The sequence below is a fragment of the Gossypium hirsutum genome, chromosome D12 (assembly GCF_007990345.1).
Source record: "Gossypium hirsutum isolate 1008001.06 chromosome D12, Gossypium_hirsutum_v2.1, whole genome shotgun sequence".
NCBI classification, from domain to species: Eukaryota; Viridiplantae; Streptophyta; class Magnoliopsida; order Malvales; family Malvaceae; genus Gossypium; species Gossypium hirsutum.
The window spans coordinates 36,777,225-36,849,313 of record NC_053448.1 but is presented as its reverse complement, the minus strand read 5'-3'; the positions used below and the strand labels follow the sequence as shown (position 1 = coordinate 36,849,313).

The following is a 72,089-nucleotide window of genomic DNA, read 5'->3' as shown; positions in this document are numbered from 1 at the left end:
ATTTTGTAGAAATTTTTTTGCATCTGATAAGGGTGTTAGAGAATCAGAATTAACTAGTTTAGAGTTTACCTCATCAAGGATCACTGAATCCGACTTCTATGATACAGGAGTTTCAACACTTGGTTGAACTTCCTCTTTGTCTTGAGCTACAACAGGCTCATCTTGAACCTCAACCACCTTGGGCTCCAATGTCTTTCCACTTGGCAAAGAGACTACTTTGCAATGTTCTTTGCCAAAAATTCTTGGATTTTTTGTGTCACTCAGCCAAATACCTTGGTGTTTATTTCGAAGTTCATTGGTTAGTTGACCTATTTGATTCTTTATATTTCTTAAAGTGGTATCATTCTTTGCTATGTATTCCTTCAGCAGATTCTCAAGATCACTTGAAGATTCGGTTGGTGGGGGTTGTTGTACTTGTTGAGAATATTTCGACGGAGAATTTTGTTGAAATGGCATAACAGAGTCACTATAGTTCGCCCATTGATTACTCCACGGAGAAATTGGATGATTCTGCCATGAAGAGTTGTAAAAATTTGATTGCGGACCAGTCCAATTCTGATTTCCCATGTAATAATTTGACTCTTGATTCGATGGGCAATTTTCAAAGAAATGGTCATTTCCACAGTATTCACAACAAATATTCTCGAACTGGTTCAGCTGTTGACCTAACAGATTACCATTGAAACCATCAACAGTTATATTCTTAAGCATAGAAGACATAGAGGATACCTGGGCTACCAAAGAAGCAAGTTTGTCCGCTTCATGTACTCCTGCTGCTCGTCTTTTTGAGGCTACTCGGTTGGTTGGCCATTCATAGTTATTGTAGGTAATTCTTTCAATAATCTCGTAAGCATCGTTATAAGACTTAGAAAGAAGGACTCAATTTGTAGAACATCCACCACCATTCTAGTATGAATTGTAACACCCCTTACCTGAGACCGTTGCCGGAGTCGAGCTCGAGGCATTACTTTATTTAACTTATTAGTTCGGGGTATAAAAGTTTGCTTTTAAAATTTATCTCACTATATATGATAAAGCCGTCCACTCGCATAGTAGTCACTAAATCATTTATAAATTGAGCTACGAAACTCAAAATTTAAATCTATAAATTTTACATGAAACTAGACTCATATATATTCTTACCATAAAATTTTCAGAATTTTTTGTTTAGCAAATTAGTATAGATTATAAGTTAAATTCTCCCCTGTTTCACCACTCGGCTATCCTGACCTCTTTCCACTAAAAATAAGTTTTCTTATTGTAGGAATTTTATATGGTGTTTTAACTTGTTTCTACAAAAAATAAATTCAATAAGGAATTTAGACATATAAATTACAACTCATAACTATTTTTGTACAATGTTTAGTGATTTTCTAAACTCAGAATAAGGGACTCCAAAAACGGTTCTGACCCTGTCTCACCAAAATTCACATATCTCAAAATATAAAATTCCATTTGCTAAACTGTTATTTTTCCATGAAAATAGACTCAATAAGATTTCATTATATATATCATACACCCTCTAACTCATTTTATACTATCCTAAGTGATTTTTCAAATTCACGTCACTGCTACTGTTTGAAATCTGGTTCTTTGCAAATTATTACTCTTTCATGATTTCTATGCATAATTATCACATAGACATGTATAACAACAAACATCTTCATACTTAACCATTTTGACAACCATTCATCTTTAGATATTTACACATCATTCTTTATCAAAATCATAATACAACATTCAAAATAAGTAAGTCCCTATACATGCTATAACCCAAACATGGTTCATCATAAAATACCGAGTTGTTGTCGTTGATAGTGTGGACGATCTCCGACGTCTTTAAGTTCCCGAGAGTAGCTTTACAATACTATAAGAGAAAGAAAAATAAAAGAATTAAACATAAAGCTTAGTAAGTTTACTAGCAAAAAAATAACAACATTTAACACAAATAATTAAACTCAAATGTCAAGATCTCTAGTTAACTCTTTATTTAATCTCATTCTCGTTCTCTTGCTGGTTTACTTAGTTAACTCATGAGCGTAACTTATTCTTCTCTTGCTAAAATATTGAGTATCAATTGATAAGATAGTAAGTTCTTAACTCTTATAACTCATCTGAGCTTGCCATTTATGTTTTTAAATGAACTTTCATTAACATGATTCATTTACTAGCCCGTTGAGCCACATTGGAATAATAAGGATACTTGGGTCTTTTCTGATAATAACATGCCAAAACCATGTCTTAGACATGGTCTTACATGGGATGTTCTCATATCGGTGCCCATGCCATGTCCCAGGCATGGTCTTACGGGGGACCTCTCATCTCGATGCCAACGCCATGTCCCAGACATGGTCTTACATGGGACCTCTCATCTCGGTGCCAACGCCATGTCCTAGACATGGTCTTACATGGGACCTCTCATCTCGGTGCCAACACCATATCCTAGACATGGTCTTACATGGGACCTCTCATCTCGGTGCCAACACCATGTCCCAGACATGGTCTTACATGGGACCTCTTTACCCAAATGTCATGACATTTGTATCTGATACATTCCTCATGTTTCAACGGGGCTTTTTAACACCGATTCTCTGTCATCTCATACTTGAGTCAACATTAAATAAATTCATAAAATAAATGTATAATTTCTAGAAAGTAGCAGCATTAATAATAATTATTAAAATATTGTATTTATTTACCGTAAACTTACCTCGGTACAAAATATAGCCAAATTCACCAACTTAGCCTTCAACTTTATTCTTTCCTTTGTCTAACCTCGAGTTTCGTTCTTCTTAATCTAAAATAAAAAATTTAACTCATTTAATACTCACATTTATCAAAACAGCCGTCGACTCTAACTTTGGCAAAATTATGATTTTACCCCTAAACTTTTACATAATTACGCTTTTGCCTCAAAGCTCGAAAATTAAACTTCATCTCTTATTCTAATGTTTTACAACATGCTAAAAAATTTTCTCTTCTATGACAACATCAAATTCTCACTCTAACATCTACTTATGGACATTAGGTATTTTACCGATTATGGAGTTTTACTCGTTTTCGCTTAAAATCGGCAAGCAAAAGTTGTTTAACATAATTTCTAGCTTCACATTCTATCATGAAACATCAAAATAAACACTTTTAACCGATGGGTATTTTTCCAAATATAAACCCTAGGTTAAATTATTGCTAGAATAGGCTAAATTAAGCTACCGGGATCTTAAAAACATAAATAACATTAAAAATGAGGCTTGGGATCACTTACTATGGAGCTTGGAAGCTTGAAAATCCTAACTATGGCTTCTCCCCTTGCTAAATTCGGCCTAATGAAGAAGATGATCAAAAATTGACTTTTAATTATTTTTTTAATTCATTTTAATAACAAAATGACTAAAATGCCCTTAATGAAAAACTTTGGAAACATGCCTAACCATGTCCATTTTTGTCCACCAACTTAACCAATGGTATAATTACCATATAAAGACCTCCAGTTTAAAATTTCATAACAATTGGACACCTCTAACATATAGAACTCAACTTTTTCACTTTTTACAATTTAGTCCTTTTGACTAAATTGAGTGCCCAAACGTCAAAATTTTTGAACGAAATTTTCAGGAAATCTTTTGGTGAAATTGTAGGCCATAGAAATATAATAAAAATAATTTTTTTCTCATCAAATTTATGGTCTCGAAACCACTGTTCCGATAACCTTAAATTTGGGCCATTACATGAATATTGAGACCAATAATGAAAGTCTCCATTTGAATGCAACAAGGAATGCCGTGATGAGGGCACTTTCGTAATAACTCCTTGAACCGCTCCCATGCCTCATATAAAGATTCTTCATCAAGTTGTTGAAATGAAGTGATTTCATTTCAGATATTGGCAGTTAAAGACGGAGGGAAATATTTCATTAAGAAACGTTCAACCAACTCTTGCCATGTAGTTATGGAACTGGACAGTAGGGAGTTCAACCACGCTTGTGCTCTATCTCTTAAGGAGTATAGAAATAGTCTGAGTCTCAAGGCGTCCTTAGTCATCCCGACTAGTTTAAATGAGTCACTCACTTCCATGAATACCCGAAGATGAAGATGTGGATCTTCAGTAGGAATCCTACTAAATTGATCATATTTTGCAACATTTGGAATATGACCGATTTCAGCTCGAATTGTTGTGCCTCGATTTCGAGTCTCTTAATACTCGAATTGAGCTAGTTGAATAGAGGAATTGTATATTGTCGAATGACACAGTTTCTGTCATCGGCAACAATGATCGGATTTAGAGTATTATAAGTAAATATTCCTCCTGGATTTTGGTTTGGATTTGCAAAATTCATATCTTCGGTTCTTGTTTGGTTCGCTTGTCTTCTCCATTGTCAGAAAGTCCTTTCAATTTCAGGGTCTACGAGGAGTAAGTCAATAATTTGATCAATGCTTATAAACACCTGAAAAAAAAGAATTAAAATGTAATAGAAAAATAGACCAAAATGCAAAAATAACAATTTCACAAATAATGTCTTTTAAAACAGTCCCTGGCAAAGGCGCCAACAACTTGGAACGACGTAAATGTGCAAGTTTACACAATCACAACAAGTAATAAAGTGACAAGTAAATGTCGAGTTATCGTACCCATAGAGACTGTGAAAAGAATTATCTATGAATGCAATTTAAAACACTTTGGTGAAGGAAAATATTTTGATTTGAGGACGTGATTAAAAACTACGATTTTAACTAAGTAAAATAATAAAATAAAATAAAGTTCCAATGCACGATTTCAAAAGACTATTTCAACCAAGGCTTCCATGAACACTTGAATGCTGCTCCAAATAGTGGTTGGGTGATTCTTTTTCAAGAGGTGAAATCAACAAGGGAGTGGGGAAGAAAATGAAGAGCACTGAAGAGAGAAAAGTGATAGAGAAGTGAAGAATGAATGGTTTTGAGATGTGTTTCAAATGAGCAGCCAAGTTGGTTTTTTGTAGGTTGAGTAATGCTACTAAAAATAACAAAAAAATTAGCAGCCATAGAGTCCCCCCATGGTCGGCCACACATGTGGCTGGTTTGAAGGTATAAAATTTGCTATTTTAAGGTAGGGGCAAATCTAGAAAGGCAAAAATAGTGGAGGGGTTTGAATGCAAATTGAAGGAGTCTTGAAGGGTTATTTTGAAAGCCAAATAATTAGCCAAAAAGGCTAACTGGGTTAGCATGTGGGTCGGTTTTGGGCTGCTCAGTGCACGGTTGGATCGATTTTCTCAGTTTATCTCAACTAGGCCTCTTTTCATAATTAATTAATAATAATTTATTTAACCGAAAGTAAATTGGATTAAAATTTAAAATTAATTATATTATGAATTAATATTCAGAAATTGGACCATCTTGGATGGAAAATTAATTTTCCTTGATGCTTCAAAACTGCTTCTCGATTTTGCGCTTTTAGTAGTGTCTGCCGAGCTAATTTTCGTCCTTTGTACGATTCTGTCAAAAATGATCAAAATTAATCAAAATTTAATATAAAATTAATTAAAATTCAACATGTTAAAATTTAAGTGCAATTTAATTATTTTATAATTATTATATATTTTTCGACAAGAATTTTACCGAAACTGCATGAATTTGAGTTAAAGAGGGCATGAAAAAATGTGTATATTTTCATGTTTCCAACGTGCAAACACCTAGATAGGAAATATTGCAGCAATATAGATAAGAGATTGAACAGCTGTGTACGTAAGTATATGGGTAAAATTTTAAGATAGAAGAATGTTACAATGAAACACTCCGAAATGTATATCGAGGATCGTATCCAAGGGAGGTTGAATTAAACTGGAATTAATTTTCTACACTAACAAGTCTAAATAGTATCGATTTAAAATTATATTACGAAAAACCAAATTATCATCAATTAATCTAATTAACCTAAAAATTAATTAAACTAAAACCCAACCAATTTAATAATCGAAAATAATCCAATAGAACAGGTAGGAGCTTAACTCACTTCATTGATCCTAATTAACTCCAAGACTCGGGTTTTATCGAGTTAGATATTAATGAACTAGTTATTACCTCTCGACCTCAAACTAATTAGCTAATCGATCAATACATGCTTACCTCTTGGCCTCGCTTTCTTAACAGGGATAAATTATGAGGTACTTGGTAAACTTATCTCTCGAACTCGTTTATCCTAAATTACTTTCTAGGGGCGTCACTTCCTAGGGTTTAATTGCACATAATTTAAACCAACTAACTAGGATTTCAACCCTCATTCATTCTTTAATTATGCACACATCCATTCGTTAAACTCTCTAAGGAAATTAACTACTCATGGATCGAAATACAAAAATTCCTAAACTCATATGTAACATGCAAAACAACAAATTAAATAAAAATAAGGACTATAGCAATAAATCCGTTTTTGATATTGATTGAAGCTCGAAAGTGAAATGTCCTTTAACAGTTGAGAAGATCACCTGGATTGCAATTGGAATGAACACCAAAATAAGGAAAAACTAAAATATTAAAGCTTTGAATCAAAATCGAATCCAAGTTAAAATAGTAACAAAAATACAAAATGACTAAACTGAAATGGAAATAAAACTAAACTAAAAATCCTAAAAATACTAAAATGGGTCACTTGGCCAAGCCGCCTAAAGTGAGATTTAACATACGAATTTATAGAGTTTATGCTCAGACCTAAGTAGGGTTGCTAAACATCCCAAAAATCTAATTAAGATACATTGTAAGGACTAAAATACCCTTAATTAAATTTTCCTATTCGTCACTCGGTGTCACGACACCACAGGACCGGTGTCGCAAGATTACAGTCGTCTCTCACCTTTTAAGCCGGAAAACAATGTCCTACACACTAGATAGAGTCGTTGGATCATCCCTCGGACCATAGTGTCCCATTAGGTCATAGCATAACTCAAAATTTTGTAAAAATTCTTGTTTTGCATAAATTAAACAAAAAACAATAAAAACTAAAAATGAAATAAAACACATAAAATGCTATAAAACAAGCTCGTTAAGTGTCGGAAAGACCTTAATTTGCCATAACAAATTGTGGTATATCAAACTCCCCCACACTTAAGTTGTTGCTTGTCCTCAAGAAACAAGATAAAAGAAACAAAATAAAACACGCACACACAAGAAAATAAAATCAAACAGTGCTTGAGCATGTCATATACAAGGACTATATCAGAGTTCTATACATAGAACAATGTGAATGAATAGGTAACTTTAATACGATATACAATTGATGCTCGACCTTTAATATCACACACATTAGTTCATAAAATTACAAAACAAATAAATTCAAGAGTGTTAAATACATCGATCAATTGAAACAGGTACACAAAATATACATTTATACTCGAAGAACACAAGTAATTAGAAATGTCAAAATTTAGTCAAATTTCATCCATAAATTGTATCACTTAGATCACATAGGTCTTTTCAAATTGTAACGTTTTGCGGCTTAGGTTGGTTCAAAATCAAGGAAAGGGCACACAAAATGGTTAAAGCACAAAAATTGTTTGGCACATTATATTGACCCCAATACTTTCTTGATTAGACCATTTAGCTCACCACCTTATATCCACTTCTCTCACCTACCTTTTATCTCCGATTCCTAATGTATAGTAAAGTATTAGTGAATACACTATTTTAGCGAGAATAATGTTCAAGAATGAGTAATTTTTTTTCTTTTTTCTTTTCTTTTTCACTCACTTTGCTTTTCAATTTCATCGAGAACTTCTCGCTAAGTTATTTTAGCCTTTTTTTAATTTTTTAATTTTTATTAATTCTCAAAATTTTCTATTTACACAGAAATTTGTAAGACTCTTATACTTACCATACTATACTATCATTTAGGTTAACTCTTATTTTTCTTTTATTTGGAAACCACCGTATCATATCTACCTAACCTTCAGTATCAATGGCCCGATGTCTAAGTTTGTGAAAGGACCAAGAAAATCGGATCAATAGATTATAAATGAAGGTTTAGGGCTTCCATTTCGATTCATCAAGAAATATGGAATTAGGCTTAAAAATTAGGGTACTAGGGATTTTAAATTAAGGTCAACTTTTTGGCTTGAAAATGTCTATCAAACAATGCCTTAGGTCACCCTAAGTGTCTCAATTAATGGATTACAATTAACTAAATATTAACATACTAACACATGTTATTCAAACAAACATATATGTTTTTCATATACCTATTAGTCACTTGGTGCACCTAACACACTATCACCTATTCAAATTGTAATAAAATGAACTAAATAATGTTATATTGAACAACCTAAAATCAATTGCTATTGAATTAAGTTTACAATTCAAACACACAATTCTATTTACATGCTCCTAACCAATCACTTGTATTGCTACAAGCTTGCGTAAAAACAAACACAAAAAAAAGGAAACACAACAAAAATAAAGAAAATCACTTAATAAAAACATAAAAGTTTAAAAATTTTTTGTTACCCCCACACTTTATTTGGGACAATTATTTAGCACATTTTCCCTAATGTGTGTGTAATAGCCCGTTTTTAGTGAAATCAAAATATTGGTTTCTATACCACAAATCTGAAGTTAGAAAATTTATTTTATTATTATTTTTTGGTCTACAACATGATAGAAATACTGTATAAAAATTTTGTTTAGAAATTTTACAGTTTACATGCTTAATTTGATAAAAAGGACTAAATTGTGTATAGTGCAAAAGTTGAGTTCTAAGAGCTAAAGGTATTAAATAGGTATAAAATTTTAAAGTGGAGGTCTTTATATGGTAATTAGACCATAATAGTGATAGTGGATTATAATGGATTGGCATTTTGTGTAATTTGTAAGGTTAATAAAGGTTAATTAAGTAATTACGTAATTAACGTTTATAATAAATAAAACCACATTAAACATCGTTTATAATAAATAAAACTGAATTTCACAAATAAGAAAGATATTTTTTTGTGCTTTGAGAGATACAAGGTCGTATCCGAGGGCCGGAGAGGAGAGGCTAAAGAAGCCTTCTTTCAGATGATGAATGAATGGTTCACTGAGTTTGTACGGACGAAACCGGCTGCTCAACAACCTCCACCAACCGGTTCCTATTATTCCTCAAGGTATGGAATTAGTTTGAGTTAGTAGGCCACCTGTTGATAAGATACGTAAGTACAGGGCTGAAGAATTCTGAGTTGCTACTGAGGATGATCCCGAGAGAGCTGAATTCTGGTTAGAAAGTACAATTAGTGTTTTTGATGAGCTCTCCTTTTCACCGTCTGAGTGTGTTAAATGTGCGGTGTCGTTGTTAAAAGATTTGACTTGCGAGTGGTGGAACATGTTGATTTTTGTTGTGCCGAGAGAGTGGATCACTTGGGAATTCTTCCAAACCAAGTTCTGAAAGAAATATATCAGTCAAAGATTTTTGGATCAGAAACGTAAAGAATTTCTTAAGCTTAAATAGGGTCGTATGACTGTAACAGAATACGAGTGGGAATTTGTCAAATTGAGCAAATATGATCGAGAGTGTATTTGAATCGAGACCACTATGTGTAAAAGATTCAAAGAAGGTTAAATGAGGATATTAAGCTTTTAGTTGGAATTCTTGAGCTGAAAGAGTTCGTTATACTGGTTGATCTGGCACAAAAGGCTAAAGAACTGAGTAAAGAGAAAGACGTGCTAATTTGGAAGCTAGAGACTCAAAAAATAGATCGACTGGGAAGTCTTATCAGTCAGTATCAAAGAAATCAAAAGAACATCACAACCGTTCTTCTACTTCTGTGGGATATTCTAGTAGAGATAAGGGCACCCGACGCTCCAGTCCTAAACCTTAGGTTACATCTGTAGCGAGTTTGGGTAGTGTTAGAGATGCCAGACCCGAGTGTAAGCACTATAATAGACCACATTATGGTGAGTTTCGAGTGAAGATCAGAGCATGCTTTAGGTGTAGTTTCTTAGACCACTATCTTAGAGATTGCATAGAGAAATCTGAGAAAGAGAAAGCTCAGACCACAAGGACGAGCAGTACTATTGCAAGAGGTAGACCACCTCGTAATCTTGGAAATGTAGGTGGTAGCTGTGGTGTAACTAAAGACTCTGTTGTGAGATTCGAGGCACGAGCACCAACTAAGGCTTATGTTACTCATGCTCACGAGGATGCTTCTGCGCTGGATGTCATTACTAGTACATTCTCTATTTATTATATTGATGTTACTACTTTGATTGATCCAGGATAAATCCATTCATATATTTGCATAAATTTTGTATCTAGTAAAAATTTACCTGTTCAGACCACTGAATTCGTGGTTAGAGTATCGAACCCCCTAGGTCAATATGTGCTAGTTGATAAAGTTTGCAAGAACTGTCTTTTGATGGCTTGGGGTTGCAATTTTTTGGCTGATTTGATGCTATTACCGTTTGATGAATTTGACATGATTTTGGGCATGGATTGACTAACTCTGCATGATGTTGTGGTAAAATATAGATGAAAGCTTATCGTATTAAAATGTCAGAAGGGTGAGATGCTTCGTATTGAATCAGATAATCTGAGTGGGTTGCCTATTGTGATATCAGCTATGTCAACATAGAAACATGTGAGAAAAGGTTGCAATGCTTATCTTGCTTATGTATTGGATACTAAAGTGTCTGAATCAAAGCTTGAATCAGTGCCAGTGGTTTGTGAGTATCCCGATGTGTTTCCGAGGAGTTACCTAGATTACCGCCAGTCAGAGAGGTTAAATTTGCTATTGAACTTGCACCGAGAACATCACCGATATCAATATCACCTTACAAAATGACTCCTATTGAGTTAAAAGAGTTGAAAACACAACTACAAGAATTGATAGATAGGAAATTTGCTCGACCTAGTTTTTCACCTTGGGGTGCACCGGTTCTGTTCGTTAAGAAAAAGGACGGATCGATGTGATTGTGTATAGATTACCGCCAGCTCAATAAAGTTACAATCAAGAACAAATATCCACTACCTCGAATTGATGATTTGTGTGATCAGTTGAAAGGTGCCACAGTATTCTCGAAGATTGATCTTTGTCCTGGCTATTATCAGCTACGAGTGAAAGATTCTGATGTGCCGAAAACTGCATATAGAACTAGATTCGGACACTATGAATTTCTTGTGACGTCATTTTGTTTAACTAATGCACCTGCAGTATTTATCAATTTAATGAACAGAATCTTCAGACCGTATTTAGATAGATTTTTGGTGGTATTTATTAACGGCATTCTGATCTATTCTTGAGACAGTCTGAGCATGTTGAACATTTCAGAATTGGGTTGAAAACTCTACGAGATAAATAATTGTTTGTTAAATTTTGTAAATGTGAGTTCTAGCTCTGAGAAGCTGGTTTTCTAGGACATATCATATTGACTAAAGGCATCGGAGTTGACCCGAGTAAATTTTCCATAGTTGTTGACTGAAAACCACCGATAAATGTATCTGAAGTTAGAAGAATTCTGGGATTAGCTGGGTATTACCGAAGATTCATCAAAGGGTTCTCAATAATAATTACACCGATGACGTGGCTATTATAGAAATATGTGGAGTTTTAATGGTCTGATAAATGTCAGCAAAGTTTCAATCAGTTGAAAGCACTGTTGACCAAAGTAACAGTTCTAGTTTAGCCTAAATTGGGTAAAGAATTTTTGATTTACAGCGATGCATCTTTAAATGGTTTAGGCTGTGTTTTGATGCAGAAAGGTAAAGTAATAGCTTATGCTTCCAGACAGTTAAAACCGCACAAAAATACCTATTCGACACATGACCTAGAGTTGGCAACTATCGTGTTTGCATTGAAAATTTGGCGACAACATTTGTTTGACGAAAAATGTCACATATTTACCTATCACGAGAGTTTAAAGTATCTAATGTCGTAGAAATATTTAAATCTGAGACAACGCATATGGCTCAAATTGTTGAAAGATTATGAGTTGATCATTGATTATCACCTAGGAAAAGCAAATGTAGTTGCTGATGCTTTGAGTAGAAAGTCCTTGTTTGCTCTATGAGCGATGAATACCTGACTTTCATTATTTGATAATGGCTTAGTCTTAGCTGAGGTAAGAGCTAAAACAATGTTTTTACAACAGATCTGCGAAGCTCAAAAATGCGATAGTGAATTGCCAGCTAAACGGTTACAGAGTGAGTCGACTTCTGATTCAAATTTTCAGATAGGATCCGATGATTGTTTATTGTTCAGAGGTAAAGTGTGTATACCAAGGAATCCAAAGCTTATATAGAAAATTTTGCATGGAGCTCATAGTGGTAGCTTGTCTATTCATCCGAGAAGTAATAAGATGTATAGTGAATTGAGACAAATGTATTGGTGGCAGGGAATGAAACACGAGATTTCTGATTTTGTATCGAGATTTTTGATATGTCAGCAAGTTAAAGCTAAACATCAGGTGCCTTCAGGATTGTTACAGCCAGTGATGATACTAGAGTGGAAATGGGATAGAGTTACTATGGATTTTGTATCGAGTTTACCCCTATCTTCAAGAAAGAAAGATGTCATTTGGGTTATCATTGACCGTTTGATAAAGTCTGCACATTTTATTCCAGTACGTACAGATTTCTCCCTTGACAGATTGGCTGAGTTATATGTTTCTGAGATTGTCAGATTACACGGAGTGCCAGTCTCCATTATTTGATATTGAGATCCTCAGCTTACTTCGCGATTCTGGAGAAACTTATAAGAAGCTCTTGGTACGCAGTTGCATTTTAACACTGCATTTCACCCTCAGACCGATGGTCAGTCCAAGCGTGTGATTTAGATTCTTGAAGATATGCTTCGGTGTTGTGTTTTAGAGTTTGAAGGCAACTGGGAGAAATACTTACTGTTGGTTGAATTTGCGATAACAACAGTTTTCAGTCAAACATAAAAATGGCATCGTTTGAGGCTCTGTATGGTCATAAATGCCAAACTCTGTTATACTAGACTGAGCTCAGTGAGAAAAATATACACAGGGTTGATTTGATTCGTGAGACTGAAGAAAAAGTGAAAGTAATCCGAGATAGCTTGAAAACGACTTTAAATCGCCAGAAATCGTATGCGGGATCTTAAACATAAAGATATAGAATTCCAAGTCAGTGTCAGAGTATTCTTGAAAGTTTTACCCTGGAAGAATATTCTTCGGTTTGGTCATAAAGGAAAGTTGAGTCCACGATTTATCAGGTTGTACGAGATTACTAAAAGAATCGGACCTGTTGTATACTGATTAGCTTTGTTGTCAGAACTAGAAAAGATTTATATTGTCTTTGACGTATTTATGTTACGATGATACCTATCTGACCCTTCACATGTTATCTCCCCAATAGATGTTGAAATTCAGCCTGATATGTCGTACAGTGAAGAACTGATCAGAATTCTAGCACGAGTGGTGAAAGAATTGAGAAACAAGAACATAGCTTTAGTAAAAGTTCTCTGGCAACGACATGGAAGAGAAAAAGCTACCTGGGAACCTGAGGAAGCAATGGGAAAGCAATACCCGAACCTCTTTTCTGGTAAGATTTTCGGGGACGAAAATTTCTTTAGGGGGAGAGTTGTAACAGCCTGTTTTCAGTGAAATCAGAACAGTGGTTTTGGGACCACAAATCCAAAGTCAAAAAAATTATTTTATTATTATTTTATGGTCTACAAGATGATAGAAATATCGTATAAGAATTTTATGAAGAAATTTAACCGTTTACATGCTTAATTTGATAAAAGAGTCTAAATTGCGTAAAGTGCAAAAGTTGAGTTCTAATAGCTGGAATGACGGAAATGTGCAAGTGTATACAATCGCAACAAGGAATGAAATGACAAGTAAATGTCGAGTTATCATACCCACAGGGACTGTGAAAAGAATTATTTATGAATTCAATTTTAAAAACACTTTGGTGAAGAAAAATATTTTGATTTGAGGAGGTGATTAAAAAGAGACAAAACGTCGAATGTTTTTCCTATTTTAGTATTTGGAAAGTATATACTTAACACACGGACTCAATTGGAAGCAGAATCCTCACAGGGTTCGAAAGTGAAGGTTTCAATCATATTTCTAACACTGAAAAAGGCATAACATTGATTTACACTCGATAACTAAAATAAAAATTGGCAAATTCTTCATTTAATGATTCACCTACGCGTGATACTGATCTTAGCATACCAAGGGGGAGGTGATTAAAAACTAGGACTTTAACTATGTAAAATAAATAAAAATAAAATAAAAGTTCCAATGCATGATTTTAAAAGTTGATTTTAGTCAAGATGACATAATTGTGCTAGATTAATTACATTTCTTAACTTAGAATTATTAAACTTATGTTCATGTTGTTACGAATAAATTCACGGCAACTCGATAATTTTCTAACTTATGAACATACTTACCTACCAAAATCCAATTATCTTTTGACTATATCTCTATGTCAATTAAACTAATTAAACAAATTTTAATAAGCATCTCTATGTCAATTCAACCGATTAAACAAATTTTAATAAGCAAATGTGATAATAAATCAAGTAGAAGAAATGCAATCAAACTAACACGAATTAAATTTAAGCCATATTAATTAATTTAAACATCTCAAGATCACAAATATTCATGTTCATAACAACAATAATAAAACTAAAAGGATAAGGAACAAGAATCAAATCTGGTGTTTCTCCAAAGCGTGACTAGTTTGCTCCACTCCTCCTTTTCCGCTTATTCTTGTTGAACTGAGGCCTCCACAAACACTTGAATGCTGCTCCAAATGGTGGTTGAATGAATCTTTTTCAAGAGTTGAAATCGGCAAGGGAATGGCGAAGAATTTAAGAACAATGAAGAGAGAAAAGTGAGAGAGAAGTAAAGAATGAGTGGTTTTGAGATGTATTTGAAGTAAGCAGCCAAGGGGGCATTTATATGTTGAGAAGGCTGCAAAAAATATTGAAAATCAACAGCCAAAGACTCCCCCCATGGCTGGCCACACATGTGGCATGTTTGAAGATTTCAAACATGTTATTTTTAGGTAAGGGCAAATCTTGAAAGGCATGAATAGTGGAGTGGTTCGAATGCAAATTGAAGGAGTCTTGAAGGGCCATTTTGCAAGCCAAGTAATCAGTCAAACAAGCTGATTGGGTCAGCATGTGGGACGGTTTTGGGCTGCTCAGTGCTCGATTGGATTGGTTTTCTCAGTTTCGCTCAACTGGGCCCATTTTCATAATTAATTAACAGTAATTTATTTAACCAAAATTAAATTGGATTAAAAATAAAATTAATTATATTATGAATTAATACACATAATTCTGACCATCTTAGGCTGAAAAATAGATTTGCCTTGATTCTTCAAAATTGATTCTTAGTTTTGTGCTTCTAGTAGTGTTGGCCGAGCTGTTTTTCGCCCATTGTGCAAATATGTTGAAAATGATCAAAATTAATCAAAATTAATTATAAAATTAAGTAAAATTCAACATTTTAATAATTTAAGTACAATTTAATTATTTTATAATAATTATATATTTTTCGACAAGAATTTTATTGAAACTACATGAATTTGAGTTAAAAAAGACATGAAAAAGTGTGTATATTTTCGTGTTTCCACACCCCCAAACTTAATTCATTGCTCGTCCTGAGTAATGCGAAAATTGAAAATAATTTTTTCAGAAACAATTTTGGAAATATCCTTCAAAACGACGTTCTTCCCAAAATTATGATTTTAGTATACTTATGCTGAATAACAAAAATTTTGAGATTTATGCTACTTAAGTATACATATCATTCAAATTAATCTCAATTATGCTTATGATAGCAAAAATAGACTAAATGCTTCCTAATAAAGTCATGTTAAATCCCTACCAATTTGATTTTATTCCCTTATTCAAGATTAAACTGCAATCATGAAGTTTAACTTATGTCTTCATATGTTGAACATAGCAATTCCTCTTTACTAATGTAGGTAGCATAGAAAACCTGAATCAATAGGTCTTTTAAATAGGTTGTAACGTGGCTAGGCTAAGGGTAGGTAAAAGATAGATAAATTTAGGCTAAAAAACCTTAGACTTAGCTTGAATCGGACCTTCGGAATATTTACCTTCAATATACCAACTTATTTTGCTTTCGCATGCTCTTTTATACATCTATTTTCTTTCAAGTACGTATGCTCTTCTCTTTTTTATTTTTTCTTTTCTTTTCAGGAGCATTTTGTTGTACGTACTACAATTTTTTGAGCATTTGATACTTCTTTTCAACTCCCCGAAAGAATGTTCTAAATAGTACTGAGTTTAGTTTTTGGGACAATTTAAAGATAATTAAGAGAAAGTGATGGCTGAATATTATAAGGGTTCATATAAAATTAGGTCATATAGTCTCAAAGTTGGGTGTCAAAGATAAAACTTCATCAAGGTTAGCTTGAAAGGCTCAAGCGGTCCAAACAAAAGCTGTCTAAATCAGTTTCAACATTCCATGCTTCCTAGGATTTCGCCTCAAGAAACTACTAAGTCAATTCTAGAGACTTAAACTTTCATGCATGCCTAACTTTCCTAAGGAACTAAAAAAATTTTATGGTATGATTTGCATGTTTTATTAAAAATACATTTATATCATATTTAAGTTAACATAACAATTATTGAAATAATCGAACTTTATTCATACTGAAGTTTAGCATACTTAACAAAATTTCAAATTTTTGAACAAAATATAACCTAATCATAACTGAAAGAAAATTTTATTCTGAGTGGAAATAATTTCAATTTTTTGTTCCCCACACATAAGATGAACAATGACCTCATTGCTAAAAGTGAATAGATACTATACTAGGTAGGATTCTAGAAAGAGGTGTGAGTCAATTTGACTACATAAGTACCAAGCTCTCTCTATATCCAATCCTAGACATGTATATATCTATTGCCACACTTTGTACTTTGCAACTTGTTCATTTTTATTTATGATTTCCACCTCTTGTTTTATTATGCAAAAATAAAAATTCCTAATAAAACCTAATCCTAAAACATTAAATAACCTAAGAACGAAAATAAAATAAAGTTAAGATCCCCTTTTTTATTTATTTGCAGATCACTCCGAATTCGACAAATCTTTTGCTCCATTATCATTGTTTTTGCATGAATCACTTTGCTCCCTCTTCGATAGTGGACTCGATGACTAAAATATAAAATCTGGAAACTCAGGCACAAAAAATAAATGGTTCATTGAATATTTCCGTAAGAGCGCTTCTCATTGAGTCATCTTGTATTTTTTAATATCTCTAGTAAGCTTGTTGCTGCCACTGCATATGTTGCATTATGTCCATCAACTTTGACAGCTCATCTCAAAGATCTAGGCAAGGTGATTGGGTCCTAAACGTTGAAGTTGTGACATTAAGTTCGGTTATTGGTTCCATTGGTTCTGCCTTATCAGGGATTTTAGTTAATTGCATCGGTTCAATCTCTATGGGATCTCCTTCTTCTTCTTTTTTGGCATACTTGCTTTCTTCAACTCGTTGCTGTAGAACAGAGTTTTTGGCTATTTGATAGAGGTCCCAGTCTATGATTGTGTCATAGCTATAACTTATCTTCTTTACGTTTGTAAGAATTTTAGCTTTCAAGCACAAAATTGTTATCGTAAAGGGAAAGTAAGCTGGGTTAGAACGTCTAGCGGCATAATTTTGCATTTATCTCAGGATGATTTTTCCCACATCAATGGTCTTTTCAGTTAAAATAGAGTATAATAAGACCATTCATTCTAATAAAATTGTAGTCCCATGTGAAATGGACATAAGGTTGAATCGAATGAAATAGAACCATACCTTCGCTAATGGTGTCAAATATTCTCTGCGACAAGTGTGAATTCCTTGCTTTGACACATTCCACTTAGAACTTGGAACTGTAAGTCCCTCGATAATTTCTTGCAGATTTTCAGACTTAATGAATATTCGTCGTCTTTGAAATTAGGTAATTCAAAGAATTCATTAATAGCTTTTGAGGTTATTGGCACCTTGATTACTCGAACGAAAACTTTCGTTAATTCATTTGTGGTCAAATTTGAATAAAGTTCGCAAACTAACTCATCTGCACTAGGTATTTTCTCACAAAATAACTCCCAATTGAGAGCTTTAGCAATTTATCGAATGCGCTCCATGACGTTAATATAGTTGCTTTCTTTCAGCGTAAAGCCTTTTTTCTGGGTGCATCTGTTGATTATTGAAAACACTTTCGCATCTCGTTTTGACTTCTTCACAGTGGAATTTGTTTTATGATTCGTCAATTTAAGCAGAGGCACGAGTTCTTTCGCGAGGCATGATTAACCTGATCATAAGATAGAACAAATATTTTCTAAAAAATTTAATTATTATAAAATATTAATAATTCAATAATTTGAAAAATTAAATATGAAATAAAATTGAAATTTAGGAGAAAAATTTGTCTTACCACCTTTTTATAAAAGTTAAGAACTCAAAGAAAATAAATATAAAGCAAAAGAGGTCGGTTTAGAGATGGTTGTAGGGTGTCTTGATGGTGTGGTGCGATAGGTAAGAGAGAGTAGCAAGGTGGCAGCGACACGTTAGGGAGCAGCAGTGCACTAGGCGTGGCTTGGCGTGATGGAGGCAGTAGCAATGTGCGGATCCTTGCGCGAGAAATAGGGCAAGTGTGTGCCACCCGGATGCGGGAGAGTGGGTAGCTGACAGGTGCGTCGAGCAGGCCCGGTGAGCTACTAGGCACACAAGCTAGTGCGGAGGCTGCTAAAGCTGGATGTGTAAGTAGTTGCAGTGGCAAGGAGCAGGCTACTGGGCTGTTGGCGTGCACGGTGTGTGTTGGGGCTGTTGGTGCCGAAGGTGGGTGTTGGTGTGGCTAGGATGACGTGATGTGAAAAACTGGAAAAAATAGGTGAAATTTATAGTGAAGGGAGTAGGAGCTTAATTAGAATTCTTAGAGAAAATTAATAATTAAAATATTCTACGTTCTAATTCTACATAGAGTTAACAACAATTAATAATTAATATAATGCATATTAAATTATTATTTGCTCTAAATTTATTAAAATAAAAACTTATTAAATAAAATATGATCAAATGTAAACTAATCCTAAATCTATGCAAAGTTGATAATAATTAATATATATTATAATAAATATAATTATATACTAGTTATTATCATCTTATTTATTAAATTAAATTTAAAAACATTTATTCTAGATGCCGTTTGAAAATATTTACAAAAAGAGCAACCAAATTTTGAAAATAATTCAATTAAGTACCCAGGCTTAAAGAAAATTTGAAATTGAGTTGCAATTTAAAACTTGGATCAAAATTGACCTTTTTATTTGAAAATTAAATATTTATTTTTCCATTTAGGGAATAATTTCTCGAAAGATTATCTTAAAATCAATTCCGAAGAAAGATTTGAGGGGTCACAAGTGGTCCCGCTTAAGTTCCAATCTCCTAGACATAATTTATTTAAACATACTAATCCCGAAAATATACCCTAAATCATTTATTTAAAAGGAAAAATGAGAAAAAAGTAAAGATCTGATAAATGAACGAGATTTGAGGCCGTTCAATTGTATCTCGCAATAATGTTTTAAGCGCTGAGCATTGACTCGAAAATTACCTCCCTTACTTTGAAGTTTGACAACTCCATATGGATAAACTTGGTGAATCGTAAATGAACCGGACCAACGTGATTTTAACTTACCTGGAAAGAACCTTAATCTAGAGTTGAATAATAAGACTTGCTAACCTGCTTCAAATTCTTGAACTCCAATGTGCTTATCATGCAATCTCTTAAGTCTTTCCTTAAGTAATTTGGCATTCTCGTATGAGAACATTTGGAATTCTTCTAACTCATTGAGTTGGAGCATCCTTTTCTCTTTAATAAGCTTAAGATCCAAGTTGAGTTGTTGGAGAGCCTAGTAAGCTTTGTGCTCTAACTCCAAGGGTAGATGACAGGCTTTCCAAAAGACCAACCTATAGGGTGACATCCCTAAAGGTGTCTTGTATGTTGTCCTATAGGCCTCTAAAGCATCGTCTAATCTTTTGGACCAATCTCTTCGGTGCGGGCAAACTACCTACTCGAGTATGCCTTTGATCTCTTTGTTTGCTAGTTCAGCTTGCCCATTCATCTGCGGATGGTAAGCTATGGCAATCTTTTGCTTTAGTCCATGTTTATCAATTAACCATTTCAACCATCTGTTCACAAAATGGGACCCTTCGTCACTGATGATAGCTCTCGACGTTCCAAACCTTGTGAACACATGTTTCTACAAAAACTTCATCACAACCTTAGCATCATTCGTCAGATATGCCTCGGCCTCAACCCACTTAGACACATAGTCTACTTCTACCAATATGTACTTGTGACCAAAAGATGGAGGGAAAGGACCGAGAAAGTCAATACCCCAAACATCAAATAATTCTACCTTAATGATGTTTGTTCGGGGAAACTCATTTCTATTGGTGGCGATTCCAACCCTTTGACATTGATCACAACTCTTTACGTATACATATGTATCTTTGAATAGTGTTGGCAAAAAGAATTCGGCTTGCAATACTTTGGCCGCAGTACGTGTACCTCCGAAGTGTTCCCCACTCAGAGTTGAGTGGTAATGATATAGAATCTTATGTACTTCATCTTTTGTCATGCAGATCCTGATCATCTGGTCTACACACTTTTTAAAAAAGTATGGTTCTTTCCAGAAATAGTACTTCATATCGTGAAGAAACTTTTTATTTTGATGATACGTCTTACCAATCGACATCAAACCAAAAGCTAAATAGTTAGCAATATCAGAAAACCAAGGGGTATTATGGAAATGATTTACCTTCAGTATGTGTTCATCTAGAAATGTCTCCTGAATGGGTAAAAGTGGAGAATTCCCTTTTTGTGGCTCTAATCTGGACAAGTGGTCTGCTACTTGGTTTTCTACTCCCTTTCGATCTTGAATTTGTAGATTGAACTCTTAAATTAGTAGTAGCCATCGGATCAGTCTCGACTTAGCATCTTTCTTGGCAAGTAAATACTTATTTACCGAATGGTCCATACAGACAGTCACTTTGGTACCTACGACATAAAATTAAAACTTGTCAAAAGCAAACACAATAGCAAGTAACTCTTTCTCTGTTACCGTATAATTTAGTTGAGCTCCTGTTACAGTCTGACTTACTTAGTAGATAGGATGAAAAAAATTATTTCTTTGCTGGCCCATGACAACTCCTATCGCGAAGTCACTTGCGTCACACATCAATTCAAATGCAAATCCCAATTTGGTGTGACGATTATGGGTGCCAAAACTAACCGACTCTTAAAATTTTTGAAAGGTCTTAAGTACTCCTCATCAAATTTGAATGTCATGTCCTTCTCCAATAATTTGCATAAGGGTTTAGCAATTTTGGATAAGTCCTTGATAAATCTTTGATAGAAACCAACATGGACCAAAAAGCTCCTAACACTCTTTACAGATGTTAGAGGTGGGAGTTTCTCAATAACATCTACCTTTACTTTATCTACCTCGATTCCATGCATCGTTATCCAATGTCCTAGAAGAATACCTTATCGTACCATGAAATGACACTTTTCCTAGTTGAGTACGAGGTTTGTATCTTTGCATCACCTTAGTACCTTAGCTAGATTGGCTAGGCAATCATCATATATATTTCCGAATACTGAAAAATCATCCATAAAGACTTCCAAGTATTTCTCAACCATATCAGTAAAAATAGACATCATACATCTTTGAAATGTAGCAGGTGCATTACATAAACCAAATGACATACGTTTAAATGCAAATGTACCGTATGGGCAGGTGAATGTTGTCTTGTGTTGATCTTCCAATCCTAATGTAATCTGATTATACCCCGAGTATCCATTGAGAAAATAGTAATAGTCTAAGGGGTGAATGTTGAATTGTGTTGATCTTCCAATGCTATTGTAATCTGATTATACCCCGAGTATCCATCGAGGAAATAGTAATAGTCTCACCTTGAGAGTCTATCCAGCATCTGGTCCAAAAACGGCAAAGGAAAGTGATCTTTACTAGTCACCTTGTTCAGCTTCTGATAATCGATGCAAATTCTCCATCCTGTAATTGTTCTAGTCAGTATCAACTCATTATTCTCATTCTTAACAATCGTAATACCTTATTTTTTTGGAATGCACTGGACTAGACTTACTTACGAACTGTCTGAGATGGGGTAAATTATACCCACATCTAACCACTTGATGATTTCTTTCTTTACCACGCCCTTTGTGATAGGGTTTAGTCTTTATTGTCCATCAACCGTACATTTTTTGCCATCTTCCAAGATGATCTTGGACATGCATACAGACAGAATAATACCGCGAATATTGCTATGGTCCATCCGATAGCCTTTTTAAATTATTTCAATACTAGGATGAGTTTCTTTTCTTGCTCAATAGTTAATTTCGCTGAAACAATCACAGGTAAAGTAGAAGCGTTACCTAAATAAACATATTTTAAATGTGAGAGAAGTACCTTTAATTCTAATTTAAGTGGCTCCTCGATTGTCACTTTTTTTGGGCATAATCCCTATTCTCTAACTCTAAAGATTCGAAGCAGGATTGTTGATTAAATCTCTTTTGATTAGCTTCTAGCAATGCTAAGTATTCATCCTCCTCTTCATCACTTGGAGGGTCTGATGTCAAAATTTGTTCCAATGGGTCCTCAACATAGTTGAATTCCTTTTCCATGATTAATTCCTTTAAATTGGACACTGCAGAACAATCATCAATTGGGTCAGGAAATCGCATAGACTTAAAAACATTAAATGTTACCTAATCATCTTGAACACGCATAGTAAGCTCGCCCTTTTACATCAGTAAGGGCCCTTCCAGTTGCTAAGAAAGACCTTCCTAGGATAATTGGCACTTCTTTGTTTACTTTAAAGTCTAGAATAACAAAGTCAGCAAGAAAATATGCACTGTATTCCTTTGTCAAGGCTACCGTATCAAATAAGTTGCTTACCATAATATGTTGCCCAAATGGTGCAAGGTAGGGTAAAACATCTAGGATCCTTCAACTTTGGGGATAGTTTGTCTTCAAGATATGAACTGCATTCCTTTATCATGGCTACCGTCTCAAATTCTCCAACTCTTCATTTCTTTGATAAGATATCCTTCATGAATTTGACGTAGTTCGGCATTTGTTCAAGTGTTTCAACCAACAAAATGTTGATATGAAGTTGCTTGAGTATGTCTAGGAACTTCTTGAATTGAACTTCCTGCTTTTGCTTCTAAAGTCTTTAAGGGAAGGGTGGTGGAGGCTTTTTTACTAGAACTGGTTGATTTATCTTCTATGGCTATTCCATTTCTAATTAAGTTAGTTTATCAGAATTGATTGGTTTAGAAATTACCTTATCGAGTTTTGCAGATTCTGGTTCCGGTTGAAATTGAAACTTCAACACTTATTTGAACTTCCTCTGAGTCTTGAACATCAGTTGACTCCTCTTCAACTTCGACGGTGTTGGGCTCTAATGTCTTTCCGCTTCTCAATGTCAATTCTTTACAATAATCCTTCCTTGGATTCCTTGGATTCTCTGTATCACTAGGTAAAGCACATTGTGGTCGGTTTTTTCTGAGTTCAGTTACAAGCCGGCTCATTTGGTTTTCCAGGTTTTTCAATGTAGCTGCTTGGCTTTGGATTAAGGCATCATTCTTGGCTATGTATGCCTTCAACAAGTTTTCTAAGCCATTGGATGATTGAAATTGAGGCTATTTTTGAACTTGTTGGGTAAAAATAGGTGGCTGGGTTGGTCTAGGTTAGGCGTATATGTTACTGGGTCCAACCCCTTGGTTACTCTAGGAGAAATTAAGGTGGTTTCGCCGTGATGGGTTATAGGAATTGAATTGTAGTCCTTGCCTTCCTCGATTTTGGTTATGGTTACCCATATAATACATGAATTCTAGGTTCGATGGAAATTCTTTGAATAGATGTCCTTCCCCACAATAGACACAGGCTACATTTTCAAATTGATTCGGTGGCTGTGTTGCAAAACTATTAAAACCATTAGTAGTAAATTTGTTAAGCATTAAGGAAATCGAAGATACCTGAGATGCGAGTGAAGTGAGAGTGTCTACTTCTTGTATTCCATCAACTCGTCCTCCTGACGCTGCTTGACTGGTTGGCCAATGATAATTGTTGCTGGCAATCCTTTCAATGATTTCATAAGCCTCATTATATGACTTAGAAAGGAGAGCACCATTAGTAGAAGTGTCTAGTACCATCCAAGTGTGAGCATTGAGACCATTATAAAATGTCTCAAGTTGGATGCAATGTGAGATTCCGTGATAAGGGCATTACTATAATAATTTATTGTACCTTTCCCATGCCTCATGCAAGGACTCATCATCTATTTGTTGGAAATCAGTGATCTTAGTGCTCAACTTAGCATTCTTGCCAGGAGGAAAATACTTCATGAGGATTCTTTCTGCTAACTCTTGCCATGTGGAAATTGAATTCAGTGGTAATGAGTTCAACCAGGCTCGAGCTCTGTCCCTTAGCGAATATGGGAACAACTTTAATCGCAGCGCATCTTCGGGTACTCCGGCTAACTTTAAAGAATCGCTCACCTCCATGAGCAGTCTTAAGTGAAGGTGAGGATCTTCGGTAGTCATTCCACTGAATTGGCCCACAGTCTGAAGCATCTGGAACATGACTTGCTTTAGCTTAAATTGTTATCTCAATTTCGGGTCTCCTAATACCCAGATTAAGATCATGAAACACTGGCACTGCATACTGTCTTAAAGCTCTATCCCTATCATTATAAAAAAAGGATAGGATTTTGAGCAGGGTTTGCCCAGTTTCCTTGATTTGGAATTTTCGTAGTTCATCCCTTCGGTCTTTCTTTAACTTGCTTGTCTTCTTCACTGTCAAAAATTTCTTTCAATCTCAGGGTCTACAGGAAGTAAATCGATGATTCGATCAATACTCATAAACACCTAAAACCAACACAGAAAAATTAATTAAGTTAAATTTGAATAAAAAAATAAAACAAAATACAAAATTAACAAATTCACAAATAATGACTTTTTAAAATAGTCCTTGGAAACGACGCCAGAAACTTGGAATGACGGAAATGTGCAAGTGTACACAATCGCAACAAGTAATAAACTGACAAGTAAATGTCAAGTTATCGTACCCACAGGGACTGTGAAAAGAATTATTTATTAATGCAATTTTAAAAACACTTTGGTAAAGAAAAATATTTTGATTTGAGGAGTTGATTAAAAACTAGGATTTTAACTAAGTAAAATAAATAAAAATAAAATAAAAGTTTTAATGCACGATTTGAAAAGATGATTTTAATCAAGATGACATGATTGTGCTAGATTAATTACATTTCTTAACTTATGAACATACTTACCTACCAAAATCGATTTATATATTGACTATATCTCTATGTCAATTCAACAGATTAAACAAATTTAAATAAGAAAATGTGTTAATGCACATACATACCTATGAAGTTAAAATAATCTCTTATACATATCTCTATGCCAATTCAAACGATTACTTCAATCTCATAAGCACATAAAAGATTACGTGAGGTAACAATGTATTTCTACCTTGAAACAATTTAATCACAATAATCTTGCAAGTTATGCAAGGCTAATGTTTCGTTAGATACCGTTGCTAATTTAACCCTTAGCTACCTTAGATGATTAAACGTGCACTGATTAAGTATCGTGTCAATTAATTACAATTTCAATTCAGTTAAATAATTAATTCATTAGTTACCTCAAAATTGTAATGTAAGAATAACTTAGTCATGGTTTTACTTAATCAAACATCTTACCAAAGCCTATAACAACACAAACACAATTTTAATAACTCAAGTAGAAGAAATGCAATCAACCTAACACGAATTAAATTTAATTCATATTAATTAAATTAAACATATCAAAATCACAAATATTCATGGTCATAACAACAACAATAAAACTAAAAGGATAAGGAACAAGAATCAATTCCGGTGTTTATCCGAGGTTTGACTAGTTTGCTCTACTCTTCCTTCTCCACTTATTCTTGTTGAATCAAGGCCTCCACGAACACTTGAATGCTGCTCCAAATGGTGGTTGAATGAATCTTTTTCAAGAGGTGAAATCGGCAATGGAATGGGGAAGAAAATGAAGAACAATGAAGAGAGAAAAGTGATAGAGAAGTGAAGATTGAATGGTTTTGATATGTGTTTGAAGAGAGAAGCCAAGGGGGTATTTATAGGTTGATAAGTATGCTAAAAATAGACAAAATCAGCAGCAAAAGACTCCCCCCATGCCCTGCCACACATGTGGCATGTTTGAAGATTTCAAACATGCTATTTTTAGGTAAGGGCAAATCTTGAAATGCATGACTAGTGGAGGGGTTTGAATGCAAATTAAAGGAGTATTCAAGGGCCATTTTGCAAGCCAAATAATCATCCAAACAAGCTGATTGGGTCAGCGTGTGGGATGGTTTTGGGCTGCCCAGTGCTCAGTTGGACCGATTTTCTTGGTTCAGCTTAACTGGACCCGTTTTCATAATTAATTAACAATAATTTATTTAACCCAAATTAAATTGGATCAAAATTAAAATTAATTATATTATGAATTAATGGACATAATTTGGACCGTCTTAGGCTAAAAAATAAATTTTCCTTGATGCTTCAAAATTGCTTCTCGATTTTGTGCTTCTAGGAGTGTTTGTCGAGACCTTTTTTGCCCTTTGTGCGAATCTGTCGAAAATGATCAAAATTAATCTAAATTTATTATAAAATTAAGTAAAATTAAACGTGTTAATAATTTAAGTAAAATTTAATTATTATATAATAATTATATATTTTTCAACAAGAATTTTACTAAAACTGCATGAATTTGAGTTAAAAAGGGCATGAAAAAGTGTGTATTTTCGTGTTTCCAATAGCTAAAGGTATTAAATAGCTATATAATTTTAAAGTGGAAGTCCTTAGATGGTAAGTAGACCATAATAGTGATAGTGGATTATAATGGCTTGGCATTTTGTGTAATTTGTAAGTTTATAAAAGTTAATTAAGTAATTAGCTAATTAAAGTTTATAATAAATAAAACCACATTAAACACCATTTTGTATCATCTTTCTTCAACCGAATTTTAGAAAGAAGAAAGCCATTTTTGTGCTTAGCTTTCGGCAACCTTATTTCCTTCAATTAGGTATGCATTTTAATATATTTTTAATGATTTTTATGTTTTCGGGATCATTGTAGCTTAATCTAGCTAGCTCGGGGACTAATTTGTGAAACTGTTAAATTGTTAGGGTTTTACCATTGATGAAAATGCTTGAGTTTTGAAGTTTGATGATAGAAAATGAATGGTTGTTGATAGATATGCAACTTTTGTAAAGGAATTTTTAGTAAAATTATTAATTAGGGGCTAAATTGTAAAATAGAAAATATTCTGTGGTGAAATTTTGAATTTATGAAATATATGGGTTGCTACTAATACGTATAAAAATTGGCTTAGCTTGGGTAAGGGTTAAATTGCATGAATTTCATTTTTTGAGCCTAGGGCAACTAATTTGCAAAGAAGTTAAAAGTACAGGGTCAAAATGACAATTTTTCCAAAAATATGTTTTGGATTAAATTGAATGAATTATGAGTTAAATTTATCCGTATAGATCCAGTTAGACCTCGTACAGAGTTAGATCGGGGAAAAGAGGAAGTCTAGGATTAATCGCTTCCGTATTTATGTATACTCGTCGAGGTAAGTTCGTGTAATTAATTTGAGTTTTTCTATGTTTTAATTGAATTATATGTATGTGATTTGTATAATTACCATGTATAACTACCGGTCACATATCCGACGATGTACGACGCTTACCGAGCCTCGTTTGAACCTTAGGAATTCATAGGATACAAATGACATGTCATTAGGGTTACCGATTTGGTTGTAGTCTTGCATGTGTTGTGGGTACACCACAGCTCATATGAGCTTACCAATTTCAACTATTGAGAGCTTACCAATTTTAGCTCATATGAGCTTACCAATTTATAGCTCGTGAGAGCATACCGATTCATAGCTCGTATCAGCATGCATGTACATGAATTGACATATTACAGTTTAGCACACTATGTGTGAGCTATCCCATGTGTCCAACAATATTCTAAATGGTTCAATGGACATTGTTCTGTTAAGAGATGATATGAGTTCGATACGAACTATTACAAGTATAGATATGAATTACATGGAAAATGACATTACATGGTATATAGGTATATGAAATGGATGATACATGTATATGGAATTTGATTAATTTTTGAGCTCATCCATGACTTGGTTTATATGTGTTTTACATGGCTAACATGTTGGTGAATATGTGCTTAGACATTTGGCCAAATTAAGTTGGGATATGCTACGTTTACTTGCCTAAATTGTGACTAAATGGCAAGTTAAATTCTATGTTATACGAACTTACTAAGCTTAAATGCTTACTCTGTGTACTTTTTGTATTTATAGTGAATCGGAAGCTTGTTAGGGTTGGAAGCTTGTTGGAGCTATATCACATTACCATCAGCTCTTTTGGTACATTCGGTTTGTTTAATTTTGGTTACAATGGCATGTATAGGTTATTTTGGCTAATGTTGGCCTATATGCTTTGTTGATATTTTGGCCATTTGCTTGGCTTGTGTTTTGGCATTTTGATGATAGAATAAGTCTAGCATATGGTATGTAAATGTTTACCCTCTAATGGTTGAAGAATAACTTAGTATGCTTGAATTATGATAAAATTGTGGCATGATTATACATATTGGATATGTTCTTAGTAATAGGATGTAATTATGGCAAATTAATGCTTTGCTACAAATGATTTACATGGTCATTGATGGTAGTTTTAGATTGGAGTTTTGGTACCAAATGATATGTTTTGTTAAGTGATCTACATGGTAAGTTTTGGTGCAAATATGCATATATGTAAGTTGAAGAATTTGTTATATTGAACACATGATTAGTCATGTTTATAAATTATTATTTGAGGTGTCTAAGGGCATATTGGTTGTATGTGATCATACCATTTGTATAAGGCTTGATCATGCTTGTTTTGGATGCCTTATTATAGCTTGTGTAAATGTGCATTGTTGGGAGCAGGTACATGTCAAATTGGGTGAGAAATATGGATTGTAAAATGGCCTATTTTCGTCCACATGGGCAGAAACACAGGCATGTGTCTCAGCCCTATGTAACACACGACCAGGTGTCACGGTCGTGTGTCCCTTGTAGTTTTCAAAGGGTTGCAAGTCAAGTTGTTACGCGGCCTAGCACACAACCTGACACATGGGCGTGTGAGATTACTTTGAAGGGTACACGACCTAGCACATGGGCGTGCGACTTGGCCATGTGGTCCAAGTCAGTGAGTTATACGGGCACGGACATGGGTGGGACACGGCAGTGTGTCCTTATTTCAAATGTCCATACGGCCTAAGACATATGAATGTTTCTTGTTTCTAATGCATATTTTGGGCCTTGAGGGCTCGTATATGGGACAATATGATTTATTTTTTATTGATTTTTGATATGAATATTGGTATGTTATGAAATGTTCAAAATTCTGTTTGTTTGTACTGTAAACTTCGGTAATACTCTATAACCCTCTTTTGGTGATGGATACGGGCTAGGGGTGTTACAGTGTGTCCCAAAGATAGGAGAAGAGACTACCCAGTTTTGGCATTAAAGATCCTCAGTTATGGTCGAGTGGTCCTCCTCATGTCAGTTTAGGTTCGAAATGTAGTGCCTCATATCGTACAAGGTTCCTACACAAAAATGAACTAAACGAACACTAAAGCAAAAAATAAATAAACAAATTCCAAAAAAAATAAAAACATCCAAAAATTAAAATTTAAAAGTCCCAATTTTTTTTTACAATATGTTACAAATTGCATTCGAGTACTATCTTATGTGTGACTTCCTGATTCATTTGATTCCAAATCTAGTTTTAAGAACAATTTTTCGTGTCATCTTGCATTTCCACCACCACTATGTATTCCAAATCTTTCTATCACTGATCTTTTCATTGTCACCCCAAAAATAGTGTTTCAATCTCTGTCCATTAACAATGAATGTCTTACCCTCCATATTTTTAAGCTTCATTGCTCCGTAAGGGGATGCATGTTTAACAATGTATGGTTTTGTCATCTTGATCGCAGTTTCCCCAAAAATAATTTTTGTCTTGAGTTGACTAGTAGAACTTGTTGTCCTTGTTTGAAGGATCATTTCTTGATAATGGAATCGTGTCTTAGCTTACTCTTATTTTTATACATCTTTGTGTTTTCATAAGTCGCAAATCAAAATTTGTCCAACTCATGTAACTAAAATAAGCATGCTTCTTTGAATAAGTAAGGATCTAAATTAAATTCCTTAATGGCCCAGTAGGCTTTCTTCTTTAATTCAATTGGGAAATGATTTTTTTCCATAAACCAATCTATAAAGAGACATACTAATCTACAACAATTCGTTGCAACAAATTAAACTTATTTTTATACTTAAGAAGGTTGAATATAAGTATTTCTATTATGTTTTATTTTGTTTTTCACTTTTAGCCTCAAACAATAAAAAGTGTGATTTGAGCTGTTTATATGACCTTAAGGGCCAAAGTGGGCCTAAGGGAAGGCTTATGTGTTTGGTGAGTGTGTAGGAGACCACTCAAAGTCATGAGAACATGAGACTGGTCGCCTTGTTACAACACGGAGGTTTGATGTCGCAATGGAGTGAGTAGAATACTAATATAGTAGGACTACCTTGGGTGTCAAGACATAGTCAGAGGATGTCATGACATAGCCCTAAATCTAAGCCTGAGCAAAGCAAACTGCCATCAGTGTGGCAACATAGGGCAGAGGATGTCGCGACACCAACCCTGTACGTGAAGAATTAATGAGCTAAGGGCATTTTGGTCCACACAATGAACTTTAATGTAAACATGTTAGTCGAGCTAGGGCTAAGGATGACAACCAACCCTAAAGTTATAAATAGGGGTCATTAAACACTTAAAAAGCATCTTTTCTGTATCTTAGAACTTGTCTTTTAGTTTTTAGTTTCTTTATTACTTAGGATTTCTTTTCAATTTTATTTTCATTCGTGTTCTTTGGAGAATTTAACTTGTGGATTCAACAAACTCTTTGTGGATTTCTACATTTTAATATCAATACAATTCAAATTTTATTTTAAACTTTTACTCTTGATTTATTCTTCATGTCTATTTTCTTTATCAAGTTTATATCCTTTATGAGATCCTTAAGGAACTAATCCTCTTATGGGGGATTAGTGAATGGATGTAAGAGTAATTAATTTTTATGTAGAGATTCTTAGCGGATTAGCTGGTCGGGATAGGAAGATGTAAACCCTAGGCCTGACAATCCTAGGAAGTCATTTAGGTGAGAAATAACCCAAAATTGGTGTTGCCTATTCATGAACCATTTACCTCAATCCAGTCTGGATTGTGAGGTTGAGAGATAAGTAGTTATTGTCGACTCGTTAGTTTAGTGGAAGATCGAGAGATCCTGCTAGGTTAGTGACTAGTTGATTGAATAGAATCTGACATAGGAATTAAGTATGACCACCGAAGTGAGTTAGTCTCCCATGCTTAGATTTGACTTAATCAACAAATTAGTTTGTCCATTTTATTCTATTACACAATTTATTTATTTTCTTATAAAACAAATTCTTTTCAATTTATGTTCTATCATAATATAATTTAATTAAAATACTAGTTAGATCTATTAACATTTAGGTTATTATTAATTTAGTACTCGTCTTCTTTGGGTACGATCCTTGGAGTACTTACCTACTTCATTGTAAAAAATATATTACAACCTAACCCGTATACTTGCAAGAATTGCCTAAATTTCATATTTTGTTGCAGGAAATTTACTCTAGACTTTAGTACGTCTAGAGGCGGTCAAGTTTTTGGCGTCGTTGCTGGGGAGGCAACGTTATTGAATTAGTTTTAATTTTTCCATTAATAGAATAATTAGGAGATTTTTAAATTATAGGTATGATTTTTATTTTTGTTTAATAATGATTTTATTTTATTTTTTTCTTTGTGGTTTTAGTGTATAACTTACAGTAGGGGTACATCTATAGAGCCACCCACTGGTTCCGAAAGAATAATTCATAGAAACCATCGACAACAATGGAAACACGAAAATTTATGTGTTTTTATATGCCCTTTTTAACTTAAAATCATGTTATTTTGGTTAAATTCTAGTAAAAAATAATTAAATATTATAAAATAATTAAATTATGTTAAAAATATGAACATGATGAATTTTAATTAATTTTATAGTTAATTTTGATTATTTTCCTCAGATTCACACAAAGGGCGAAATTTGGCTCAGCAGACAATGCTCGAAGAATAAAACCGAGAAGCAATTTGAAGCATCGAGAAAATTTTATTTCCAGCCTAAGATGGTCCAAAAATGTGTGGTAATTCATAATAAAATTAATTTTAATTTATTCCCAATTTAATTTGGGCTAAATAAATTATTATTAATTAATTGTGGAAAAAAAAGGGTCTAGTTGAACCGCATTGGTTGAACCGAATCTAGTGAACCGAACCAGCCACCAATTGGGCTGCCCAGAACCGTCCATATGCTGACCCAAATCAGCATTTTATCTTACTAAATAAGCTTGCAAAGAAGCCCTTGAAGAACTTTCAACCTTGCATTCAAACCCCTCCAGAAAATGTGGCTTTATGGATTTGCCCCAGGCTATTTTTAGCAAAGTTGAATCTCCTGGGAAAGAGGTCCTAATCAGCCATTGTTAAGCAGCAATTAAAGTATTCATAGGCCACCTTGATAGCCGAGGACAATGGAGAACGAAGAACGGAGCAATCAGTCAAGCCACAGAGAAACACCGGATTTGCTTTTTGTTCCCTATTTCTTTAAATTCCGTTGTTGTTTTGATAAACATGTTTATGAATATTTATGCTATTGAAATGGTTATTTTAATCAATTTAGCTTGAATTGAATCCGTGTTAGGTTGATTATATTTTTCCTTTTTGAATTATTGATATTGTGTTTGTGCTATTATAGGCCTCGGTAAGATTCTTGATTAAGTAAAATCATGCCTAAATTATTCTTGCAATATTAATTGTTAGATAACTAATGAATTAATTATTAAGTCGTATTGAAATTGTAATTAATCAACACAATACTTAATTAGTGCATGTTTATTCTTCTAAGGTAGCTGAAGTTAATTTATCATTGTATTTGGCGATACATATGTCTTGCATAACTTGCAAGATTATTGCGATTAAACTGTTTCAAGGTAGAAATACTCTGTTACCTCACTTGATCTTTTATATGCTTGTGAAGATTGATTAGTCGCTTGGATTGACATTTAAAAATGTTCAAGAGATTGATTAATTTAATAAGTATGTATGAGTAGTAGTTACCAAATTACTGAGTTGCCGTGAATTTGTTCGTAGCAGTATAAACATAATTTTAGTAATTCTAAGTTAAAGGAATGTAATTAATCCAACACAATTATATCATCTTGATTAAAATCAGCTTTTGAAATCATGCATTAGAACTTTATTTTATTTTATTTTACTTCGTTTTCTAGTTTTTTATCTTTTCCCAAATCCAAATATTTTTCTTTCACCAAAGTGTTTAAACTTACTTTCATAAATAATTCTTTTACAGTCCCTGTGGGTCTGATAACTGGACATTTACTTGTTACTTTATTACTTGTTGCGATTGTGTACACTTGTACATTTTCGTCGTTCCAAGCAGCAATAGCAAAAACAGATGCAAAATAACCCACTTGCTATGGGTAATGCACCACGAGAAACCCGCTATTCGATAAACTTGACGAAGCTAACATACAAGATTTACCACCACCACAATTACCGTTAAACCCATAGATAGTAAGAGAAAAAAGGACACTAAGAAATTATGCGCTACCAAATTTGGGTATGGTACAAGGTAGCATTGCAAGGCCAACCATTACGAAAAATAACTTTGAAATTAAACCAACTACGATCCAGAACAATCTACAGTTTAAAGGAACAATGACAGAGGACCCAAATCAACACTTTAAATGGTTTCTCCAACTTTGTAATATGTTTAAATTTAATGGGGTCACCGATAATGCTATTCATTCTTGGTTGTTGACCTTCTCCTCAATTGATAATGCTTTTTCTTGGTTAGATTCACAGAACCAAGATCTATCATGACATGGAATGAACTTGCAGAGAAGTTTCTACATAAGTTTTTCCTATTAGCAAGATGATCTAACTTAGGAGAGAGATTGTCAGGTTTAAGAAACTAGAAGGAGATAGCTTTAACGAAGCTTGGGAGTGACTTAAGATGTTGATCCAGAGATGCCTGCATTATGGTCTACCCAAATGCTTGAGGTTGTAGATGTTCTATAATGGGTTGTATGCACATGTGCGATCAGTATTAGATGGAGCTGCAAGAGGAAACTTGATGAACCAAACCTACGAGGATGCGTATGATCCTATAGTGAACATGGCGATGAATTTCTACCAGTGGCCAAACTAAAGATTCACTTATGGCCGAAGACCATCCGCAGTGAAAGCTATTCAGGAGGACGATGGATATCAACAGATTTTGGACAGGCTCAACTGGATAGAGTCAACATCTAGGGAATCTAAAATATTTTGTGGAGATAAACCTATTAGCCAATATTTTGATAACCCAGCTAAAACCATGAATTGCATAGGGAATAAGGTCAGAAATGCTTATTCAAATACATACAATCTTTGCTGGCGAGATCACTCGAATTTGAGATGGGGCAGAAATCAAAAAGGAGGTAATAATTCTAACCCTGTTAAACAAAATGCTACTTATCGACCTCCATAGCTTCAGAAACCTTAGGAAAGGGCTAACCCGAATGACCATACTGTATGTGTAACACCTCTAACCCGTCCCTGTCACCGAATTAGGGTTACAGAGTATTACCAAATATTTATAATAACATTTAACATTATAACATTAAAAAATTAATCTTGTTAAAAAAACAATCAAACATATATACTTGGTCCGTAAATCGAGCCTTCGAGGCCCTAAAAATATCTTAGAAGCCATTCGGGACTAATTTGAAACAAAATAGAAGATTTGGAAAAAGTTGCAAAATTTTGAAAACAGAGGTCACACGACCGTATGACATACCCCAGGCCTTGTAACAATCAAACAAAGGGACACACGGCCGTGTTCAACTCGTATCTCTAGCTGTATAACTCACTGAGTTGGGTCACACGGCCATGTCGTAGGCCATGTGTAGACTGTGTAACTCTCTGACTTACAACACATGGCCATGTCGCAGGCCATGTGCTATTCCATGTAACTTATTGACTTAGTACACTAAGAATTTACAAATGACATACGGCCGTGTGAAAGCCCATGTCTTAGGCCGTGTGATCCATATTTTTACCCTAGAAGCATGCCATTTTAAGGCCAAAACACACCTAACTGTCCATCCCATTTGTTCACACATTCAATTGACCTAAACATCATTAAAACACTCATAATTATCCTATTCCATCTTACCAATATGCCACTCAAAGGCACTACATATATATATCAAAACATCATTAATCAACAAATCAATATGACTATACTTCAAGATCAAAACCTAGTTCATTTATCTACAAATGATATCATCAATGACCATTTACATGCCATCACAACATACCAAAAAGATTCTTATAAACAAGCACTTAAGAATGGCAAAAAATGACCTAACTTGTCAAGGTTCCAAATCTCATCAAACCAAACATAAACTTTAAAAGCATATACATACCAAATCAACCAATACAAATTCAAGAACTACTGTAATAAAAGGGTCCTATACATGCCATTTATAACCTTAGCCAAAATATACAAAAATTATCGAAATGGTTGTTGGATAGTGTGATTGATTCCCGACAAGCTTCCAATCAGTCAGGCTTCTGACAATCTATAAAACAAAAGAAAATAACCATGTAAGCAACGAGTACTTAGTAAGCTCGTATAAACTCAAACATAACTTACCATTTTCTTAACAAAAACTATAAAATATGCATAATGTCATTACCAAGACCATAAGTTTAGTAAAAGCCTATACAAGTACCATCAAACTCACAAGTTAAAAAGTTCATCATTGATACCTGTGTCACGAAATTGGCATCCTGTCAGGGGTGTCACAACATAGAACCCCTTTGTCATGACATTGTCGTAATTTTCTATAGGGCCAACCTGACCCGCCGCGCAACCAATTGGTTTTTACACTTGTTTAACCTAATTTTTAACCTAAACACACAAATTTCTAAACTTAAAACACTTTTAACCTATTTTTAAATCCTCCCTAACATTAAACTCTCTCGAAAACCTCTCAAGATATTAAATCCCAAAACCCTATTTTCTTTATCTTCCTCTCTTTTGCTGTAAATCTTCTTATTCTTCTTTGTGTTCTTATTTAGTGTAGGTCCAACACTCCATATTAAGAAGGAATTTGCATCAAGCTTTCGCAAGGAATCAAAAACTTTTAAACCAAGGTTAAGGGTTCTTAACTTTACTATTCCATTGCATTATTATTTGCTTAAATTGAATATATTGTTTGATTTCAATTAGTCTTCTAGTTAAAATACTATTGAAAATGCCTCCTAGAAAATCTAGAAGAACTAGTGAACAAGAACCACTGGTGGCTACGAATCCCTCGAAATTTCCAAATGAAAATGTTGAAAAATACTTTTTAGAACTACCGGGAAAGACATTCATTCAAAAACAGGGTTTTGAACCATCAATAATTATTTGTAAAGAAATTTGGGTATTAGTTTGGTATTATAGATGGGAGAGATTTTGCATAACTCTCAAAGAAAAAGCTGTTATCCCCATTTTATAATAATTTTATGCATCTTTTAGGGATCAAGAATCTAGACGACCATTTGATGATGAAATTTGGGAAAACATAACAGTGAGGCGCAAGAAGGTCCATGTCACCCCTCGTGAAATTTGCGAATTTTACAATGCTCCATACTATGAAACTAATTTTCTAGAAAGCATTAATTTAACAAACTTTAATGACATAGATATGGATAACATTGTAAAGTACCTAACCGAGGATAGGGGTAAGGGGAACCACCGACCGTTCTAACAAATTTTAATAAAAGAACTATGTTTTCGGTAGCTAAAATGTGGATGAATTTTTTTTGCACTAGAATTACACATGCTATGAATGTATTTAATGCCAATACTTTTCGAGCTATTTTTTATATGGTATCTTGTAGAAAGAACAGATATGGATCGGGGAATGGATCTACCACAGCATGAAACATTGTATCAATGGCTACAAGCTCGGGGTTTTCTTCTCTTCCCTAGTGATGACATTATGCAAATAGGGTGGAGTTCCAATGGAACTAAATGAATAGTTCATCAAGCCGACAAAAATTTTATTAGGTGATTCCATGTATGCACAATACGTCAAGTTCAACCGAAAACAAATCAAGGATTTGAACCAGCGAAGAAAGCAAAAGATGGATGTCTCAGCATCTCTAAAAAAAGTTATCTAAAGCTTGGAAAGGAAGTGAAATCTTGGATAACGAATGGATGATCAGATGGATGTAGGAAATGAGCCCAGTTTTTCTAGAGTTTGCACAGTAAAAGGGTATGAGAATGAATACCAAATTTACCACCAAACAAATATGGCCCAATGACTTTCGATCAGAGTTTCGAGGAGCAAGAAAGTGAAGAAGGGGAAGGAAATGATGATGAGGAAGCTGCAAAGAAGGATGACGAGATGAAACAAGATTCTCAAGAGGATAATCTTGATGATTAACAAAATTTTTAATTTTAAGGATTTGTAAAATAATGAATTATGAGGGTTTTTATTTTATTGATTTAGGAGTACAAGTAATAGTAACTTTATATATATTTTTATTTTTATTTTTGAATTTTCTATGTAGGAACCTCACATTAAGGAAGTTCTACATTTACAAGCTTTCAATGAACAAGGAATGAAAACCCACCATAAGAATACGTTAACATCATGATCAATCGAGTAACCTCTTTCCTTATTTACTTAAGGGTTACACATTAAGGGCAATGTGTTGTCTAAAGTGTGGGGGGTAACATAGGAAGTTTTGTATTTTATGTCTTTTGTTTTATTTTTCTTGTCAAATGTGTGTTTGAGCTTGTAGAAATACAAGTGATTGGTTAGGAGCATATATTTAGGTTGATTGTAATTACTATAAATTTGACATGATAGTGAATGATTTTTAATTTTCAGTTATTAGTCTAATAAGTTCTATAAATTTCACAGTAAATAGGCATTAAGTAATTGAATATACCAAATTACATAAAGAATATAGGGAAATAAGCATTCAAGAATGTATGATAAATGGTTAAAATTGTGATTGCTTGATTGATTAAATTTTTGAATATTGATATACCTAGAGATGACTTAAAGCATTGTTTGGTATAACCCAAAGCCAAAAATCTAACCTTATTATCCTTAGTACCTAATTTTGAACCAGAAAATGCTTATTAATGAACCTTCATGCAAAACTTGAGCCAAAATGCAAATTTGTATATACCTTTTTTCTTTGGTCCCTGAAAGGCACAAATTTAGACTTCTGGCCATACGTATTGAGGAATAGGTAGATATATCATAGTGGTTTTGTTAAAATGATAGCGAAATAGGAGAAGTAGTGTGGTAGAGTAATTATAGGTCTAGCAAAAATTGAGCGAAACAAAAGAAAAATCTAGAAAAATTCAAAACAAGTAGAAAAAGTGCTTGAACAATGAAAAACAAAAGCATTGTGAGTGAGAAATGATATAAAAAAGAATCAAAAGTGACTAAAAAACAAAGTCACAAAATTAGAAACTTCAGTCATCTGTGCAAAAAATCTTGTGAGCTAACCGTAGTTACTTTATTATGTTCTGACTTCCTACATGGAGAAATAAGGAAGGTGAGGGAAGGAGAAATAGGGTGGTGAGTGGGAAAAGGTTATTAAGGTGGAGAATAGGGGACAATACGAAGTGCCAAACTAATTTCTTGCTTGAAACTATTTTGATGGTCCTTTTCTTGAATTCCATACCAACCTTAAGCCTTAGAACAGTACAAGTCAAAAAGTCCTATGTGACCTTCATAAATCTATTCATGAATGGACATTATATCGAGTAATTGCAATTATGATTGTTTTTATTTTTCTAGGATAAACAAATTACCTATATGATTTATCATCAGATCAATATATTATAGAACTTTATTGTTTATATACTTTGTAATATACTGAACATAGTTGTTTGAAACTGACAATGGTAACTCATTTATATATCGTGCCAGAATTACATGTATGTATGATTAGTCCTAATTATGTGTTCAAAATTGGTCCTTATATCATATTTACTCAAGAGTTGTACTTTATTTTAGTTTTCCTGTTTTCTTGCTTGAGGGCAAGCAATGACTTAAGTGTGGGGTAGTTTGATCTATCGTAATTCGTTGTAGTAGATTAAGCTAGTTTTCATAATTAAGGAGCTTGAACATAAGCAATTATATTATGTTTTCATACTTAGGGCCAAAGCAGGCCTAAGGGAAGGCTAATGTGTTTGATGAGTATGCATGACACCATTTGGAGGAATGAGAACACGAGACTGGTTGCCGTGTTGCAACATAGAGGTTCGACATTGCAACATAGTGAGCAAAATACCAAAATAGCAAGACTGGCTTTGGTGTCACGACATCCTCTAGCTATTTCGCGACATTGAAAGTTTCAGTTTGCATGAATTTTATTTATAAATGATGAAATTGCAAGTTTCGAGTTTAGGGACTAAATTGCAAAAGGGTAAACTTTAGGGGCAAATTGGTAAAAATTTCAAAAGGACCTAACTGTATAAAATGAGTTGATATTTCTATTAGAAATAATGAATTGTACAGAATTATTATTTTAGATCAAGAACGAGTAGAAAATCGAGAAGAGAAAATTACCAAATAGCCCCTGTATTTAGTCATTGCTGCGATATAGTCAGGTAAGTTCGTATGAATGATTATTGAATTAATGTTGTTATTTTAAATGTTTATTATGTTATCTTAATGTAAATGGATCGATGTATAATTGTACCAAAGCTATGATGAATTGACGGATGTTGAGTCCCGGTTGAACCTTAGGAATTCGTAGGATACGAATGACATGTCATTAGGGATTTCATGTTTCAGGTGCTGGTCTTGAATGTCCTACTGATGGCTGAGGTCCTGCATTTGTGTAGGATACTCCCTAGCTCGTGTGAGCAGCATCGTGTAGCTTACATTCCAACTCACAGCTCATGTGAGCATACCCATTTCGCAGCTCGTGTGAGCATTGATGTAAAGGAAATGTTACTGTTATATGTTTAAGCACACTTTGTGTGAGCTTTCCCGAGTATCTGATAATATTCTAGATGGTTAAATGGGTATGAAAAGGAAACAAAATGGTAAGTGTTCAGAAGGAAACGAAATGGTAAGTGTTCAAAGGAAATGTTATTTTGGTTTTTTTAAAGTACTTGTTGATATGGATACCATGGCATGTTGATGATGGTTTGAAAATGGATACTTGTGACATGTTTTAGTTCATATTTGAGTTAGGATAGTATGTATGGAAAATTGTAATATTATCATGTATAGGCCTTTTGTATTGATGGCTCATGGATGTACTAAATGGTTAAATTATTATGCTTATGTCTTAAAGTTATGTTTATATGATTGACTTGTATGGCTTGATAAATAAGGTCATCTTGACCACTTATAGTGATTTAAGATCAAGATCTTATAGTATGTTTTGAATGTTTGATAATGGTTAAATATGGTATGATTTAATACCTATATGTGCTGAGTTGATAAGTATGAAATGTAGCTTATGAATATGTTAGGTAATTGATGTGTATGGTCATATGGTATGATAATGATGGTTTGGAAAAGGTCTTTTGAAATGTAATCTAGTTACATAATGAAGTTAGGTATTCATGCTTGAAATAAGGCAATATTGACATGTTAGATAGATGATGTTTGGATGCATACGTGGTGTCTTTGAATGACACATTGGTTAGTTAACTTAGGACTTTGAAATGACATTTTGGTGTATGTGTTGGTAATGTTTAGGTTCTCTTGAAGTATGCTTAAATAGGTTGAAAGGTCATGTATGATACGGAATGGAAATGGTTTGATTTTAGGTAGATTTGGGTCCACACGACCTGAGACATGGGTGTGTGACTTAGCCTTATGAGACATACGGCTTAGCGACACGGCCGTGTGTCCCTAGTTTGAAGGTTACACGGCCTGAGACAAAGGCGTGTGTCTCAGCCGTGTGACCCCTGTTTTGCAAATTTTGTAACTTTTCCTAAACTATCCAAATTGTTTCAAATTTGTCTCGATTTGCTTCTAAGCCATTTTTAAGGCCTCGAGGGCTCGATTTAAGGACAATATGCATGTTTAAATGTTAAAATGTTTTTGATCGTATGGTAATGCTCTGTAACCCTAATCTGGCAACGAAAACGGGTTAGGGGTGTTACAATAGTGCCATGTGGTAATGCCTCCAACCATTTCCTAACTTGACCTCTAAGTGCAAAAGGGATTAATAATAATTTAATAACTTCATTAGAACTCCCAAATATCCCACGGTCTTGCAAATTTGTTCAGATCTCCTCAAGAACACCACTGGGTCAAAATCCACCTCGTCACAGTATTAAAGGTTCATTGACACCCAAGTTAGCAATGCAGGGTTAATCTCAAAGTGATTCCCATGAGTAATGGGTTTTGCTATACTTGGTTGAGTCCAGCTTGTGTTGAATATAGTTTGTCCCAAAATAGTTTTCATCATTTACTTCCAAATAATCAACACCCTAATTTCAAGAAATAAAAATCAAAGTTAAAATTAGTAGTGTAAAATTAATAAATTAAATTAAATTAAATTAAATTTGGTATCTATAATCCTAAATTTTCCTATTTATCTTATCAAGTAAAGAAAATTAAATTTGAGTGTAATGCCGAAACCTCCTCGACAACACTGCCAACAACTTGACTACCGCCAGACATGCGAACGTGTGGATTGAAAATACTGCAGCAAAATAGATAAAAGATTGAACAGAGGTGTCTGCAACTATACAGGTCAAATTGTAATATAGAAGAATGTTACAATGAAACACTCCTAAAAGTATTCTAAGGATCGTACCCAAGGGAGGTTGAATGAAACTGAAATTAATTCTCTACACTAACAAGTCTAAATAGTACAAATTTAAAATTATATTATGAAAAACAAAATTATCATCAATTCATCTAATTAACCTAAAAATGAATTAAAATAAAAATCAACCAATTTAACAATCGAAAACAATCCAATAAAACGAGTAAGAGCTTAACTCACATCAGTGATCCTAATTAACTTTAGAACTCAGGTTTTATAGAGTTAGTTATTAATTAACTAGTTATTACCTCTCGGCATCTAACTAATTAACTAATCGACCAATACATGCTTACATCTCGACCTCATCTTCTTGGCTAGGATAAATTATGAGGTACTCGATAAACTTATCCCTTGATCTCGTTTATCCTAAATTACTTCCTATGAGCATCACTTCTTAGGGTATAATCGCACATAATTTAAACCAACTAACCGATTTTAAACCCTCGTTCATTCATTAATTATTCACACAACCTTTCATTAACTCTCTAAGAAAATTAGCTACTCATGGATCGAAATAAAAAAAAATCCTAAACACATATTTAACATGCAAATCAACAAATTAAATAAATATAAGGAGTATAGAAATAAATTCATTTTTGATATCGATTGAAGCTCAAAAGTGAATTCTCCTTTAACAGATACAAAGATCACCTCGATTGCAATTGGAATCAACACAAAAATAATGAAAAAATAATATATTAAAGCCTTGGGTCAAAATTGAATCCAAGTTAAAATAGTAACAAAAATACAAAAGGACTAAACTGAAAAGAAAATAGAACTAAACTATAAATCCTAAAATACTAAAACAGCTTACTTGACCAAGCGTCCTAAAGTGAGACTTAACATACTTATATATAGAGTTTATGCTCAGACCTAATTAAGATTACTAATCAACCCAAAAATCTGATTAAGATACATTGTAAGGTCTAAAAAACCCTTAATTAAATTTTCTTGTTTGTCACTCAGTGTCGCGACACCACAGGACCGGTGTTGTAACATTGCCTTCATTTCCTAGGTATTTTGGCTACGAAGTTTGGTGTTGCGACACCATTTCTCGGTGTCACGACGTTGTAGCCATCCCTCACCTTCTAAGCCCGAAAATAGTGTCCTACACACTAGATAGAGTTGTTAAATTATCCCTATGCCCATAGTAGCCCATTATGTCATAACATAACTCAAAATTGCATAGAAATAGTTATTTTTGCATGTGTTAAACATAAAGAAATAAAAGATAAAAATGAAATAAAAACATATAAAAATGCTCTAAAATAAGCTCGTTAAGTGCTAGAAAGACCTTAATTTGCCACAAAAAATTGTAGCAGATCAACAATCCCAAAAAAAATAATAGAATTAAGTTTCAAAGTACTCTAATACAAAAAACATCCGAGTTCCTCCTCCAAAGTTTGTCCAAATCCTAACCTCATGGGTTATCTAAAAACTAATCAAAAAAGTAAAGAGTGAGCTAAAAATCTTAGTGTGAGTCATAGCGTAAGTAATCTGTATAAGGCAATATAATAGCAGTCAAGACAATAATTAAACAAAGAACAATATTGATTCAAAGTCTTAATATGCATGATCATGTCATTGCAATATTTACAGAGAAATTCCTACCCAATGCTACTACACACCATAATAAGAGTTCCCTAGAACTCATCCATCCAATAACAAACAAGTTGTGGACAAGCCACAAGTAATTGCAGATAAACTGCTAGTATTATGGACAAGCCTCCAGTTATTGCAGACAAACTACCAGAATTGTGGACAAACCACCAGTATTGTGGTCAAGCTGCCAAAATGATGGACAAGCCACAAGTATTACAGTCAAGCTGTCTATACTTCCTCCTTTTATAATCGTCCCAAACCCAATGCAGTATGACATGCTTTATCAATAACAAAAACAATATAGTAGGAATGATTTGAACATGTGATCAGTGATAGAAATAGTGGCATGAGTTATCATGTATTTGGTAAACAATATAGTGAGCATAATTATTGATGCTTTTAGTAATACCGGTATCAGTAAACACATTTTTAACCATGTGATTAAAATATCAGTAACAATGTACATGATTTATCATTTAATCATAACAACAGAGATAACAGACTTGCTTACATCACAAAATGTGCAAATTAGTACAACATATATAATATCATATGACATTAATGGCCAACATAATCTTTAAAGATCAGGGTACTTACATTCATCCAACCGTAAAATAGAGCACCAATTTCATTTAAATATTCTTCCAAAGGTATTCTTACCATCAATTATTCATAGTTAAAAATATAGTTTTACACGAATTTTAGTAGTCACACAAAGATACTTAGTTATAACACACACCTTGTTGTGTATGACTGAACCATTCTAGATGTAAACCCAAGTACTCCTTCACTATGAATTAAGTCAGATCTAGTCTAGATCTAATACTGAAAAAGACACACATTAGTACACGTATTAGTTTTGGCTAAAGCGATGTATTTAGATCCTTATGAAAAAGAAGAACACTTACTTACACTATTTTTCGTTTATGGCCTTGCTATGATAGCACTTCAAACAACTTAAATCTGGTCAAAAGCTTCCAAATCTGCACCTTGATCAATAAATACACATAATAAAATCATAAGTTATATTCATTTAAACTAGATCCAAAATGAGATTTATAATTCCAATTCAAAACTTAGAAAGATAGAGATTGAACATGGAGGACTTTCTTACACTTTTCTTATCACAAGGTTTGATGAAGATGAGAAGAGAAAGAGGACATGGTTTTGATCAAAGAAGTAAAATGAAAAGAGAGAAGAGTAAAGTATTTTTGGTTACAACTAAAATAAAGAAGAAATAGAGAAAAATGGGTGGCAATGACAACGACAGTGGAGGTTCGGTGGTATGTTGGAAAAAATCCAGTTTGAAAATGATTTTCTTGCACAACAGAAATTAAAATTTAAAAAATCGAAGATGTTTATGATATTTATCGCAATAAACCTTAACTGAATTCGTACCTATGTTTTTAGCTTAACGGACGCTCGTTGTTCTCAGTTTTCAACCAAATTATCTTCTCTACTATTCTCGTACCACAAACTATTTTGAGTGTGGGCTTGAACCAATTGAATTGAAACACAAAACTAGAAATGTTTTCTCTCCTTTTACAGTGAAAACAAAAATTCTCTCTTTTTAATAGAAACTGGTAGAATTGTTATTCTGAAAAAAAATGTAATAGTTGAGAATTAGTTCTTTCTATATTTTAGTAGAATAACAATCTCTCGAAAGTTATGTTAATAGCTCTACCGGTGCCATCTATTTCTATGAAGAGAAGGTAGAACCCTTGTAGAGTTGTAGATGTTTATCTTAAATAGAAACACAACATCCTACTTAGAGTAGGAGAGGGGTGAACGACTAACCCTTGTATTTCTACTAAGGTTGTTGCTCCATTCATGTTACATAAGGGGTTTTCAGTCTCTCAAACGTCTGGTCCAATTACGAGTACTTCTTAGGCTTTTCTGATCTCGTACTTTGTAATGTGATCCAACTCAATTAGTTTTTATATTTCCCAAAATAAACTTTAATATTTACATATTAAATAATTTTCTCATCCCAATTTTATTTCAGTAAAGTTTTGATGATTTTATCCTCGGTAGAGTTTTGAGAAAATTCATTCAATATGTCACAACTCAACATGTTCACTATGACTTAATAGTTTATTTTCTTTTTCAGGCTTCAAAACAGTCCAAAAACATTAACTCATTCTTCCATCATTTTTTAAGTAGTCCTATACAGGACTGCAAATTTCTATTTTCATTTATATTTCAATTTTTCGAAACCTACATTCATTTCCAAATGATTCCATTTCTCCATTTTGGAGAAAACCGTAATCATTCTTGAATGTTACCCATTTCTCTTTTTCTATTTATTCCGTTCATTTCTATTCAAACATGCAATTCATTTCTGGTTGCAACGAGCTAGCGGAGCGACCGATTGGACATGTAGTTGAGACATAAGTGATTTATAATTAAGTTTTGACATTTTAAAAATTAATTATAAACTCATTTAGTTACAAAGTCATTCCACTGTAGTATTGATAGTTGTCGTTAGGACCACCGAATTTAATCCTCTACTCAACCAACATTAACTGGTAATATAGAGTAAGTACAGGATCGTCCCACAGAGAAGCTCGTGTTAAACCTATTTGAAAAAAAATTGAAATCAAGTTAATATTAAAGTATGCGAGAAAGTAAAATAGAGGGGTGTTTATGCTTCTATGATTGCTAAAAATAGTCTCAAGTAACGAATAAACTTTGGCTCGAATTAAAGCTGTTGAGCAGAAAATATCAAGAGAAGAATAATGCTTAGTTATTGACGCCTTAATCCACCCATCACAAGTCCTTTGAAACCTGAAATTAAGAAATCAAATTAGCAGCAAGGCTAAAAAAATCGCTTACGAAGCAATTTTCTATCCCTAGTAAATTATTCAATTAGAGAACGTTCATGATTGAAACCTTCCTTTAATTATCTTTGTGTCGACTTTGTTAAAGGAATTTTAGAGATTTAGAGACTTCGCCTTGCCTTAACCAAAGAAAATCCTTCAGCGGCTTCTAAGATTAAATCTGAAGTTGTCTTAATTAGCTGCGGCCAATTATTTATCACTAATTCTAAGTATAATTGAGAAATTCGATTTCTCAATTTGCACTTAAATGATTATAAGAAAAATTCCTAAATTAATTAGGTGATCACTCCAATTGAGTTAGAAAAATTCCTTGGAAAATAAAACCAAACAACTCAAGAGTGCCGAATTTGATTTGATAACAAAATAAATTTTTCAAAGTACTTGTACCCGGTTTCTGAAGTGTCGAACTAAGCTTAACTAAACTAGCCTCTCATAGCTAGCAAACCAGAACACGAATCCATTCGAAAGAATATGAATTACAAACTGGCTCTTGGAAGATGAAGTTCTTCAAGTCGACCGATTTTCCCTTCTCCCAATTAGCCGAATTTACTAGCTGCTACTCCAGCTCCTTGATCAGGTTGCTGGTCCAATTTTCTTTAGAAAATTCTACTTGCCGCTACGCTGCTGTATTTTTTTCTTTGTTTTTCTCCACACCTTCCAGCTGCTAATCTTCTCTATTTATGGAATAATATCCTTCCACAATTCAAAAATTAAATTCAATCTTATCCCCTGTTTCCTAGATAAACCCATTGCATGAAAATAGCTTCAGCTTGGTAGAGTTTTAATTTAACTCGTCAAAGCTGATTTGGCTTCTTAAATTAGATTGGAGTCGGCCACCGCTTGGCAAGAAGGAAATCATAATTCCCTTCTTAATTTTGTCGCATGTTTGGCTTCTAATTGGACCGACTGCTCCTCCATTGTTTATTTAATTCCTTCAACCAGCATATGACCACCATTCAGTAGCTTTATTCATGTGGATTAACTTCCAAATTGGACTTATACAGGCGTCGACCTGCACATGAAATAAAATTAAAATTAAATTGGAGAATTGGAGTGTAAGCAAATTATTACGGCATAAAATGTCTCTAATTAATTTAGGCTGAATTATAACTTAATTAACCAAAAATTAATCAACAATTTAAATGATTTAATTGAATAAGTTAAGCTCAAAATTGAACTTAACAAACTCCCCCATACTTAAACTATTGATCGTCCTTGAGCAATCAAGTCAAGAATAATTTCAAAAATATCAAGAATAATCAAAAGTTGTTGCATAGCTCATGCTTAGGATGAATTTTGGAATCAACAATTAAGATTTTGGTTTATTCAAGAGAGGAAAATATAGAGGAAATTAACCATGCTTCTTTGATCAATTCTCACCGAAAAGAATAGAATTATTAACACTCTTCACTCATTGTGTTTAGGCTAGTATAATGCTCTCAAATTGAGATCGACCATAATTAACCACCATAGGCTTGCTTGTCCATCTTACCTATAACATAACACATAGAATTCCATAAATATAATCGAGGCAAAATAAAAGGTTGTAATGGGCCGAGGTAATGTGCAGCGGACGGGAGGAATTTATTTGGATGATGGAGCTAATTTTTCTTAGGCTAGTAAAAATCATCCGGAAGTCATCAATTCTCTTATTTATTTTTTTTCGAATTTAACAAGAAGATGATTAATTCAACCGGCCTTTCATTGTTTCCATATCCCTTGATTCAGCCGATTCAACTCATTGTGAACACATAATGCTTCATTCATTTAATTCACTAGGAAGGCTGCAACTTGCTGCTTATTTTTTCACGAAAATCATCCTTGAATTTCCAGCTAAATGTCACCCCAAATTGACCAGCATATGTCGAAATCAGGATGAACTTCCAGACTGAATTAACTAGCCTAAAAAGGTGAGTTGATTCGGCTTGGCTTAATTTCTGGAGGTGTAGAAAAAATAAGGAAATAAAGGCTTCAAATTGGCTAGCTAATGGAATAATGTCAAGGTCGGTTTTTTATGACTAATCGTGGCTTAATTCCTATGGCCTCTTAAATCATATTAATGAAAATCAAATGTATTACTATCTTTAATAAGATCTAAAGCAAGTTCTAGAGTAATTGATAGCCGATAACAAAAAATCACACATGAATGAATAATAACCTCTCAAGTTGGCATGGATGTCCTAACTTACGCTCTAGGCTCAAATTCCTCACAAGGACCACATAATTGATCAATTAAGCAGATTAATTAATTAAATTTTTTTAACAAAGTACTAACCAAAATCAATTAATTGAAAACAAAATTTAACCCAGCCAATCGACATACAACCACCCCAATCAACTTGAATTCATGAAATACATCTTCATTTTTTATTTAAATATTTTCCTAAAGGAAATTCGTCAAAACTTATTCATGAAAGTTGCAAGCATCAAATATGTTAGAAAATCAATTAATTGATTCTCCCCCATACTTAATGTTTGCATTGTCCCTAATGCAAAAGAAAAATTAAAAATTAAAATTAACTTAATGGAAAGAAACAGTAATGGTAAAGAAAACTTCCCTGAATATGTGGGTTGCCTCCCACAAGCGCCTTTATTTTAAGTCAGTGGCTCGACATCACAATTTCTCATGGATCCTCAAGATTGATCTCCTCTAACCAAGCTGCTTGCTCTCCTTCGTGAAAATGTTTCAACCTGTGACCATTCACTTTGAAAATTTTATTAGTTTCGAGGCTCCTAATTTCGATTGCCCCATGATGATGCACCTCAGTTATTATAAATGGACCAAGCCACCTTGATTTTAACTTACCGGGAAACAGTTTAAGTTTAGAATTAAATAGCAATATCTTTTCCCCCACCGTGAACTCCTTGCGAATCAGCTTTGAGTCACGAAATGCCTTCGACTTACCTTTGTAGATGACTGAATTGTCATATGCCTCTAGGCGCAACTCCTCTAATTCTTGCAGCTTCAACTTGCGCTCTTCACCTGCCAAACTATAATCCAAATTGCATTGCTTAACAGCCCCAAATGACTTATGTTCAAGCTCTACGGGAAGATGACACGCCTTCCCAAAAACAACCCTGTAAGGCGACATCCCAATTGGCGTTTTGTAAGCCGTTCGAACAGCCCACAATGCTTCATCTAACCTTTGACTCCAATCTTTCCTATTGGGATTAACAATTTTCTCTAAAATTCTCTTAATCTCCTTGTTACTACTCTCGGCTTGCCCATTGGTTTGAGGGTGATAAGTTGTCGACACTTTGTGGGTGACACCAAATTGTGCAAATAAAGCTTTCAAGGTTCTATTACAGAAATGTGTTCCCTTGTCACTAATTATAGCCCTTGGTACCCCATATCTATTTAAAATGTTGGTCTTAAGAAGTTTCACCACAGTTCTAGCATCATCAGCTCTAGTTGGAAATGCTTCTACCCATTTTGACAAGTAATCAACACACACAAGAATGTATAGATAACCGAAAGAAGAAGGAAAAGGCCCCATAAAATCAATACCCCATACACCAAATATATCACAAACATAAAAATTATGTAATGGCATTTGATTTCTGCTATTTAAATTGCCGGTTTTTTGACATGATGCACAATTTTTACAAAATGCATATGAATCTCTATGAATAGTCGGCCAAAATAACCCACACTTAAGTATTTTATGAGCTGTTCTCTTAGGCCCAAAATGTCCTCCACCTTCTCGAGAGTGACAAAAATTAAGCACCAAATCTATCTCATTATCATCGACACAACGCCTAATTATTTGATCACTACAAAATTGCCAAAGGTATGGCTCTTCCCATAAGTGAAATCGAGCTTGACTTCTAATTTTTTCTCTTACATGTCTAGGTGCATTCGTAGGGAACTCTTTAGTCACTAAGTAGTTCACTATGTCGGCATACCATGGCAAAACACTAGACACGCTATAAAGTCACTCATCGAGAAATAAATCACTCGGCTCATCCCTCAAAATTCCAGTCTCTATCCTACTCAAATGATCGGCCACAAGATTCTCCTTACCTTTCTTATCTTTAATTTCCAAGTCAAATTCCTGCAAAAGCAAAATCCATCTTATTAATTAGGGCTTAGCTTCTTTTTTATGCAACAAATATTTAAGAGCACCATGGTCAGAAAATACAACAACTTTGACTCCTAACAAGTATGCTCTAAATTTTTCTAAGGTAAAAACTATGACATAGAGCTCTTTCTCGGTCGTGGTATAATTGCATTGAGCTGGGTTCAATAGCTCGCTAGCATACCTGATAATATAAGACTCCTTACCATTTCTTTGTCCCAAAGCCGTACCAACAGCCTTATCACTGGCATCACATAAAATTTCAAAAGGTAATGCATAATTCGGCCCTTGTATGATAGGGGCTGTGATCAATTTCAATTTCAATTCATCAAAAGATTTCCTGCAATTCTTACTAAATTCAAATGCGACATCCTTACCGATCAATGCACATAAAGGGGATGATATCTGCGAAAAATTCTTGATGAACCGACGGTAAAAACCTACATGACCCAAGAAGGATCGAATTCCTTTCACAGTACCTGGATAAGGTAGATTTTTAATTACCTCTACTTTGGCTTGGTTGACTTCTAAACCTTTAGCTGAGATGACATGCCCCAATACTACACCCTTTTCAACCATGAGATGACATTTCTCAAAATTCAATATCAGGTTAGTCTCAATGCAACACCTAAGAACTAACACAAGATGATGCAAACATTGATCAAATGAATCACCATAAACCGTAAAATCATCCATGAACACCTCCATTAAATGTGAAATAAAATCTGAAAATATACTCGTTATACCTCTTTGAAAAGTAGTTGGTGCGTTGCACAATCTGAAAGGCATTCTCTTGAAGGCGTAAGTTCCAAACGGGCAAGTGAAGGTGGTCTTCTCTTGATCCTCAGGTGCAATAGGTACCTGCAAATAACCTGAATAGCCATCTAAGAAACAAAAATGTGAGCGACCAGCTAACCTTTCTAACATTTGATCCATGAATGGGAGGGGGTGGTGGTCTTTTTTAGTGGCTTTGCTCAGTTTCCTATAGTCTATACAAACCCGCCAACCATTCTGCACTCTCGTAGGAATCTCTAACCCTTCCTCGTTGGTGACTGTTGTAGTTCCTCCCTTCTTAGGTACAACATGAATTGGACTTACCCACTTTGAATCGGCTATAAGATAAATGACATCGGCTTCCAACCACTTTAAAGTCTTGACTACCTCTATCATTGGTGGATTCAATCGTCGTTGAGGGTCTCTTCTGGGAATTGAATCTGGTTCCAAGGCTATTTTGTGAGTACATAAAGTCGTACTAAGCCCCCGAATATCGGCTAGTGTCCAACCGAAGGCTTCTTTAGATTCTTTATGCTCCCTAAGGCTTCTTTATGCTCCCATGTCTAAAACATAAAAATCAGCTGGAAAAACTAACTCATTCACTTGCATTAGAACATCTTCTAAAACGCCATCAGGGTAAGTATTACTTCTATCTGCAAGTTGAATTATCAGTCCTGTGTCTTTTAATACACCTAATTAAACCCTATCGTAGATACTCCTAGGCATGACATTTATAGAAGCACCCAAATCAAGCATAGCTCTATCTAGTTTAAGATTTCCTATCTTACAAGGTATCGAAAACATTCCAGGATCTTTACATTTAATAGGAAGTTTCTTTTGAAATACCGCAAAGACATTTTCGCCTAGACTAATATTCTCATTTCCAATTAATTTCCTTTTAGATGTGCACAATTCTTTTAAAAACTTAGCATATCTAGGTACTTGTTTAATTGCATCAATCAATGGGATATTAACATGTACCTTACGGAAAGTCTCTAGAATTTCAGCATTGACGTCGTCTCTTCCTCAAACGCTGTGGAAATGGCGCCTTCGGTACATAAGACCGAGGTTGGTTATTAACATCTTGACTTGCTTGAGCTCGAAGTTCGGAAACCCTTGTTTCCTACTCAAAATTTACTGTATCACGCAAAGTAGTGGACTGTTGTGAACGTGATTTCCCTGCTTCCTTTGGAGCTGCTTGCGATGGTTGTAAATCAGCCTTTGGCAAGGCTAAATTTTCCTCTTCAATATCACTAAATCGGACCTTTCTTACCTCATTTTCGTCTACCTCATCGCTATTTTGGGCCTTCTTTAGTGACGATCTCAACTCCTTCCCGCTTCGCAAAGTTATAGCACTGACATTATCCCTCGGATATGCAACAGGCTGTGATGGTAACCGATTATTTACCTGTGCTTGCAAGTTCCCAAGATTAACGTCGGTCGACTAGGCTTTGGTTTGCAACTGCTTCACTACCGATTCCAAAAACTAGAATCTTCCATCGGTTTCCTTATTCTGGTCAACCATCATCTTCATCATTTGTTCAAGCATGGTATGAGTCTTAGTTTCAGCACTAAGGTTTTGATGGTTGGGTTGTTGCTGTGACAAATTATATGGTCGGAAATTTTGCTGCTCAAATCTTGGAGGTGTGGCACGGTTTTGGTATCTGAGGTTGGGGTGGTCTCTCCATCCCTTATTATAGGTAGTTGAATATGGATCATACCTTCTCAGATTTGGAAAGACGGCGTTAGCTTCCCCTTCCTGTAATGTTGGACACATATCTGTGGTATGTCCTTCCAAACAACAAATGCCACATAGTGAAGCTTTCGCATTACCCCCAGTCATCAATTTACTTACCATAGCCGTTAAGTTAGCTAATTGAGCCTCCATCATACTCGACTGGCCCTCATCCATTCATTTACCCAAATCAGACATCCTGAGACCGAATTGCTGTGTATTTTGCGCCATATTAGCAATCAAATTGCGGGCTTGCTCTGGAGTTTTATCAACCAATGCACCTCCACTCGCTGCATCAATCATCCCTCGATCTTGTGGTGTCAACCCTTCATAAAAATATTGCACTAAGAGCTGCTCACTAATCAGATGTTGTGGACAACTCGCACATAGTCGTTTAAACCTTTCCCAGTACTCATATAATGACTCACCTACCAGTTGCTTAATTCCACAAATTTCCTTCCTGATTAACCCTATTCTTGATGCCGAAAAATACTTCTCAAGGAAAACCTTATGCAACCCTGTCCAAGTTGTGAATGAACCTGGTGGCATGTAATATAACCAGTCCTTCGCCAAACCTTGTAACGAGAAAGGAAAAGCTTGGAGCTTGATTTGTTCCTCTTCAATGCCATCTGGCTGCATAGTCGAACAAGTTAATATAAATTCATTAACATGACGGTAAGGGTCCTCACCTGGTAGTCCATTGAATTTCGGCAACAAGTTCAGGAATCCCGAATTAAGCTTTAATGGCCTATCAAGGGCGGGATAAGTGATAGACGGTGGTTGCGCAGCCAAGTTAGGAGCAGCCAATTGCTTCAAGGTCTGGTTAGCCATGTTGGAATCCTCTGAAACGTTAGGTTCAACGTGGGGGTTGGAATGATCGGCTTCCCGATCAGTGATGTTAACAGGATCTTTCGATGTTCGTCTTCCACTCCTTAATAACATATACTAAAGGAACTAATCTACCTGCAAAGATAAAAACAAGAAAACAAATAAGATCTGAAAATCAAATAAATTTGACTACGTCACTTCCTCGGCAACGGCGCCAAAATTTGGTAGCTGTCGTTACGACCACTGAATTTAATCCTCTACTCAACCAACATTAACTGGTAATATAGAGTAAGTACAGGATCGTCCCACAGAGAAGCTCGTGTTAAACCTATTTGAAAAAAAATTGAAATCAAGTTAGTATTAAAGTATGCGAGAAAGTAAAATGGGGGGGGTGTTTATGCTTCTATGATTGCTAAAAATAGTCTCAAGTAACGAATAAACTTTGGCTCGAATTAAAACTGCTGAGGAGAAAATATCAATAGAAGAATAATGCTTAGTTATTGACGTCTTAATCCACCCAGCACAAGTCCTTTGAAACCTGAAATTAAGAAATCTAAGTAGCAGCAAGGCTGAAAAAATCGCTTACGAAGTAATTTCCTATCCCTAGTAAATTATTCAATTAGAGAACGTTCATGATTGAAACCTTCCTTTAATTATCTTTGTGTCGACTTTGTTAAAGGAATTTTAGAGATTTAGAGACTTCGCCTTGCCTTAACCAAAGAAAATCCACCAGCGGCTTCTAAGATTAAATCCGAAGTTGTCTTAATTAGCTACGTCCAATTATTTATCACTAATTCTAAGTATAATTGAGAAATTCGATTTCTCAATTTGCACTTAAATGATTATAAGAAAAATTCCCAAATTAATTAGGTGATCACTCCAATTGAGTTAGAAAAATTCCTTGGAAAATAAAACCAAACAACTCAAGAGTGCCGAACTTGATTTGATAACAAAATAAAATTTTCAAAATACTTGTGCCCGGTTTCAAAAGTGTCGAACTAAGCTTAACTAAACTAGCCTCTCATAGCTAGCAAACCAGAACACGAATCCATTGGAAAGAATATGAATTACAAACTAGCTCTTGGAAGATGAAGTTATTCAATTTGACCGATTTTCCCTTCTCCCAATTAGCCGAATTTACTAGCTGCTACTCCAGCTCCTTGATCGGGTTGCTGGTCCAATTTTCTTTAGAAAATTCTACTTGCCGCTATGCTGCTGTATTTTTTTCTTTGTTTTTCTCCACACCTTCCAGCTGCTAATCTTCTCTATTTATGGAATAATATCCTTCCACAATTCAAAAATTAAATTCAATCTTATCCCCTGTTTCCTAGCTAAACCCGTTGCATGAAAATAGCTTCAGCTTGGTAGAGTTTTAATTTAACTCTTCAAAGCTAATTTGGCTTCTTAAATTAGATTGGAGTCGGCCACCGCTTGGCAAGAAGGAAATAATAATTCCCTTCTTAATTTTGTCGCATGTTTAGCTTCTAATTGGACCGACTGCTCCTCCATTGTTTATTTAATTCCTTCAACTAGCATATGACCACCATTCGGCAGCTTTATTCATGTGGATTAACTTCCAAATTGGACTTATACGGGCGTCGACCTGCACATGAAATAAAATTAAAATTAAATTGGAGAATTGGAGTGTAAGCAAATTATTACGGCATAAAATGTCTCTAATTAATTTAGGCTGAATTATAACTTAATTAACAAAAAATTAATCAACAATTTAAATGATTTAATTGAATAAGTAAAGCTCAAAATTGAACTTAACAAGTATCGTGATTGAGCTCTCCTCAACGACATACCATTACGAAAGAAACTACTCAGTGCTCGTCCAATGATATTGTCATAAGTGTGTTTGCCTCATAGGATATCCTTGATCTATTTGGGATAATATTTTTTTCTACCAATATGATCCTATTTTATCTTATGGTAACCATTACATCTTCCTTCATTAAAGGTCAATCACTATCAAATAGTGATAAAATCATCCATCACAAAGATGGACGACCCGTGGCCACGTTTATTTTTCATCAACCATGAAATGCCAACGAGTGGATATCATTTACCCATGTTTTGAGCTATGAATTCCACTGTTGTGACTTACGCTACATACTACAGAAGTCGTACACCCAATACACTAGCTTTCGGTTCTTTATCTATTTAAACTCAGGCTTTTACTTACATTAAAGTGTATGAGTCACCCATACATAGTTCGACATCCACTCAAGATTTAGTTATGTCACGCTATGAATGTCACAATTGAATAAATCCATAAACAGATTCACGATCTATTCTGCTTGGGTCCTATTTGATGTACTGTCAGTCCAGTCTGTCACATCCATGTCTCTCTCTTCTAGGAGTAATTATATTAATGTAACTAATGAATTTTTTCATTAACCAATCTTTTTGAAAAAATTATAAGTGTCTATTGATGAAAATACTATGCTTAGGGCACCAGATCAAACATGGTGGAGTAATGGCGGCATAAGAGGGGGAAAGAGGGAAGGGTGGTGGTGAAATGGTGGTTATGTGATGATATAAGGACGATGATTGGTGAAGGTGTGGTGGCAAAATGAAATAACTATGGTGGCATAAGGTGGTAGTGAAGAGAGAAAGGAGGAAAGGAGAAAAAGATGAAAAGAAACAAAATAAATAGTGGTGTCTATGGTGATAGGAGCGACACAACCAATTCAACTAGGTAGAAAAATGAAAGGAGAGAAAAAAATGGGGAAAGTAAGAAAAGGGAGGGAACATAGGGTGTGAAAAGAATAAGAAAAAAGAAAAGGAGGAAGAAGAAATGGGAAGAAATATTCCTAGCTCATGACAACTCTGAGTGGGCGGCAAGGAGGGGAGTTGACCAAAGAGTGTCGAATTTTAAAAAGAATACCGTATGGGTATTTTAATTTGGGTCTCATGGATAAGTAAGCTTGTTCTTAACGACTAGGCTGACACTTGATCTTTTTCAAATACAAACGATAACTAAATAAAAATGGGGCATGACAGAAGCATTGAAAGATGCCAAGCATGGGTGGCTCATTTTGGATACTATAATTGACCGCCCTTGGACATACTAACATCCAGAGTAGAAATTATGCACAAAATATATTAAAAAGGTGATTTTCACAAGTATATGGTTTAGGTTGTAATATAGTTACAATGGTGTAGGTGAGTACTCCAAGGATTGAACCCAAGGGAGGCGAGCACTAAGTTAAGTCTAACCTAAGCACAAATAGATCTAATTAGTACTTTAGATAGATTATATTACAATGAAATATAAGGAAAGGTTATTTTTTTTTGGAATTTTTAACAATAACAATAAAAAGAAAATAAATAAATAAATAAATAACAAGAAATCAAATAGCATAATTCGTGAAATCTAGGTATGGGTGATTAGCTCCCTTCGGTAATTATAACCAATTGTCACCTAAGGCTTTCTTTTTCAATCAACTAGTCGATACCCTAACAGGATGTTCCGATCTTCCAATAGAATAATGAGTTGGTAACAACTACTTATCTCTTGACCTCACAGTCCAAACTGGTTCAAGGTTAAGGTGTTAAAAAATAGGCCATACCAATTTTGCGTTAATTCCCACCTCAATGACTTCCTAGGTCATCAAGCCTAGGGTTGAAGTTATTCCTTTCTCGAACAGCTGATTTGCTAAGAAAACCCTACAAAATAGTTAATTAATCATACCTCCACTCACTAATCCCCCCACAGAAGGATTAGTTCCTCATGATCTCAAAAATAGTATAGACTTGAAATTTAAAATAGACATGAATAATAATTCAAGAGTATAAAGTTTCGAAGAAGCCTGATTTGTACAGAATAAAATGTCGAATCCTCACAAAGTTTGATCAAGTTCACAAATCTGATCTCTTCCACAAAAGTGAAAGAAAAAACTGAAATAAACCTAAAACCCAAGAAAAGAGAAAGACTGAAGACTAAAACTATGAAAAAAATTATAAATATGAAAAGTTGTCCATAACATGTGTTAAATGAGCCTATTTATAGACTAAAAGTGGTCGTCGTCCTTAACCCTAGGTCAACTTCCATCCTCATTCTTAATGTTTGATTGTGTACACCAAAATGTCATTGGCTTGTTCTATTTCCTATACAAAGGTAATGTTGTGACACACCAAGTCTTGTGTCGTGACATCGAAGGTAGTATGCTTTATCTTTAGGTTATCTTCTGGGGTGTGTCGTGACATCCTCAGGCTTTGTCGTGATACCGAAGGCAGTCCTGAAATTCTTCTATTCTGATCCCTATTTTGTGACATCCAACTCTTAGTGTTGCAACACAATGACCAGTATCAAGTTAGCACACCTTCTAATGGTCTCCTGGACGCTCATAAAGCATATCAGCTCACCTTCAGGCCTCAATCAACCCCTAAGGTCAATAAAAGACTCAATTTACACATTTTATTGAATGTAAATGGAATTATGAAAACTTAACTAAAACTTAACCAAAGTGCATGTATTCAATCTCCTAAAGTGTGAAAACTAGTTTAATCTGCTGCAGCGAATTACGACAGATCAAACTCCCCCACACTTATGTCATTCCTTGTTCTCAAGCAAAGCAAAAAAAAAAAATAGGTAAATGAAAAGATGACCCTTAAACAAGTATGGTACAGATGTTAGCCTTGAAGCACATGAATAAGCATTTCATATTTACACATAATCTTGGCATGATATATAACTGATTTACCACTTTTGACATCAAACACCTAAGTTCAGTATATTACAAAACATACAAGCATTAAGGGTTTCAAATGAGGGATCCGTTAATAAGTTATACAACTAATTTGATTATCTTAGCAAAATACAAATAGTCATAAATGCAATTATTCAATATGATATCAAGTTGTAAATAAGTGAACCTAGATCACATAAGGCTTTTCCCCTTGTAACGTTTTGAGGCTTGGGGCAGTAATGGAATTCAAGAACAGTAAGCATCAAATAGTTTCAAGCACAAAAATAGTTTGACACATCATATTGTACCCTATTCTCCCTCGTAATGATCCTTTCTCGTTCACTGCCTTATTTCTCCTTCTCTTACCTTCCTTATTTCTCCTTATAGGAAATCTCAACATCATATAGTAATTATGGCTAGCTCACGATTTTTTGTTCACTAATGAACGAGTTTCTATTTTTGTGACTTTGTCACTTTTCTTTGTTTTTCACGATACCTTACTCACAAATGCTTTTATTTTTCACGTCCTTTTTCTACTCGTTTTCTCTTTTCATTTTTGTTCTTTTTGCACTTTTAAGCTAACCTATAATCACCATACTACACTGATCTTTCCTATCGCTTTGGTTTTACAAAACCACCATAATATATCTACTTATCCCTCAATATGTATGGCTAGACGTCTATAATCATGCAATTCATGATGAAATAAAAGGGTAAGCACAAATTATTATGTTTAGCTCGGGTTTTGTATAGAGGTTCATCAAGAAGTGTTTTTTGGCTCAAAATAGGTACTAAGGATGAAAAAACAAGGGTTAGTTTTTTGGCTCCGAATGTATTCCAAACAATGTCTTAGTTCATCTCTAGGTATCTCAATATTCACAAATTTATTCAACCAAACAATAAAAAATTCAATAATTTATCATATATACTAACATGCTCGTTTTCTTTTATTCTATATATCATTTGGTACATTCAATTCTTAATGCATATTTACAATATAATATATAGAACTTAATAGTCTAATAATAAAAAATTTTAAAATCACCTATCATCATGCCAAAATTACCGTAAATACAATCAACCTTTGTACATGCTCCTAACCAATAATGTGTATTTTCATAAGCTCAAGCGCACAATTGAAAAGAAAAATCAAAGAAAAGGGTAAAAATTAAATAGATATTCTATGTTACCCCCACACTTTAGATAACAGATTGTCTTCAATGTGCAGCCCTAGAAAGATAAGGAACAAAGTTACCCGATTGATCGTAGTAGTTCTGTAGGTTATTGGTGGGTGCCTCCTCCTTTTACTGTTGAAGGTTCGAGATTGTTGTGCCTCTTCCATGTTGGGTTCCTACATAGAAAATTCAAACAAAACAAAAAACAACTAATAGTCTACTATTACTCCTATCCATAACAATTTTTTAAATTAAAAATTATCCAAAAATTTATACAATCCAAAAATAGAAAAGAAAAAGTTCAGTTTTAATCTTCATCTTAATCATCAAAACAAGGTGAATGCCTCCTTTCCATCGGTGCTTTTCCCTTTCCTGAGCCATATTCATGATGGGAAGTCCCTCCCGTCGAAGGTGCATGTCAGCTCTATGATGGGTCTGTGTTGGGCCGAATATGTCCGACGAATAATTTGGTGCTCTTAACCCATTCAATCGGGTGAAGTATCGAGCTTGTCTCCTGCACCCACCTGATCATTCCAATGATTTTTTATTTGATGTTCCCACTTGCCCCTGTTTGAGCTTTCGATCGCTCATTCTGTTTGAGTGACACCAGAACATCCATATTTTTTTCTTCCTCTGGTACGAATCAATAATTTGTTTCCTCTGAAGCTCAACATATTGCTTATATAATGAATCTCCAACTATGATATTTTTTGGCTTCCTGAACTACTCATTCCCTCCCATCAGAACTTTTACTTTTCGATACAGTTTTGTCACGAGGTGGGGAAAGAAAATCCCAACTTTTTGGCTATTCACACAACACTTCACCTCGCGATAAATCCACTTGACCACACATATTTGCTTGTGCCACAAAATACCATACAAAAGTATAGATCAAAAAAGTGTTAACGTTAGAAACATTCAATACAGGCGCAATTCTAGTACCTATGAATTGCATCCATATTTTCGCTACCGAAAACATTATTGCTTGATTGAAATTAGTTGGTAAGGAGGTATTTGGCCTATAATTCCATGTACCTCTACCCTGAGCTAAGTACTTAATGACATCGTACATTTTATATCCCCAAGTGTATTCAAATTAGTGTTATTAAGGAAGTCTTTGCCATAGTAAGGGACATCGTAAAACTCAAATACCGCTCTAAGTGTAATCGATACTTATCCTCTCACCATTATAGTGTCCCAACTTTCATCTTGCCTTTTTCTCATTTCTTGCTTTCTAAAAGAGGCGTAAAATTCTTGTACAACTAGTATGATAGCATTTTCTGTAGGAGTGACACAAAATCACTCCCATCGATGGTCCTTGACTATTGTCCAAATTTCTTTGCATAGAACCACTGAGGGTTCGAACCCTCTTTCTTGTGTAAGCAATCTTTCCTATAATTCAAGAAAATATTTCTCTACATTTGGATTTTGGAATTTGGGTTTCCTACTCTTTCTAGGCGTCATTTTCCAGTACTTTAGTTCTAAAATAATCAAATAAAAATTAGCAGTAATTGATAGAATAATAAAACAGGTAAAGGAATACTTAACCTTAGCTTTCTTTCAATATTTGATGCTTATTGTCCAAGTGGTTAATGCTTTTTTGCCCAAATAAAGCTTGATAGGTGACAATGGAAGTTTTGGGTATTTTGGCCTTTGATGAAACTGATTTTTTGGGATGTTTGAGAGTTTTTAGAGTGTTCAGAATGTTGATAATGTTGAAGTTAAACTATTTTTAATTTTTAAAATGAGGGTTAAAAACTGAGTAAAATAAGGTTTAGTCCATCCCTGGCAGTTTGCCATTGTCACGACAACGGGGTTTGATGGCATGGCACACTCTGAAATTTTTGAAACCTGGGTATACTGTATTCTGTGTCACGATATCAAATTTGTTTTCTCTATTCCTTTTATTCCGGCCTTGGTGTTGCGACATGGAGCCACCATGTTGTGACACTAACTCTATTTTTACACCAAATTCAAATTTCTAAAATGGCACGGTTCCTATAAAACGTAAATTTGAAGAAAATTAAAGTTAAATGTATAATAATATACATAAAATTAAAGTTTGAAGAAATTTTTGAGTTTTAGTGTCGGATTGATCTGTTAGCTCAATCAGTGTGCCTATGAATGCTCTTCCTATTTCTTTTCTATTGGTGTTCGTCCAGCATCCATCGTGCCATTCTACTCTTCTTCTTTTATTTTGCTCATTGAATTTACTCTTCCGTCCTACATTGACCATTGAAAGTTCTTTTTGCAAGTCATGGCAGTTAGCCATTTTTAAGATCAAATAATAGTGTAACATCCTTAGACATTTTTTCTATCCTGGTTTTGCATAATATAGTACAAATATTTTTCATGCCTAAGTCGGATAAATTTTTTAAAGAACTCATTCAGTGAGAGGAGTTTTTTGGAGTTTACCTCAAACATTCTAATAATAGATTCGTTACATACAACCTAACTTTATGGTGGATTCTAGGCGTCTTCAGGTTTTCCTACATGTCAAGTCACATTTTTATTGGGTGGCTCTTGTAGGAATCGAGTGCTTTGTATTTTTTTTAGCCTTTGTTCCAGATTTTTTGGTGGTACTACATGTCCAGTAACAACTTTGTAATTATAACTTTCGTCAATACTCACTTTCCCGATCTTTATTAGTATCCAGGAAACCTCTACATTATCAAACTTTTGAGGTGTTTGGTTGAAGATTAATACTTTGCAGAATATGCTCAGGTTAAATATCTGCTTAAGAGTTGCATGTTTTTCCCTGATCTCTTTCACCAGTTTTCGATACATCAAGCATTCCTCCAATGAGTCGATAGTGAGTACTATTGTCTCTGATTGTCGAGGTAGATTCATAACTTTAGTACCTTTTTGTAGGTTTTGATCTTGTACATTCTCCCCATCGAGAAACCTGACGTCATTGGAAAGATGTACTCAACTCCTGATTGACTAGGGTATATGCTCACTATCTCCTCCTTTGGCTCTACCCCTTCTTGAGTAACCTTTCATGGTGTTATTCCTACTAGCCCATATTTGTACTCTTTTGTACTCAAAACCTTTTGGTTATTTGAAGGTTCCCTCCCCCTATGGGTCCTTATTGTTGAGTTTTCCTCCTCATTTGAACTTTGGGCTTGCTCATATTGATGACCAATTGGATTTATGTTAATGATGGTATCACCATCTTATAGATCAGTTGGATTTTCACCTCAAATTTGACTCAGTTCTAGTATGAGTAATTGCTAATTCTCCTAAATTTCCTAGTTCTCATAGACTCCTTCCTCATAGATTTTAGTGTCGTAATTCAGTTCTTCATCCGACCACATGAGCTCAAAATCGTCCCTGATATATGGTAAACTGACTTTGGTAGTCACTTCTATGAGTATCTTTGATGTGAGTGTACCCTAATGTTCCTTAAAGAAGAAAAACATGTTAGTAATGTTAACAAGTAACTAAATAAAATGAACTAACGATTGTATTTATAACCTGAATATTTCCTAATTATTATATTAAAATGAAAAAATTAAAATCAAATTAGTGATATTGCATCCCCGGCAATGGGGCCCATAACTTGACCGCCTTCGGACGTGCCAACTATTGGATCACTAATACACCATATGGTGTAGTGGAAAAATAAAATCCAGTGATCACATCCAGGGATCCATGAGCGAGGAACGAACCAGGGTGAGAAAGGTATGCATGATTACCTTTAATCATGTAGAAAACCAAACATAACTGTTGTGAAACCGATTACGCAATTGCATGTCACTTCCCAGCCACGACGAAATGTTTCGGCCTCTACGTAATCCACCTAGTGTGACAATGAACGGTAAAAACTCTCTCAAACTTTTTTAGAGAGAAACTCATTGACGGCTATTAGACCTCATACACTATATTTTGAGTATATAATGGTTTTTAAGAAAAACCCTATATTTCCTAATTCGGGAATATTTGATATCTTAATATGATTCAAAATTAATTATAATAATTAACCGAATGTAATAATAATACCATAATTATAATAATGTTTGACCAAAATATTACAATTACAATAATTATAATATTCGATCATAAATTATAATTAAAATAATTACAACAAGGATTTCGGTAAATTATGTTTAGTTAAATTTTATATGAATCAAATTCATATATATTAATTTAACCGTGTTCCCATTATGTGTACAACATACTTCTACACATAATTCGTTCGATATTTAACTGCCCAATTAAATTAATTCTATAATCAATTTAATTCATGTGATAGCCAAAAAAAAATACCAACTATGTTTAGATTTCGTTCGTTTCAAGCATAGGGTGTGACCCTGTAGGTTCTTATAATGTGAGCAGTAATACTAGAATGATTCTAGTATTACAAACAATGAGTGACATCTAGCAATCCATCATTGCTACCAAGGTTACAATAAGTCATGATTTGACATAACCTCTCTGTGATTAACCCTTCATGTATTAAATCCTTTTGTCCTTTATATCTAAAATAGACACAAGTCATGGAACAGTCACACTTGCATCATCTATCTAATGTTGCTTGATATCCTGAGTAGACTATGACAAACAAATAAATATGATATATCATATCAACTTATTCGAGCATGGTCATGCATTTCTAGTCTCACTCAATCAAGTGGCCTAAGATATTGCTCCCATTATGTAGGACGGACAAATCCTATATTGATCAACCATATCCCACTACATAGATTTTGATATTTCCAACATTAGCCTTTATAGAACAACCAGTTACAGTGGACATTTGACTGTATCAAAATATACGGCTTGCGATGTTGGGATAATGATGATCTCAAGTTTTAGGATCCTATACATAGTAATCACTATGAGTAATGTTGTGACTATTACACAATAACCTAAGAAACATACTCATAGTGGGTCAGTCCAATATGTTGTTCTCTAAAACTATATGTTAGTCTTAATGCATTATTGTTATCCAAGCCTACAATAATACTCGACTAAGGACCTTTTAAGAATAATCAAATTATTCTAAAAACATTATTATAAAATATTTTATTTATATACACATAAAAGAAACTAAAATAGTAATGAATATTAACAAACGAGGTTAAAAAATTATGTTATTACAATCATCTCATGATTGGTCTTTGGGTATACTCTAACACCATAGTCCAAAGTAGAAATTCTGCTCAAAATATATTAAAAAGGCGGTTTTTACAAGTATATCGGTCAGGTTGTAATATAGTTACAACGGAGCAGGTGAGTATTCTGAGGGTCGTACCCAAGGTAGGCAAGCACTAAGTTAACTCTAACCTAAGTACAAATAGATCTAATTAGTACTTTTGATAGATTATATTACGATGAAATATAGAGAAATCAAATAGCAGAATCTATGAAACCTAAACATGGGTGATTAGCTCCCTTAGGTAATCATAACCAAATGTTACATTAGGCTTTCTTGTTCAATCAACTAGTCGATACCCTAGCAGGATCTTTTGATCTTTCAATAGAATAATGAGTTGAAAACAACTACTTATCTCTCATCCTCATAGTCCAGACTGGTTTGGGGTTAAGGTCTTCACAATAGGCCATATCAAATTTGCATTAATTCCCACCTTAATGACTTCTTAGGGTCACTAAGCCTAGGTTTTAAGTTCTTCCTTTCTCAAAAAACTATTTTGCCAAGAAAACCCGGCAAAAAAATTGATTAATCATACCTCCACTCACTAATTAGCCATAGAAGGATTAGTTCCTCATGGATCTCATAAACAGTATAGACTTGATATATAAAATAGACATGAATAACAATTCAAGAATATAAAGTTTTGAATAAGCCTGATTTGTACTAAATAAAATGCCGAATCCTCACAGAGTTTGATCAAGTTCACAAATCTGATCTCTTCCATAAAAGAGAAAGAAAAAAAACTGAAATAAACATAAGACCTAAGAAAAGAGAAAGGCTAAAGACTAAGACTTTGAAGAAAATTATAAAATGTGAAAAGTTGTCCATAACATGTGTTAAAAATAAGCCTATTTATAGACTTAAAGTGGTTGTTGTCCTTAACCCTAGGTCAGTTGTCATCCTCATTCTTAATGTTTGATTGTATGAACCAAAACACCCCTAACTCATAATTATTTCCTGTACAGAGGTGATGTCACGACACAACAGGCTTATGTCACAACATCGAAGGCAATATGCCTCATCTTCAGGATATCTTCAAGGTTGTTTCATGACACCAAAGGCGGTCTTGAAATTCTTCTATTTTTCTCCCTAGGTTGCAACATCCAGCTCTCTGTGTTGGAACACAATGACCAGTATCAAGTTAGCACGCCTTCTAATGGTCTCTTGCACGCTCACAAAGCATATTAGCTAACCCTTAGGCCTCAGTAGCTAACCTCGAGCTGCTAAGTAATTGACTCTCTATGCCTAGGTGGTTAGGCAAGGTACAAATGTGACATTGCTAATGTGCTAGTCCTTTGAGATTGTGGCTTATCACCACCCTCAACCATAGAGTTACCTCGGTGACCTTTTTGGCTCTAATGTCGGTAACCTCTTGCCCTCCATCGTAACACTAGTCTGATTCCATTCATACTTAAAATGAAGTGAGAAATAAGGTGAAGGAGAATGGAAATTTACCTTCGGATTAGGAAATCCCTAAAGGAAAGATAAACTATGATGACAAAATCAAAAATAGAAGAAGAAAAATGGAAGAAAGGAAACTTAGAGTTTTAGGCAGAAACTTACTCGATAAGGAAATTAGGGGACAATCAATTTCAGATTTAAGGATTTTCCTTCTCTATGTCTCGATATAAATAGCCAAATGTCAACATGAAGTTGGGTTTCAAATTTGTAATAACTGTTCACGTCTCCCAATCAGCATCTGACACCTTTTGGCCACGGAAAAGGTTTCTCTTAAACCCCTTGGTATCCAAAAGAGTGCGAATATCCTCTAGAGCCAGTTCTTAAGCAAGAATACACCAACTTGTATTTGTCGCAGAGCGTCTACTAGATAGTATTCTAATGGGAAACTATCTAGTTTAGAGTGTAATTCATGGTTTCTCTACTAGAATAACCATGACTATGTCAGTATACAAGCTTTTCGCTTCAAGTTTAGTACAGATGGATCTGCCATCCAAGCGAAGTGTGTTTATGGTGAACTTATGAAAGAGAAAACACCATTAAAGAATCAGGGAAAAGCGAGTATTACTCAGATGATTGAATGAGGATGTTGAAGAGTAGAGTATTACTCTGAGTCTGCTTATTGTATTAATCATGAGAAGAAATTTCAAGGATGAAATTTTCTTTAAGGGTGGGATAGTTGTAATTCCCTATACCCAACCCGATTTACCAAATTCAAGTATAAGACGTCACAATACTTACTTAGCTAAATTGTACAACCTACAAAAAAAATACTGAATGAATCTTTTTTTTTAAATCTTTTCTAAGGCACTAGGTTTGAAATAATTCATATATTGTTTTTCATAAACTTTCAGGGTAAAATAAGACCTTACATTAAATTGTTTGATAAAATAGACATATTCATTGCGTATATTCCTATTTGTCAATTAAAAAAATTGTTCTATATATTTCCCTCTGTATACATAATATTTCCCTCGGTCCACAGTCATGGCGTATTCTTGGCTTGGTCCCTCCTAGCGTACGGGTTCAACTCACAAACCTGCAAACCAAAACACGCATATAAGTTTCTAAGAAACTTAGTGAGTCTCACTTATTTTTACCTTTTAACAGAGATGTAGATTGTTTTGAGTCAAGGGTTTGGCTTCCCTCTCAGACATTGGTGGATACATCTTTGATTCTTGGATGGTGTATAACCATACGTCAATCTCTGCACTTAACTATCTTACACTCCTTTCACCTGACTGGCAGATCATAAACTTTACACCATTTTGAATCCCATTACATGATTCCTTTGTTGTTTGTAGTTCGATATGCTTCTCAGAATGATACCCACCGAATACTACTCTTGTTGGATTCCCTTATGGGACTCATCGGTTGCAAGAACACCAATTACATTGTATCTTCAAATAAGTCTAAACAATCATACTTGCTTAAAAGAACACAACATTTCAATGCACTTAATAGACTTCTAGATAACACTAATACAAGACCTAAAATATTTCAAGGTTTTGCGAACACTTGCACTACCATAATTCTGAATGTCCCAAGTTCCCTGTCAAGGGAGATCATGAAGGTGGATTCATCAGTTTGTTATTCTATCGAGAATACTATCGAAAAGTGCCTCATAGGCATACCCAGATCTCACTCAAGGCAAACTAACATGTCGCCACTTGGTCATTACAAAATTCACTCAATGGATTTCCCAAATAACATGCCATAAAAGCTTTCCATAGAATTCACCATAAAGGTTTTGCAGAGAATTTCCTACTTATCATACAGGCGTACCATCTCAATTTTGCCATGGGGCTTTTCCCACATAGTCGTATAACTTCACGCCCTCTTGGTGTATTATCATATGATGCCATGACTATGGACTTTCCACAAATTTATTTCCTGATCTTCCAGTTCGGTTAGCAATACAACTACTCTACAGGAGGCTACATGATAAATCTCCATTTTCATAGTGATCTGCCTGTCTGGTTAGCAATATGCTTGCCCTATCGAAAGCAACACAAACAAATCTCTTTCTCACCTTTTTACATAACCCAATAATTGTCAGGTACTGAACCCATATAACAAGTAGGTATTAAAAAAAGACTACACACATGCTAGTGACAACACCTTATATAACTCAACGTCATACAATGCTGCACATTATTCACCTCATTTATGTATTTATGGATATCTCTCAGAGACATGCATTCGCATAATTACATGATATACAGGAATCAGGTTTAGAGACTCACCAGAGAGCTACCTTTATCTCAGCCTAGAGCTTCTGCTTTGATAGTACTTCTCGATCCAGCAGCAACTACTTAAATGATGATAAGATTTCCATTAAAATCCTCATTACAGAAATTTTACTACTAATTCAAGTACATCCGACCCCCATGCAGGGCCTTCCTTTAACACTCTTCCCTTGTATAATCGTAACTTGCAAAGCTGTAACACTTACAAGAAGGATGAATTATCTATCTTAGTTTGACCTTAATGAAAAAGAAGAATATAATGTTGACATTAGAAAGAAGAGCTTGAAAATTAAGCAAATAGCCAAAAACCATTTGAAGTGTCCAATTCCCATAAATATATTCTCGATCCCTTAATTTCCTTACCCGATCTAGGGTAGGTAACAGAAAACCTTGCGAAGGTTAACCTCACTGTTGACCAGTAATGGGGAGGTCAAATCAATCTAATTTACTCCTTTTGAGAAATGGCTAATCATACTACACAAGATGATTTGTTTAGTTTTTTTTGTTTTAATGTACAAGTAATCTTTCATTCATTTTGCTACTCTGTTCTTTACTCTGAGCTCTGCCTTCTATTGCTGCAAAATCCTAACAACTCTCAACTAACCAGATATGAGATCCAATTGAAAAATACTCTTACAAATTGATCGTACTATAAATTGGCAGAGACTATCGTTTGGCGCGGTCTTAATGACAATTAAGTCTCTTACAATTTCCCCACACACACTTGGCAATCTCTTAGTGGTCAAACACAACTCTAGGGTGTACTCCCTAATAGGCGTGTACTCTCTTGGGTGTAATCTTTCTTCACTTGAAAACTCCTATAACTATTTCCATAGATACTGCCAACAGGCCGATGCTTAATGTAACCCCCTAAACCTGACCTAAACGTTATGCTTGAATTTGCAGATCACATTGGCCGAGTTGGTAGCTCAGAAAATTATTTTCACTTTTTCCTTAATAAGATTTTTTAAAATGTCATTTCATTTTGTTTAAATAAAATCCAAAAATCATCTATAGTTTCCTTTTTAAATATTTTGTCAAATCGTCTAAATTAGAAAACTCTAGTACTGATAGTTTCTATAAAACATCATTTTCTAAGTAAACATCGCAACAAAAATTAACAAACTAAATCTTATTTTGGACATTTTGAAAACATAGGTTTAATATATATATGTATCTCATAAAATTCTAGGTTGTTGGGTAAGTAGTGTTGAGTTTTGAAATCGAAGTATTGTGTTTGAAAACATTATTGTCGAGATGAATTTAACATTATTGTGAAAAATACATTTGAATTATCATTTTTGTAAATTCTCTTAAATGATAGTTTAAAAACAGAAATCATGCAAAAACCATCCAAAAACCAAAATCCAAAGTCTAAAAGAAAGTCCCAAGCCAAAGTCAACAAAAATAAAGACACATCCCAAAGTATATCAAGTGCCTAATAAATAAGTTCTTTAGAAAACGTCTGAGAGCACCTCCGAAAGCTGAGCCCATCCTAACCTCGATTATTATTTGAAAGGTCAGAACAAAAAGGGGTGAGCTTAAAAAGCCCAGTTTGAGTTTCAAATCATATTAATAGATATTATCACATAAAGCATCAGTTTTAACATATCATATACATACAAAATATTCAATCATAGAACCACATTTATCAGAATGCATAATGATGATGTCAATGCATCACTTTTTTAGAAACAGTGCAATTTTTTTAGAAAACAATTCCTACCCATCTCCGCTACAAACCATAATGAGTTCCCCGAAACTTGTCCATCCAGTAACATGCCAATAGTGTGGAAAAGCCACCAGATATTGCAGTCAAGCTTCCAGAAATAGAATATTGTGGTCGAGCAACCAAATAATTGCGATGTGATATATTACCAGAAATAGAAATAGGATATTGTGGTCAAGCCACTAGAAACTATAAATATATTACCAGATCCTTCCTCCATACACATTATCCCAACCCCACGCGTGTGATATGGCAAACAAAAAAGATTTTACAGTACGCATGCTTTCCATGTGAATCAAATTTATTTTTTGGTTTAATTCAGTGGCATGCTTAACATGTGAATCATAGGCAAAACAATAGCATGCTTAACATGCGATTCATAATTAGAATATTCATAATCACATGTGAATCAGAATATTAATGTAGTAATATCATGTTTACAATACATGTATTACCCAAAATCGCCATATATCAGATACCATGAGTGTTAGGAAATCACACATCAACATTTATAATAGAAAAATCACACAATCGCATATTTCATCACAGATCTGAAGTTTTAGAAACACTTACTTGAAATCCTCCTTTCCCGAGTTTTACGAATCCAACGAATACTTTTACATATTCGCCCAAGTACACCTTTTAGAAATTTATTTAAACGTTAATTAAATATTTCTCATATATAATTTTATCTTGATTAAATCTAATATTAATTAATTTTATCAAAATAAATCACCACACCTAACTTTGTAAATCGAATCAGGATTCTAATTCCAATTTCTAACGGATGAGTTCGATTCTCGAGCTTCTTTTACGAATCCAACGAATACTTTTACATATTCGCCCAAGTACACCTTTTAGAAATTTATTTAAACGTTAATTAAATATTTCTCATATATAATTTTATCTTGATTAAATCTAATATTAATTAATTTTATCAAAATAAATCACCACACCTAACTTTGTAAATCAAATCAGGATTCTAATTCCAATTTCTAACGGATGAGTTCGATTCTCGAGCTTCTTTTACGAATCCAACGAATACTTTTACATATTCGCCCAAGTACACCTTTTAGAAATTTATTTAAACGTTAATTAAATATTTCTCATATATAATTTTATCTTGATTAAATCTAATATTAATTAATTTTATCAAAATAAATCACCACACCTAACTTTGTAAATCGAATCAGGATTCTAATTCCAATTTCTAACGGATGAGTTCGATTCTCGAGCTTCTATGGCTAAACCATTCGCACGTATTAGAACGCGTTACTTAGATAAATAATCCTTCAATCTTATTATATGTTGGAATACTTACATAATAATAGAGGGAAAAGGGCTCAACACTTCTCACGAAATGTTGATTAGAGAGGAGGATTCGTCACTAATCAGAGAATAACATGATATAAAAATAAGTAGATAGAATATAGGATGTGGTATAATCTTTTTATGAAAAAAAATCAAAATTGAGAGATTAAAGAAATCAATTACGAAAAGAGGAGAAAAGAAGAAGATTCAAATATTTTTGTAGTGGTCGACGACGGTGGTGACGTAGTTGTGATGTGACGACGGTGGAGCTGAGGCGGTGGTTTGGTGGTGGTGAGATGGAATTGCGGTGGCCTTATGTGGTGGTGGAGTGGAGC

The 72,089-nt window shown here is 34.3% G+C and overlaps 3 non-coding genes across 3 annotated transcripts; 2 read left to right on the top strand and 1 right to left on the bottom strand.

The window, feature by feature from the left end:
* The first annotated feature begins 3,777 nt into the window (after window positions 1-3,777).
* LOC121224729 (small nucleolar RNA R71) lies at window positions 3,778-3,884 on the top strand. Its single transcript, XR_005922474.1, has one exon. It is a non-coding gene; the product is annotated as a small nucleolar RNA R71 (small nucleolar RNA).
* Window positions 3,885-24,239: 20,355 nt separating this feature from the next.
* LOC121224769 (small nucleolar RNA R71) lies at window positions 24,240-24,346 on the top strand. Its single transcript, XR_005922514.1, has one exon. It is a non-coding gene; the product is annotated as a small nucleolar RNA R71 (small nucleolar RNA).
* A 9,851-nt stretch (window positions 24,347-34,197) lies between these two features.
* Window positions 34,198-34,304, bottom strand: LOC121224846 (small nucleolar RNA R71). The gene has a single exon (XR_005922589.1). It is a non-coding gene; the product is annotated as a small nucleolar RNA R71 (small nucleolar RNA).
* Between the last annotated feature and the right edge of the window lie 37,785 nt (window positions 34,305-72,089).